General features: G+C 37.3%; 2 protein-coding genes across 5 annotated transcripts; one reads left to right on the top strand and one right to left on the bottom strand.

Moving 5' to 3' along the window:
• Window positions 1-11,120: 11,120 nt before the first annotated feature.
• RPAP3 (RNA polymerase II associated protein 3) lies at window positions 11,121-29,668 on the bottom strand. The gene is made up of 17 exons (XM_072330400.1): window positions 29,544-29,668; window positions 28,564-28,722; window positions 27,817-27,957; window positions 27,196-27,318; window positions 26,583-26,710; window positions 26,106-26,227; window positions 25,375-25,445; window positions 23,714-23,842; window positions 22,721-22,848; window positions 21,854-21,975; window positions 21,315-21,385; window positions 21,045-21,161; window positions 19,077-19,288; window positions 17,562-17,751; window positions 16,824-16,921; window positions 15,506-15,606; window positions 11,121-14,162 (listed from the first exon to the last, which is right to left on the bottom strand). Exons 2-17 carry the CDS (start codon window positions 28,714-28,716, stop codon window positions 14,074-14,076), a joined length of 1,995 nt encoding a protein of 664 aa, XP_072186501.1. The 5' UTR covers window positions 28,717-28,722; window positions 29,544-29,668; the 3' UTR covers window positions 11,121-14,073.
• Window positions 29,589-37,107, top strand: ATP23 (ATP23 metallopeptidase and ATP synthase assembly factor homolog). 4 transcript variants are annotated; one of them, XM_072330413.1, is made up of 6 exons: window positions 29,589-29,948; window positions 30,420-30,465; window positions 30,567-30,648; window positions 31,218-31,355; window positions 32,548-32,631; window positions 34,729-35,254. In XM_072330413.1, exons 1-6 carry the CDS (start codon window positions 29,705-29,707, stop codon window positions 34,930-34,932), a joined length of 798 nt encoding a protein of 265 aa, XP_072186514.1. In that variant the 5' UTR covers window positions 29,589-29,704; the 3' UTR covers window positions 34,933-35,254. The 4 variants fall into 4 exon arrangements, with proteins under 4 accessions (XP_072186514.1, XP_072186523.1, XP_072186543.1 ...); XM_072330422.1 differs by having other exon boundaries at window positions 29,691-29,983; window positions 34,729-37,107; XM_072330431.1 differs by having other exon boundaries at window positions 29,786-29,955.
• The last annotated feature ends 34,982 nt before the right edge of the window (window positions 37,108-72,089 follow it).

Genomic DNA, 72,089 nt, shown 5'->3' on the forward strand with positions numbered 1-72,089 from the left:
TTCAGTGAGGTTTTATATGATGTTTTCAAAAGAGCTTAATGCCAAACCACCACTTTAAACAATCTCTTGCAATGTCTATAAGTGGAAGGGTGCTGGGGGGAGTAAATATGATTGTTACTTCTGCTACCTCATTTTGTATTCACAGTAATTGTTGTTGCTGTTCACTTATTAATTCTTTTATCTTTCAGTTTTTCCGTCCCTCTCTCTGGGGAGCTGTTTCATAGCCAGAGGGATAAGTGTGGAACAGTATCTTCCAGAAACTTGACATGATGTTTACAGCTCATAGCTGAAAGACACAAACACTGTGAAATGATCTGTGAAAATCTATCCAGTAAGCCTGAGCCAAAGTGTTCTAACATATCTTTATACATCTGGGAAGGTGAGGATAAGTGTCAATCAAATTAATACAGAACCAAAGCTTTTCCTGATAACTCTTCATAGAATAAAAATCTGCAGTGGTGAGATTTGTATGAGTAGGAAACCAGAATGTAAAAGGCTGGGAACAGAAATTATCTCTGAATATGCAGGGCTGGTATTAAACTCATGAGTTTCAAGCATGGACTCTTCTACCATCAGGTAGAGAAACAAACATTGGGGCTCTCTGCCTCCCAGAAACTGCCTATTCTGCAAGAAAGATTTGATCATTATGTTTCATGATTCATGTTTTCTGTTGCCTCCTTTCTCTTCTGAGTTCCTTGAATCATAAAATCATAATAAAAATGAGACTGTAAAGGATCTCCAAAGGTCTTTAAGAAGGACTAACTTTGTATTTAGGTGAGGTTGCTCAGGGCCTCATTTGCTTATCTTTTGAATATGTCCTTGGACAGAGCTGTCAAAAGTTCTCTGGACAACTAACTCTGGTTCAGATTCTGAACCTATTTCTTCCTTCCTTCCTTCCTTCCTTCCTTCCTTCCTTCCTTCCTTCCTTCCTTCCTTCCTTCCTTCCTTCCTTCCTTCCTTCCTTCCTTCCTTCCTTCCTTCCTTCCTTCCTTCCTTCCTTCCTTCCTTCCTTCCTTCCTTCCTTCCTTCCTTCCTTCCTTCCTTCCTTCCTTCCTTCCTTCCTTCCTTCCTTCCTTCCTTCCTTCCTTCCTTCCTTCCTTCCTTCCTTCCTTCCTTCCTTCCTTCCTTCTTCCCATCTTCTTTTAAGAATTAATTGTAATGCACAATTTCCCCATGTAGGCAGTCTTTTCTCTGCTGTTTAGTACATGAGTATACATCAGTGTGTGTCTTGATCAGACAGCAAGAGAAGAAAACCCTGAAAAATGATTATTAAAAAGCTTAGAAAGTAGCACCTGAAGACAGCACCACTTCCCATTTCACTTGACTGATGTTCCTGTCTTTAACCAGGATCTGCTATCATTGTTCACTTGTTAAAACTTAGTGCCTATAAAAACTTCTGTCTAAAACAAAGTCCATTAGAATAGGACATCTTCTGATGTGATAAATAAGACAATAGTAAGGGAAAACATACCTGGAATAGTATAAGTGTACAAAAGCATCAAGTTTTTCCCATTAAGGTATGGTTCAACTAAAGGATCAGGCTTTAACTGCAGGGGAGACAATGCGCCCAGCTGCTTTCAGCACATTTGTGTTGCATCCCTCTATTCTGCCCAGGCTCTGCAGGTACCCACTTGCAAGGAACTAAGGATGTCTGCAGAACTGTTGTAGGAGAAACTGGCATGCTGAAGAAATGTTACTCTTTGTCTGTTAGCTCTCCAAAAACCCTCTCTCTGCCCATAATTACTTTGTGTAGAGGAGCTAGCGTGGCTGATGACAGTGTAGGCTTCCTCTACCACTGAGAATATGTGTATATCACATCCTTCACATCACCAATGCACTGCTTCACTTACTGAATGTACATTGCAATTATTTCAATAATTAAACCAGAGAATTATTAAATTACTTGAAAGCCTCTAGCAGGAATACTGGAATTTTAATGCCTTATGATATACAGCCCTCTTAAATGAGAAAATGCAAAAGCAATAGCTGTTGAGTACATCATATCTCACAAGTGCAAGTGGAAAAAATCAAGAAGGCCAAGAGTAGAACAGCTTGAAAAAGGAAAATCATGCATTATTTTTAACCTAATTTACTTTCAAAACCTGGGCTTTTGGGCACAGTGCACTGTGCTCAGCCTGATTTATTATCTGTATTGCTATTTTCCTGGTGACTGTTTCTTCTGTGGGTATTCTCTCCCCCGGTTTATTTGGCATAGCAGTGTTTGTATATCTACTGATCTTAAAGATGATTTAGAAATGAAACAACCACTCAAACAAACCAGGGGCTACAAGTGTAATCATGAGGCTGGCAGTCAGATTCTCCTGACTAGATGCTCCTCACAGTTTTTCTAAATCAGGTTCAGTGCTGCCTTTTGCAGCAGCCTAGCAATTAAACAGAATGTCACTGTGAGCACACACTCTATTAACTACATCCCTTTTTTCTCTGAAATGAAGGCACCTTTTGGTGTAAGCTATTCTATAAAGAAATTCATTTCTTTGCTATTCTTTCCATTGATGTTCACTGATTAAAAAAAAAAAAAAAAAAAGGTTATGAGGAAAAGCAGTATTGCTCTAACCTTGTTTTGCTTCATGTCACGAACAATAAGACTGTAGCATGAAGTCCAAAGAAGTGCTGGAGAATCACGAAAGATTCCTACTTGTCATGCCTTTACAGAGTAGACTGAACTGAGGAAAAGCTGTTCCAAAAGCACAGAAGGGAAATTTATGTTGCATATGCTACTGGATACTCTCAGCTAGTGAATGTGTGACATGCAGCTCTATGACTGAACTCAGTTTTTTTCATTCATTCTTTGTGTTTAGCAAACTCACTTCTTCACACTGAAAACTGCTGTGACTTCAACAAGTGTGGGGAAGACAGACACTGGTGAGACAGCCAACACAGGGCTTGTATGCCACCAGCATCCCCTTCCCTCCTGCTGCATCTCGGCACGAGCACACAGCTGACCCTGAGAAATGTTGTACCTGGGTTTCTTCTGAGTTCTGTGGGCAAAGGGGAATGGAGAAATTTAGATAAGCCATATTTCACCCTCTGTGAAGCTTTCATCTCGTAGTTTTCTCTTAACCTGTTCCTATTTTTGATATTTTACATTCATTCTGCATGTTTCTTTTAGCCTCTGGGCTAAGTACAGTACATAATGGTTGGAGTCAGTTGAAGATTGTTCCTTCAAGCAATAAAACTGAATTTGCTTCATTTGCCATTAATAGTAGGCAAAAAGTTCTTTAAATCAAACTGTTTCTTTTTCTCTCTGTTACAGAATTATTCATAAGAACAATTTCATTTGATATTATATTAAAATATTACAATTTCTCCAGACTGAAGTCCATCTCTGTTTTCTCTTTGCCATTACTTTTATGTTAATATTGTAAGAACAGTACAAAACAGGGCAGTTCATTAAGAAAAGGAAGCAGTGTGAACCAGATGATTTCTTCCCAGTGCCACTTCTGTTGTTTTTTTTTTTTAGGTTTTTGTTTTGTTTTGTTTTGTTTTTTTCCTTGCTATTATGTTGAAGAATGTAAAAATGCTGAAGAACACGATGCTGTTTTGTTTATGGCTGTACCTCCAGAAATAGAGACACAGAAATTGGAGACACAGAGCCATCTTACTTGTATCACTGTGGAGGTGGTGGATCAAGCCATTTTTCCCATTCAGCCTTTTTCCAGAAAAGAACTAAGCCTTCCTCTCCATTTAAAAGCTCCTTCTGAAAGTACTCACACATACCTTCAATTTCAGTAACTTTACATATTCCTGTTGTGCTGGCTGTTCTCTGCAGTATTTTTCTTATGCTCTGCACCCAGATATTATCCTCCTTTCTGGCAAGTGGTGCATTTTAAGGCAAGACTGAGGGTCTTCAGGGCCTCAACAGTCCCACCCATGCAGCTCACAGCAAGGCATGTACCCCTACACCACTGCTACAGCCAAGCTCCAAGGCTCTCAATGCTCTCAGGCTTTCTCTAATTGCTCAGCAACCACGATTCCTCAAAGGCTCTTAGATGGAGACTCTCACCCCATCTGCCTAATACCAGATGTGCTGTTTTTGGCTCAGCTGGAAGTAGTACTTGCCATGTCTTTTGAGGTGCTTTCATAAAGCTCAGGGCTCATTAATTAGCAAAGGATTATAGCTCATAGGCACAGCTAATTAGTTCTTATGAATAATAATAATTAAAAAAAAAATGTAGGAGGAGAAATAACAAAATGAAATGGAAGAAAAATAGTAAGTTTTCAAAAGAAAACACCCAAAATAGACTCATAGAATCACCAAGGCTGGAAAAGACCTCCAAGATCATCCATCCCAACTGTCCACCTACCACCAATATTTCCCACTAGACCATGTTCCTCAGTACAACATCTGTACGTTTCTTGAACACCTCCAGGGATGTTGACTCACTCAACCACCTCTCTGGGCAGCCCATTCCAGCTCCTGACCACTCTTTCAGAGAAGAAATACTTCCTAATATCCATCTTGAAATATTAATTAGATATTTATTGATGTTGTAGGTTTTGTAATCATTTTTCATCACCTATCTCTCCAACTTAAAGCAAATGCTGTGCAGCATGAGCTTCAGTTGCACCAGAATACACAGGCCTGTACCTGTTGGTCATACAGATGCCTTTCTGGAGCCACATAGCCAGGAAACCAAAGACTGCTTCAACAGAGGAATGGAGTTACCACATGTATGGTTGCCATTTTTGCTATCATGAGATTTTTAACAACCAGCTGAATCAAAGCTACAAGTTTTGTTTTGCTTACCTTCCTGTGGCTGCAGCTCATCATTAGATATTTTTCACAACTACGTTGAGAAAAGCTGAAAAGCATAAACTGTGCTGCAGAAGTGATGAGCTGTCCTCTTGACAGCTAGCTATGGGCACCAGAAGCCCTTTAGGAGCAAACCAATCAACTTTTAGAAAATACCCTGACTACTGGAGGATAAATATATTCAGGGCCTTGCTGCAAGAAAATAAGCAATTGGGCATAGCATGTAATTAAAGATTATAGCACAGTATGAAAAATACATATATGAGCTGAATAAAGGTTAAGAATCACTTAGGGTATGATTAACATTTTATGCCTTTTGTTTGCTTGGCTTTGTGATTCTACATTTACTCTTTTACGACAGAGAACTGTTTCTGTGACTGTATATGCACATGGCCCAGTTGGCTTAGCACAGTCAGTGATTACTATTTATTTACCAATCAATACACACACTTTATGTTTTCAAAGAGAATGAATCAATGAACAGAAGAAATCTTCAAATCAGCTATCATGCCATCTCAACATTTGCAGGACAAATGAACCCAGAAAAAGCAAGGAGTTGTGGCAAACTCCACTATTTCTGTCAGAGCAGAAGGTCACAATGTTTTTATATCCTTTGACTCTGCATAGTGCTAGTGAGTCATTTCAGGGGAGAGAAGCTGCCCTGAGTCAAGGGTTGGCTACTGCTGTCTCTTTCTATCTGTTTATATTGGGTTTTCACACCGTCTCTGTGTGCCTAGAGGTCTTGTGCTACTCTTTTAATAGCAACAGCAATGTCCCAAAACATGTTAGCCTGGAAGACTATTTCCAGTTCAGGCGCTAGCTGTCAGTGATGATCATTTTACCCCAGATATTGGACTCTGTGGCAATTCTGTGTAGTTCCAAAACTTCCTGTCAAAGCACACCTCATCAGCAGACTGTCGGGTAAGAAGGGGAACAGAACTCATTGTTAGCATTAGGCTGACAAGAGAAAAGCAGCCGTGATCCTGTATGACAGATCAGATGATCCAGGTCTGGGAGATAGGAGGCAAACTTCAGGCTGGGACCAAAATAATTGAAGAGCCGAATGATTTCTTTGCCAGCAGAAATAATTCAGTAGAGATAAAGGCCTTGTGCTCTCTTTCCCTTTCAGCATTTCTCTGCCCCCAAGCTGGGTCAGATTCAAAGCGTGTCAAATAAATTAAACAAATCAAATACAGTTCATAGCTTTCCCTTCACAAAATCCACTTTATGAATAGTCCGTGCATATTACTGAATCATTATTCCAGCTCTGTAATTATGAACAGGAAAAGAATATTTCATGCAAATTTCATCAAACACAATCTTCAATGAGTAGCTGTAACGTGAGCCTAGAAGTTGCTCTAAGGTTTTTTCAATTCTAAGTCTCAGTTTTCATACATCTTTTACAAGAATCAACTGTCCTCCCAAGAGGAGCTGTGCACTTCTCCCTGCCTTGACTCTCCTGCAAACCTAGAGCTGCATTCTCTGGTAGGACAAAACATCTTTATGTTCTGCTGAAGATAAAGACAATCATCTCATCTTTCCACTACAGCAAGTCTTCCTAATTAACTCTGAAAAGACTCTGATGCTCCACCTCGTGGATACTGCAGACATTCCAGCTCCACAACTGCTCTGCAATTTCACACGTTAGCAGTTTCTTTCATAGACAGCAGTGACTGACAGCACATGAATGAGGGAATACTAGAGAAGAGTTCACAAGAAGTGACAGGAGCTTCACATCAGCTTGATGCCCTTTATCTTGGAACCTAATCTGAAGACTTCAATTGGAGTTTGCAGTATTAAGGAGGATGGTTGGGTATGTGAGGAGGCGGTGAGGCTAGGGAAGAATGGAAGTACATAGGATGTGGAAGACAGGCTGCAAAAGAGCTATTACAGAGAAGAGAGTATTTATGGAAGTATTAATTCTCCTTTCTCCAAGGAAGGGTATTTATAAGAAACTAGAAAGAAACACACAAAAAAGTCACCTATCAGTCTAACTTCAGCTAGGATTACCTGAAAAATGTTTCCTGAAGGAAAATAAAGGGCTCTCTGAATGTCTCAGCTTGTAGATGACGTGGAAATTTGCTTGCTTTATTTTTGGACTGAGACACTGAATAGAAAAAACAGAACATTTACGTTAAAACAACAACAATAACAAAAAAAAAAAACCCTGTCAGTGCTTGTAAATTAGTTCACTGAGCAAGGTTTTGTAGGTAGTAAGAGAGGAAGGTGATGGCTAATTTCTGCTGGTAGGCAGATCTTCTGTTGTGGAGTCTTTTCTTTCCTGATATTCACAGGGAAATGACATTTAATTTTCACTTGTTTCTTTAACAGTTTCCAGACAAATGCTCATCTCGTTAAGCTTTGGAATTTGTCCGTGAGCAGTTTTGTACCTGGAGCATTCTCAGCAACAGGGAGGTGGAAGACATTGAGGCGTGAGAAAATGCTGTTTTGGTCTATTGTTCAGAATTAATTTGCTGAATTCAAAATGTCCTTAAGGTCTTGCTCTGACAGGCACATGGGCTATATTCAGGCAGGAACTGGCAATGAGAGCAAGCACTCTGGAGAATGAAAAGCATTAGCCCAGAGTGAATCAGCAGGGGAAGATGGGAATGAGAATTAGAACAAGCTCTTTTCCATGTGTTAGGCAACTGAAAAATGATAAATACACTTCTTTTATCTAGCTCTAAGTTTTTAGAGTCTTAGGATGAAGAACCCTATGTTGTTATCCCCAGAAGCTGAATAACAACAGGGCCCATAGTATCTGAACACAACAGGTTTCAAAACTGATCCCTCCAACACCATTTTGCATCAGTATTGCTGCAGCTGGAGAACTAAGTCTTATTAAATAACTTGAGATTGGATCTCTGGCTGCATGGTAAAGTGGCTTCCTGTTTCTATTAGCACAAACCCTGCTGGAAGACACTCTGGCTGTTTTAAATGCAGCACACGGGTATCCTGATCAAGACAAATTTCTTCTGTGCTTCTGAAGCAGCAGAATTGTTCTGACTGAACCTGATAATGGGAACACTGACTGCAGGAATCCGTGCTTAATACAGATGGTTTCATATAGACCTGGTACGTAACAGGCAAAAGCATGAAAGGACAAAGTACAAAGAGTAATTCTGAGAGACGAATGCTAGCTGAACTTCTTAAAACAGACTGAAGGTTCAAAGTGGGTTGATGGGGTACATTCAGTTTCCAGTTTCTCCAGATTTCATATAGAAAATATTTAATTAAATTTATTTTAAGTTTAACATTATTGAAATAGATGTGTTGAATATTGAGGTTGAGACTGAAATATCAGAAATGTTTGTTAGTTTGTTTGTTTAAATGCTGAGTGTGAACCCTGACATAGAAATTCACATCTTTCATTCTTCAGCCTGACACTGAGCTCCGTCATTATGCAGAGAACAAGCAAGTGCTCACACAAGTACCACGCATCTCTTCTGTTTCCCACATGACGTGCCAGCTGACAACCCTGCCTCCATGACAGCTCAAACATATACAGTCTCTTCCTCATGCTCAGATGAGCACTTTTCAGTCCACTTCAGGGAAAAGGCATCAGCCTCACCTAGCTGTAAAAGCCAGAAAAACAACCAAAAAGTGAGTTTTCTACTTCAAAGCATTCAATATTGCTAGTCTGAACAAAGCATGCAAACAGTTGATCAAGCTTCAAAGTGTACATTTTAGCCAGAAACTGTATTTGGAATTGAAGACAGAAATGAAACAGATGATACTCCGAACTGTGTAGTCGACATGCTTGAGGGACAGGATGCCATCCAGAGACCTAGACAGGCTTGAGTAATGGACCCAGGAGAACATCACGCAGTTCAATAAATCTAAGTGCAAGGTCCTGCACCTTGGTTGTGGCAACCCTTGCTATCAACACAAGCTGAGGGATGTAAAACAGAACACAACCCTTGACCAGAAATACTTGGGGGTATGGGTGGATGGCAAGCTGGACATGAGCCAGCAATGTGTCCTTGCAGCCCAGAAAGCTGACTGAGTCCTGGGATGCATCAAAAGAAATGTGGTCAGTAGCACAAGGGAGACAATGCTGCCCCTCTGCTCAGCACTAGTGAGATCTCAGCTGGGGTACTGACCAGATGTGCAGTGCTCAGCACAGAGAGACACAGATCTGTTGGAGCGTGTCCAGAGGAGGGCCACAAAAGTGATTTAAGGAATGAAACACCTGCACTATGAGGATAGGCTTAGAGAACTGGAGCTGGAGGAGGCTCTAGCTTCATAGCCTACCTGAGAGTGGCTTTTCAGTACCTGAAGGGGTGGCTATAAGAAAGAAGGGGACAGAATCTTCACAAGCTCTGTTGTGATAGGATGAGGCAAAATGGTTTCATGCTAAAAATGAGAAGATTTAATTCGGGCATGAGGGAGCTTTATGCAATCAAGGGTAGCAATGCACTGGAGCAGGTTGTCAAGAGAGGTGATGGATGCCCTGTCCCTTGGGACATTAGCAAAGGACTCAAAGCAACCTGATTTAGCTGTAGATGTCCCTTTTCTTTGCAGATGAGTTGGACTAGATGACCTGTAAGGGTCCCTTCCAACTCATATATTTCTATGATTCTCAAAAAATCTCTACATAAGTAAGCCCTCACTTGCTGTCATCTGTATCCATTTTCAGCAGCACTTTTTCAAGTACAGCTGCAGGTGAGAGAAAGAGCAGAGGCCCTCTCATAGGATCAGTAGATCTTGAAGATTCGAAACAGTTCAAGGGGTGAATCTTCTAGCTCCTGCTTTTAATTTTAGAGTTCAAACACATTGTGGCCTTCTACTCAGCACTGCTGAGAAAGTAATTCAGATTTCAAAAGCTAGCTGAATCCCAGAGCTGCAGATACTTACATCATCTGATAGAGCCTGGCTCTTGTCAGAAGAAAATGAGATCATATTGGGCCAGGCTTTATGCAGTGCTGAGGGCACAGGGATGTTGCTGCATGGTGCTGTTCGCTTCTTTCAGAGCAGTCTCACTATTTCTGCTGCTTGGCTGTCATGTGCTATGGGCTCAGTTGCGTGACCAAGCTGAAGGAGCCTGAGACCCAAAAACAGAGAGCTGTCATATTCCCAGTGCAGGAAATACAGAGAGTAAAGTAACCAAAACCAGTGCTTCAGTTAGCAAAGCATGAGATGTGACGGGCATGTTTTCACTCATAATATTTAAATATTCAGTATTTTCACTTGTAATATTACACATTCAACCAATGCTTGCAGATTTTTGGGTGACAGATGTCAGCTTTACCACTCAGACATGCTTGTCTATGGAAGAATGAAGCATGAAGACAAGAATTTGCCAGATATCTGAGGATTAAGTATTTATTTCATGCCCTTTCATTGTTACAGACTATAAGGAAATATACCCTAAAAAAGTTTTTGCCCAACTTAAATGAAAATGAGTGTTTTCTTGACAATGTTGCATTAGTTGTTTAGTACAGCATAACCCTGTGACAGCCTAATTTTCACAGCCACAGGAATCCAATCACAAAATACTAAGAAATCCCAACTCCAGGGACAGGACTGGGGCCCTCAAGGCTCATGTTCTGCACAGCATTACACAGCACCTTCAGCATACAGTAGTACATGAAACTTCAAATAATATTTGTGGTGGTTGAGCTGCTCGAAACTAATTTCAGAAGAGGGAAGGTAGCAGAGAAGGCAATGTTCTGAACCTGACTGTAAACCAAGGCTGAAATTCAGAGATGGGATTCAGCACAAGGTGACATGTAAGGAGAAAAATCTCAGGGCAGAAATAGATGTATGCAAAAAACACACACCTTCACTGTTGCAATCAGGTCAAACTGAGTGCTTAAGAGAGATTACAACAGTGAACACCAATTTCACCTTTTATTCCAAAAGTTTTACTTCCATACTTATCATACCTGAAAAAGCAGATAAGGCCAGACTAAGCTCTAACACAGCTCCAGGGCCTTTAGCAGACTTGCTCCACTTGTAAATGCTGAATGAAGACTGAGTTTAAACATACAATGTGCTCCTGAGGAGCCAGAGTAGTTTTCTGCTCAGGAATGATCAATAGCAATGGCTTTTGCACAGTAAATATTTCAACTGAGAAATCCACATTGAAGAAGCGATCATGTAAACACAGAATACCATTGTTCCGGTCAGATCAGAGAAAGAAAAATACTATGTGATCGTCAGCTGCTACTTAAGTTTCATCAAGTTATAGCTATCCAGACTGACTGAGCCCCAAAGACTTCCCAACAAGATACCTTAAAAATTAGCTGAGGCAGGCTTAATAGCACTATTAACAGTTGTATTTGAGAGCTGGCCCACAGATGGTGCTTGTATTTAAACAGAAAGGCAAGGGAGAAGCACTAAGGACTTTGCAACCAGGATTTGAGAGCTTTAATTTTTAATTCTAAAAGATATTTTTGAACAAACACTCATACAGTTAATCAACAGTAACTGACATCAGTTGTATAAAACCAACTTACGTTAAAATTCTCTTTCTTTTTCCAAGAGGAGCCTAATGGCTAGTAGTAGATAAAATACTTTGATGTTCGGCTATCTCAGGACATTCTTATAAGCAAAACAGGGAAGCAGAGCTCAGGTTAAACTACTGCTGTATGAATGCAAATTATCAGAAATCAGAAAAACAACAGTCTACTGTCAAGAGAAAGCTGGAAGGATGTTAATGCAGAAACATTTTCCAGGATCGGTTCCAATGACATTCTCACTCACTGCCTAGGTGACAAAATAAATACAAAATATGCAATTTGGATGTCTCCCAGATTTACTGGAGGATGGTATTCAATGTAAAAACATTTGTAATCAGTGGTCTAGAAAATTATTCTTTTTATTTATCAGCATTAAAGCCAAGCTCACACTATAAGCTTCAAAATTTAAGTCTGTATCAGCTACTGCAATGGATAAGACCTCAAACTTTTGACACATTGGATGCTACAGCATTCAAGCATAGCACAAGGCCACAAGCTATTCCACAGTTTAGTTTCCTTTAGTTGCATTAGACATTTTCCCCCACCACAGCAGAAAGCAAACACTGAGAGGATTAATTAATAAATACTCTCCCTCCAAAAATAATTCTTTACTTTCTTCAGATCTTTGAATTTTTTCCATGTTTCATTTAACTCTTCAATTCAGAGATTTAGGAGTATCTTTAGCAATTTAGAAGGGAAAAAATATACTGCCTTCTCCTGGAGAAAGCGAAGCTTGCAGATCTCTGAATGCATTCTGCTGCACTTCCATGCAACTTCAGGCACTTGGCAGGTTACTATCAGAAATATAAGCAAAAAGTAGAGTGCAATCTGCAATACACATCCTCTAGCCCAACATCAGTAGCAACACAAACAAGGTCTTCCCATCCACCCCAACAAATTCTACATGTGAATAGTTTTGTTTTTTTTTTCAATCAGCCGTCATCATCATATGAAGAACCACCTACATAAAAGCAGAAGTGGAACCAGAAGCCAAACACAGCACTTTGTTCTCATTAAACGTACAGCGGACTGAATGGAGCTGTGGGATTCCTGACTACTGTTTTCAAATCTTTCCAGTGTCATTTGGCTTTTGCTGTTAAGGATCCATAGATCCATTACTTTTTTTTTCCCCCAAGAGCCTTCAAGCAGCAGTTTCTGAGAACACACCAAATGCTCTATGAGCATACCCTAGTCCGGCAGGCACCCGTGTTCCTGGGTCATCCAACAACTCACATGACAAAAGTATCAGTTTGTTAGAGAACGCTCTATTCCCACAAAGACATAAAAGTTACTTTTCTAACAACTTGCACTGCCATTTCTATTTATTTATTTATTTAACATTTCTATTATTAACAAGCAGCATTCTTGATATATTATCAGTAATGATTTACAGTGGGGAGCAAAACAGCTACTTACCAAGTACTTTGCTACACACCTGGTAATAATAGCCTGTGATGTAGGTAGGCTGCAAACAGCATTATACAAAGGCTTGTCCATTTCCCTAACAGCACTGCCTGTTATCCTTGTGCCAGTTCTATTTTAGAACAAATTCAAAGCTACCTTATGAATCAAGCATTCCACCTTTTTCAGCTACTCAGACTCCACCTGTGTATTCTGGGGATTATATATGTGAAACATTACACAGCTGTGAATGCTTTAAAATTGTTTTCCTAACACCAGTTAAACAGAAAATAACATTCATACTCTTTCCTATTAATTCACCTTGGAAGTTTGAACTTTTGTTCTCTTTTTAAATACTATGTATATTTAATCATTTATCTGAAAAAGACCACAACTATTCAAATAAAGGCATTAATGTCAGAAGGCTTCCACAGTTAGAGAAGTATTAGGAAAGCACAAGGTCTGAATTAAGATGAAAACAACTCATCGAAAGGATGAAATAGTTTGGTCAAGCGTAGAAAACAGGAAAGTTTTTGGAAGTAATATATAACTACTTTTCAAGTAGTTAAAGCACACTTCGTAAGAGGTGTTACTTTCATCCTCTGTTTATGTGAACAGCATGAGAAATCTACTGTGCATTTGCCTGATATTATTTCTTATTTAAGAATTCAATGTGATATCTCATGACTTTGTCTTCTTTATACTAATTAGCTTTCTAAGCCTTCTTGAGAGTTTTACCTGGTTAAGAACAAACGATCCTAAAGATAAATAAGATTACATTAAAAGTGCTCTCCAAAGACAACCAAAATGTTTTCTCCATACTTCTTTCATTTCATGGTATTTGGCTTCTGGCTTCCTTCTATTCTGCAATTACATTTGAAGTACACAGGAACATCTCGCATAACAGTGCTTTTAGATGAACATCAGTAAAGGAATTCTGGAATATTTGGCCATTACCCTTCAGTTTCACTCTGCATATTATACGTATTGGTGTGGTCTGTCCTCATTTAAAAAAAATACAACTGACGCAATATCTTAATGTTTATTTCACTTTCTGAAATAAGAAAAGCAAATTTCTTACATGTCATTTGATTCTTACCAAAAGCATGTTCATAAATAGATTTTATTTTTTCTTTTTAATAAAGATCTCCTTCTGCAGTTGCAATCTGAAATACCATTCACTGGTTTTTAGGCAAAGAGATTCCACTGAAGATACATAAATTTGTATTGTTTCAGGTGCTGGAAAGTAAATGTGCCTGTAGAACTACGAAATTCTCTCTCCAGGCACTGGCCATTTGGATGAATCAACTTTAAGAATCTAATCATATATACAAAAGCAACAGAACTCCAGTCTTTATAGGATTCTTCAGCTGAGTTCAACATGATGGAAGTGTGGAAACAGAGCAATATATGTGCACAACATCAGGAAATTCACTAGAATACTGCGTATTTCTTCTCCAGTTCTTCAACAGAAGTATCTTTCAATCCCATGTGTTTCAGATGGCTGAATAGTACCTGTGTAACTGGGAAAGGAAAATCCCAACAGAAACTGTTATTTCTGTGATTGAGAGTCACAATGTAAATTAGTCCACTGAGAGTAGAAATATTACTATATAGCTGAAATATGAGTATGTTTTCACAATTATTGAGAGAGTGAATAAAATTAGTGAAGACCTTGCTTTGTTTTGATGCTCATGAATTGGCTAAAAATACTTCTTTAAACAGCCATACAATCCTGAGAAAACAGATTTTATTTTGCTTACTATTTTGGCACTACAGCATTTACTACAAAGGTAAAAGTTAATGCCAGATGGCAAATAAAACTTACTTTGGGTTACGATGTTAAGGAAATTCCTAAGTGGAATTTAGTTGCACTTCAGTGAGTCAAATAAGTAACTTTAAAATTACTTTAAAGTAGAGTCACATAACATTTTGAAAGTATAATGGTTATTGGGAAAATGTAGTTTTAGATAGCAAATTTAGTATCACTTGGTCCTATATAAAGGTTTGGTTTGTAAGTGTCTCACTGTTACATAATCAGACGGGAAACATGAGAGGAAAAAAAACCACAATTTTGAAACGCAGAAACTCAAGCCAATGTCTATCTAAATCATAAACCAATCTAAGCAGCGTCTTGAGAACGTGAGAGGCAAACTCAGAGGTTTAGAGACACTTAATGTTGTTGGCAAAAATGAAGTCAGAACAGCCACGAAATGGTCTTAAATTGTGCAAAGTCAGCTGGTACACCTAGACCTCAGAGCTAAGACTTCACAGAAATTCATTCAGCAGGACAAGGGGAAATGGTTTTAAATTGAAAGGGAAAATTTAGGTTGGATGTTAGGGGGAAGTTCTTTACTAGGAGAGTGGTGAGGTGCTGGAACAGGCTGTCCAAGGAGGTTGTGGATGCCCCATCCCTGGAGGTGTTCAAGACCAGCATGGATGGGGCCCTGGGCAACCTGATCTAATAAACGTGAAAGTTTGGTGGCCCTGCCAGGCAGAGGGGTTGGAGCTTCATGATCCTGGAAGTCCCTTCCAACCCGGGTGCATCTGTGATAAACTTGTAGCATCATCAAGTGACAAGCTGAAATGCTAGTGGAGGCTATTTTATCAGATTAAAATGAGCTGGTATTATTGACAAAACTAAGGAAGATTTAGCTGTAGCTTTTTGAGCATTAAGCAACCACAAGATGATGAAAAATAACAACACTTCCCACATCAACCCCTAAAAAACATTGAACCAGACAACTGATCTTTAATAATTATTTAATGGAACAAACAACAAGGCTAGCACTATATTTTACATTTCTCTTGCTAAATTTGTCAGTATCATGACCTATGTTTTAAATGATGGTACTGAATTACTTACTTTTCTTCTCTGATCCTGACATAAACATTACTGCCATATCAAATCTTTTTAATTCAGATAGCCTTTGGAGGATTTCAAGGATGAGTGATGGCTCCTCTTTCCTGGAGAAGATTATTAGAAACATAAAAATAACTACTGTTCATTAGAAAGATTCAGTTGCTGCAAGCAATATTAAAGACGCCAAGAAATGAAAGGATCTTCTGCTTTTCATCTTTCCTGTTCATTCTTCCACTGACTAAGCACAGAGACAAATACTCAAATCTTCATGCAATTATGCTTTTAACATAGGGCAAAAGAGAAATACAGAAAGTGATGGACTGACGCAAACAGATTGCTGTTGAGGCACAGAACAGTTTTATGATTTAATGCTTACATCTTGCCCTAACAAACATGACATTAGTTACCGCCCTTTGTTTCCATACAGTATATTCTTAGACTGCGTTAATTTTACATTCTTCTGGATAACAAGTAGTAGTAAGCAGTCACTGTCTTCACTACAAATACTTATGAAAGAAAAATACTATTTTTGTTACTTGTATTTCTCCCTCCAGAAGAAATACGCCTTTTACCTCACTGCAAACAGTTTAAGCTTCCTAACTTTTGTAAGTCATATTACAAACATAAGACCATAACTCTTAAAAAGAACATCATGCTTCACACACACATATATATAGAGAGAGATATATATTTATGTTCATAGAAATGGAAGGAAAGCCTAGTATTTATTTACATTTGCTTTTCTCCATAGAACAACCTAAAACTATTTCCTATGTGGGATCTCAGAGTAATAAACAGGAGTGGCATACTGCCTCCAACAGGCAAAATTAAGAAATCAAAGTAGATGGTAATTTCAGAAATAATTGTCACCTCCTTTCTTATCAGAATATCTGCGTCCAAGGAGGTAACTAAAAATTCAGAATGTATCACAAGCTTAGCACAGAAAAATGACTACCTGTTTTCCTTAGGTTTAAGTTAATATAAATAGTTAACAATGTGCAACTGTACGTGATAATGGAACACAAAAATTACTTCATACGTGTCTAATAAACAATTGCTAATGCTACAGAGCAGGACTATGAGAGACTAGCTTCAGTAGAAGCTATTAATTTCTCTCTTTTCTGATTTTTCAATACATGTTTAATTTCTTATTAAGGAACAATTAAATCATTCCAAGTATTGCACCTTCAATAGTTCTTTAAGCCCAAAGAAAAATAACTCTGCAAGTGCAAATGTAAGAAGGAGGAGGGGAAAATGAACAAACAAACAAAACCAACGCAGAATAGCAAAAAGTGAAAGACAAAGGAAAAACCAAACTTACTCAATGTAGAAATCGTGTAGAATTCTCAGTATCTGGTTAAACAAATCTGGATCTAAGGATTTCTGGAACAGTTTTGGATAAATTGAAGGCTCTATTTGCTTTGGAAAAATTAAAATGGTGACATTGTTAAGGAAAAAAAAAAAAAAGTCACAACAGTCATGAGAATAAGAAATGAGAGTTTTTTGGATGTCTTGGGCAATGTCAAAATCACGAGGGCAAAAAAATAAACTAAAAAAATTACTGTTGTATATTTTGACTTCAAACAGTACTTTTGTATGCCTTTATCTTGAGAAGTTATTGTTAAGCTCTATAAGGAAGGATTTTAAGCAATTTTTTGTTAACAAAAATATATATAAGCAGAAGCAGCCGTTAATAGATCATTGTGTTCCATGTATTTGTTCACTTTAAAAAGAATATTGCTCTAATTAACATAGAAACATTAATTCGAGACATAAAAATTTAACATGGCTATGAATGTATTCAAGAGTTCAGAGTTCATAGATTTAAAGCTTATGTTTGAAGCAAGACAGATTACATACAGAGACTGTGCTCAGAGGGAAACGAAAGGGCGGGCACACAACTATTCAAAACTGGATCACACTATTTATTACATGAATATATTATAGAAAGGGATTACTGCACCCAGATAAGATAATCTAATGTTGCTATCTGTTTCACTTAAGTCTGCACTGTTGCCTCAGCGTTAAAGAAACTGTCACTCAGTACTACAGTTCATACCTTCAGGTACAAGTACATTTTTTCTGGGCAGTCTTTCAACTTTCTGAAATCAGATTCAAGCTGGAAAGAATTTGCAGGAATGGTAGGGACCGGAGATGCAGATCTAAATGATGTTTTGCTTTCTTTTTCTACCTGTTTGTTCACAGATGGATGCAATACCGATGAAATTCCTTTGACACCAGCAGGGAGCCTGGAGAAAGAGTTTGAAATATGTAATCTACAAAATATTTATGGAAGTCATTGCAGTGGAACATAACTAGAGACCTTTCAAATCCTGAAAAATCTACAATACATTCACCTGTAAAATTAAAAAGAAAAAAAAATCTATAAAATTAAGTAAAAATTAAAGTAAAATAAAGCACATATTAAAAACAAAATCATTCAATATACAAAAAATTGATACTCATTTAGTCTTTTCACTTACAAATACACTCAGGAGATCCCTACTTATTTTTTTTTGTAATAACTGACAGAAATCTATACCATAAAATTGCAAACACAGCTGCAGAAAATACTACATTTTCTGCAATTTCATAATGCAAAATAATATCTGTACAACCTAGCTCTGGCAAAGAGCTTATTTACTTTACAGCAGCTGATACAGTGCTAAAACATATTTAGGATGGAAATAGTGTTAATAACACACTAATGTTTCATTTGGACTATGCCGAGAAGTTTTCAGCATGTGCTATCCTGCTAGTGAGGATGTAGAGGTGCACAAGGAGCTGGGAGGGAACGCAGCAAGGACAGCTGACCCAAACCAGCCAAAAGGATATATGTGAAGGTATATTTTTATTCCATGTTTTGTCAGGTAAGTAAATATATTCTCAGAAGTTTTCTTTTTCCTTCAGCACCTCATAGTAAATCAATCTGACTCAGCTGAAAAGGCAAGGGGAAATGGTTCTTACAGAAGTCTTCAATCAGGATTCCGTAAAAGATATTAACACAATGAGATAACAATGGTGCATATATGGTTTTCCTAATCAGACAAGCAGAGTTCCAACACTTAGCTGGGACAGCTGCTTCTATGCTTCAGACAGACTGTCTAACACAATAAAATAAGGAACCCTGAGCAAAGCCAAAGTTACCAGCTGCCTGCTCAGAGGAAGAAAGGCTTGTGACATTGTCACCTGTTCCTTTTTTCTCACTCAACTGGCTTGCAAAGAATGCTTCAATTCTACTTAAGAATACACTTTGAATTGTTAAAATACAAATCATATTTAGGAAAGAAAGTACACGTGGAAGAGAATACGGCATATAGGAAAATATTACAATTGTATTCATATTCTAAACATAGGAACACTTACTAGTCTCTCATCTGATGCTACACAGGTTGTATCTGTTTCAGCTATAATGCAATCAACGAGGATGTGTAATAACTGCATGTTTCTTTGAACATTTTTAAAATTCAGATTCTCCAAATTACACTCTACACTCATCACACATAAAAATCTCACAATGAAGGTCATATTTCAATATTCTCTTTTAAAAGAAGATCAGAAATTTTATACTTACTGTGGTGACAACACATCTGTGATTTCTTCAATTTTCAATTGCTTTGCTTTTGGAATATCTACTGAAGTTAACTGATTGTCCTGATCTAGATTCTCTGTTGTTTCAATACTCACTGAATTCTTCCAGTTATTAACTAAAGAAGTAGAGCTGGAGAAATCACTATTCAGCATGTCATCATCAACTTCTTCAACAGCTATTCTTCGCAAAGGCTTCTGAATAGAACACATACTTGATGTCACATGCGCAGACTTTACATCAGTGCAAACAAGAGGCCTGGCTAAACTGCTGGGTCTAGTTTTAAACAATCCCATGATAATTGATTTCATTGGTGTTGGTACACAAGGAAGACATTCATTGAAGATAAATTTCCTTCAAAAAAGGAAGCTTCAGGACATTCCATGGGAGCTGTGTTATATGATCATTTATCCCTCAGTAAACCAGTGTACCCTTACCCTAGAGCATCTCAGAATCTGCACTATTTCCCTGATAATAACTAAAAGAAAAAAGAAAAAAGCACCCATTATGGTGAGGAACCCCTCCCCTCAGAAAGGTTGAATGATCCAGGATAGCTTGTATATTGACCAATGACGTGATCAAGCTTTGCAATTTAGCTAAACAAAGAAGTATCCGTCTACGTAACCTTACCTCTCAACTTAAAATATTAAGATTATAAATATTACTAACTCAGGCTGCCTGGCTGACCAAGTTAGATACATCACAAGGCAGATAATCCTACCACTGGAGGGTGTCCCAAGTAAATAAAATGCTTCAGCTTGTTTCAGCTCTGCATGATTACCACAAATTCTCAGCATCACCTACCACCACATTCATGAGTCTTATGACTCATTAATTAGTGGAACTTTGGAATTACTTCACTGAATATGAATATAGTCCAAACTGTTCTACAAATATAGGTACAAACATACACAGTTAAACATTCGGCAATTTAGACTTCCAGAAATGTTGGATTTCTCCCCATTTCTAACACAATACCACTGCAAGCCTTCCTAGCAGTCTGCAAACTGCTTTAAGTCACGTACAACTGGTAACAACAGACAGTTTACGATTTACTTTGACAATGTGCCATCTCATAATCATGCAGTGAGTGCCTACTGGATATGAGGTAAGAAGTTACCGTTCTCCCTTGGGGAGTATAAAGAACATAGATGATTAATCTGTACCTGTTCTACCTTAATAGAACTGGAAAGAAAAAAAAGCCACCTGGTATTGTCTCTTAATTTAGCAGACAAAATGAGAACTGCATGTAACAACCTATTGTATTTCAGCTACTACATAATAAATTGGCTTTCTAAAGATAGAAGTATTTGGCTATAGAGAGCATATATCAAAGAAAGGTATCACAACAATCATGCGTTTTCTATTCAAACTAACCACATGCTTTGTATTTACATAAAAACACACTATATGTCTATATCATGTTGTAACTCATTAATCTGATTATAACCACTGACAATTCATACTTTAGAAATACCATTTCCTCAAAAATAGCATCCAGATATATCACAGTATATGAGGATGAAACTGATGGCTCAAACTTACTGCAGAAACCCTTTGTGATATCAAAATAAGAGACAAGTAAGTAACATACCCTGTTAATAATGTAGTCGCTACAGAAACTGAATACAGCTGATGAAAAGGAAGAGGAAGTTTATCCAGAGCTTTCTCAAGTATGCAATCAAACATGAAACTCAATTGCTTCCCCTTTACTTTGTTAACTACAACATTAGCTACAGATCCAGGAGAAGGCTGTGAGGTTGCCTCCCCATTTCATATTATTGATATATGCACAAACCATGTTTCCTCTGTGGCACTGTTTACACTGTGGCTACAACTGAACACGCACAGAAATGCAGAACTGTATTTTAACTTAAACTCCTTTTTCTCTTCATTATAGACAGTGATTCACAAAAGCAAAACAAAACAAATGTCAAAAAACACCAAACTTACTGTTGATTTCAGGTTTAAGGGATTATGAGTAAGTTTCACTATATTTTTTTTTTCAGATTCTTTGATCAATACTGCAGGATATTCTTCACGACATAACTGTTCTTTCTCAGCTAATTCCTGGAAAAAAAACAAACAAACAAAAACCAAACCCCACAATAAGTAGTCCACAAAGATTAAATAAAAATTCAGGGAGAATGATGTTAAAAATTACATAATAAAGAATGAAAGCACTTATTCTAGGTTTACAAAAAAAGACAATAGTATACATACATTCCTTATTTTAGTGAGTTCATTTATTGCTTGTTTATTTCCAGGTTCCAGCTTCAAAACAGCTTCAAAATCTGAGTGAAAAATAACAAATGAAAACTCCAGGCATTTCAAGTTACAAAGTCTTCCTGACAAATTATTAAGCCCTCTGTTTCTTTTTATAACCATAAATTAAAGTCAGGTAATTCATCCCAAAGTTTTTATCATAATTCAGTTTCAAACACATTTTTCAAACAACTTACTATTTCTAAATAGCAATAGTTGTAATTTCACACAAGCCAGTTATCCTATCACGTGAATACCAAAGCAATAAAGTTGCATACATATTCAATTTTAAAAAATATTTTAAAAAAATCAAAACCCATCCATCTTAACTTTTGCACTATAATTGATAACCTCAATTAGTCAGAACTGAATTCACTTGTTATCAGAAGATATTAAAAGAAAAAAAAAAAAAGAAAAATCAGGATCTCCTTCTACTTATCTATGTCTTCGACTTAACTCCATCTGTTCATCACACTTAGGCTAATTCAAAGTCGTACCTTGCATAGCTTCTTTTAGCTTTCCAAGAGCAACTCTTGCAGCCCCTCTTCTAGCAAAAGCTTTAGAATAAGACGCGTCTAACAGAAGAGCTTGTGTACAGTCATTTTCTGCCTCTTCATATCTCAGCAAAAAAACAGTACAAAATTAATAAGAAGCTTCATAAGCAGCTATCAGTTTCAGCTGAAGAGACAGAGTTATTCAAAACAGTAAAAACATGAAGACCTTAATTACCTATACACAGATAAATACAAATCACTGGGACAAGACGTGAGAGAAAAGTAAACAAAATAAAAAAGAGCATATGGTTTTTACAGTCATTTACTTTTGTTGTAAGATAAAATCTCATTATAGTTATGTTTGACGATGACTGTTTGGTATAAAGCATGCATTTCCTAATGTTCCTGGATTATTTCAGTAGCGGGTAATTAAAATTAAATACATTGTATGTACATGTCTTCATTACTAGCATTCGAGAAGATGACTATTTTCTGAAGAAACTCCTACATACTCCCTTTCCAGTTAGAAGTTACGATCTACTTACTTAGTGCAATACTTAGTAGCTGATTGTTTTTATAATCAAAAGAGACTAAGCTTGGGGCAGGCTCTTTGGAAAAAGATTAATATGTAGAATTTTACACGTGAAAGAATGAAAAAAGTCATTTAAGCTTTGCTATAATTTCAATCTGATGATGTTTTATTATCTCAGAACTTCTTTCCTATGAGATATATTTGAAGATCACACTGAATATTAGGAAGAACTGGAGTGACTGTAATGAAACTTGGGTGAAAATCCCCTGGATCATTATTTTTTTCTGGTTCACAGAGGAAAAAAAAGAAAACAGTATATTACATACAGTCCAACTTACTTCTGTATCTTGAGATAGGCCATGGCTCTGTTAGCTGGCAGAAGTGCATTGGTGCCATCTGCTGCTATACCACGTGTATAACATTCTATAGCAGCCTCATACTTTCCTTCTTTGAAATAACCGTTACCCTGTTATATTTAGGAGAAAAAGTAACATTGAGCAAGACTGAGTGCAATTGGCTCTTCTTAGACAGGGTCACAAAAATCAAGGTGACAAAGTGTTCCGGTTAAATCAGGCATTTACAGTGTATTTATTTTTATACAATCTCTGTGCAGACAGACCACAAAAATCTACTTTTCCAGTACTTCAAAGATTAAAGGCAAATGCTACTGTACAGTTTGAGGTGATTAGAGATATACATTAGGTAGATAAAAGGAACAAAGAGAGGTGACAGTAAAGAAATTTTAGTCTATTGAAGTGCAGCAGCAGCAGCAGAGTTGAATGACTGGCTGGTCTGTGCCTGGCAGTATTGAACTTGTCAAGAGTGAACTGCAACCTTTTTTTGCAATTTTTGCAATTGATAGTGAAAAAAGCAGTAGCAGAGATGACATTTCTTTACTGATGAGCAGTTCAAGCCACTCTCTACTGAAAGTTAATAGCATACAGGGTGGTGAGGCACTGCAACAGGCTGCTGAGACATGTAGTGGATGTCCCATCCCTGGATGCACTCAAGGCCAGGACAGATGGAGCTCAGGACAACCTGACCTAGTAGTGGGTGGCAACCACTCCCAAGGCAGAGGGTTGGAACTATATGATCTTCCAACCTAAGCCATTCTATGATTTCTTTATTGTGGAGTATTTTGTGGTTTATTTTTTTTCTTCTACTTACAAAATGTATGCTGCATTTTTTTTTCCTACAGTGAGTACCAAACACCCTGCATTTACAAAGTTCAGGACAGAATCTAGTTTAAATTTGTGTATTTGCATGATTAATAGTACAATACAACATTTTACTTTGCTAGTTCAACTGTCCAATCAGAAGATGCAACTTACCAAATCTTTTTCTGTAACAGCTTTCTGTTTCAGTTGCATTTCTTCAATGCACCTTTTCTCGTTGTCTGTTAATTCTGACCTGACCACTTCTTCAACCTCTTTTTGTTCTGAGCTTTCAGATGAAAGAGCCTGTAAAGGTATCACTGTTTCTCAATATGCATTTCCCTCACTTGCACGTTTTCAGAACAGGAGTTAGAATATATTCTAGACTTCTAAAGTGTAACAATCTGCCAAGCATTTTAACACAAGTTCAACTTACAGTAAGAGCGCAAATTGAAGAGATTCCCCTAAACTGTTCTCAAAAATGCATTTCTATGTGGGCTTGCGAATAGGGATAATACTTAGTAAATAAAAGGAATATAATTTCTGAGGCATATTCCAAACTCACATTTCTTCAATTATTGGAGACTTTGGGTCTTCATTTTGAAAAGAAATTTTCAAGAATTTTCAAGACTACAGCTAAAGAGGTAATGCTAGGTCACCTTCTGTTCATCTAGGTTCATCACAATCAACATTCCCTCTTATCTAAGAGGGAATAAAATACTGTTTCACTAGGCTTAAACTTGCTTCCTAGCTCAGCAGAGCAACCAGAAGAACCATATACAGTCTAGCACTTAGGCTTTAATCTACAGACAGGAGGACACAATTTCCCTCACATGCACTGCTAGTTTGCACCAAAATGCTACCTGTGACAAGAACAAAAAGAACATTAACAAGAGGTTAGAAAAACACCTGATGGAAGATGATAAGCCACAGAAGTTGCTGGGCCCGCTCAGTCACAATCTGCCAACCTACCATTACAACAATATATACATATCCACTCCAAAACTAGATGCAATTCAGTTACAAATTTTGACCTCAGTGATCTTCAAATGTCAGAAAAAGACTGAGCAATTTTGTTGAATACAGTTCCTGTTATTAGTTAATAACAATATAAAATGAACAGGATGAATTAAGTTATGTCAGGATCTATCATCTATACAATGGCTGGATGAATGTGAAGAGGAAAGGGATCTAGGGGTGTTGTTGGCTGAACATGAGTTGACACTATGCCCAGGTGGCCAAGAGGGCAAACAGCATCCTGGCCAGCATTAGAAATAGTGTGGCCAGCAGGAGCACGAAGGTAATCATCCCCCTGTACTCAGCACTGGTGAGGCCGAGCCTCAAGTATTGTGTTGAGTTTTGGGCCCCTCACCACAAGACACTGAGGCCTTGGAACATGTCCAGAGAAGGGCAACAAAACTGGTGAGGGGTCCAGAGCACAAGTCTTATGAGGGGCTGAGGGAGCTGGGATTGTTTAGTCTGGAGAAGAGGAGGCTCAGGGAGACCTTATTGCACTCTACAACCTCCTGAAGGCAGGTTATGATGATGAGGAGTTTGGCCTCTTCTCCCAGGCAACAAACAGGACCTGAGGAAATGGCCATAAGTTGTACCAGAGGAGGTTTAGATTAGACATAAGGAAACACTTTTTCTTGCAGAGAGTGGCTTGCCCAGGGAGGTGGTGGAGTCGCTGTCCCTGGCAATGTTCAAGAGGCATCTGGATGAGGAGCTACGAGATAGGGTTTAGTGGCTTGTGGTAGCAGTGGTTATGGGAGGAGAGTTGGACTAGACAACCTTGTAGGTCCTTTCCAACCTTGTGATTCTATGATCAATTTTATTACCTGTTCAATTTTCTTCAGTTCACTTTTTGCTTCAAAGTTGTTGGCATCCAGCTCTAAAACTTTTTCATAATCTATCAGAAAACAACATTTCAGATAGGAATTAGAGGTTAGCAACAAAAGCATAAAATCAGAGTATTCCTTTGAGACAACCCCTTTCTGTAGTTACCTAAAAATCCTGATATTACAAACAACAAGTAATTCTAAGGTATTCAGTGCTCAAGTATCATGTAAGTATTGACAACTACAGCAATTATTTTGACTTGAAGTGTATGGGAGATTGGTAATCACAGCCTGAACCTCTGATTAATCAGCTGAGGCAAGTGTGGGGTCAGCTGTGGGAGCACAGGTGAGAATGATGTAGCTGTGCTCCTGGAAGGGGTGGAGCTCGACTCCACCTTCTCTGAGACCTCATTTAAGGGCTGACTCCCACTGAGGCAGCATCTCTTGGAGATAGCTCTCCAGTGAGGACTGCCCCAGCTTCTTCAGCTAAGGAACCACCACTGGTGAGTTTCCCTCTGCTTATTACTTCCGTACGTTTGTTACCATCTTTGCTACCATCTGTATATTAACAACCAATACACGAAGCTTGAATTTTACCTTGAAATTTTACCTTTTAAAAGGAAATGAAACCTAAATTCCTACACCAAATATGCATGTCATACAAGCTTTAGCCAAGCACACAAGTGAACAGTGTATGTTTTTTAAGGAACATGTTAAGAAAAAAAACCCACCTTCTTTAGCACCTTGAAAATTTTTCAAAGCAAAACGAGCAGCCCCTCTTCTGGCATAAGCCTTAGTGTAATTTTTATCTAAAGCGAGTGCTAAATTGCAATCAGATTCTGCAACAGAAAACCTATCAAAAACATGAATGAGTTAGTTTGTACACACTTAGATAACAAAACCCAAAATCTTAGGATTCAAACCTTCACAGGCTTTTTCTAAAGTCAGAATCTTGCAGGCTTCTCAAGAGACAGCACAAGTGTTTAAACAACTTTTGATTCAGAATACATCAAATCAGGAAAGGAAAGAAGATGACCATCTACTGAAACAAAATATAAGCAACTCCCTCATACCCTTTCTTCCCTGAAAATAAATTAGAGCCTTAGAAACAGAGCTGATAGATGCTGAAAGGTAAACTAGATGATAAAGCCATGCGACTGAAGATAGCAAATCAAAGAAAAAATAAGGTTCAACAATACAATTCTTACTTTTTCATTCTATAAAAAGCAGATGCTCTGTTTGTGGGCAATACTGGATTGAATGGATCGGAATGCATCCCTCTAGTGTAGCACTTTATAGCTTCATCAAAGTTTCCTTGTTTAAAGTACTTGTTACCCTGTGAGTAGAAATGAAGGAGTAATCTTAGCAAATTATTGCAGAGATATTAATACTTTTTGATTTAAAAGATAAGTCAACACTTGTATTTTAGAATGGTCAAATGTTTTTAATAGCTCTCAGAAAATATGGTTTTACTATGAAATATTTCCTGTAGCCAAAATGCCAGTTTGGTTCATGCAGGAATTCTAGAAAGCATTCCAATTTCTTAATATAAGAACAACACCAATATACTGACTGTAATTAACTGTACATTAAGTAGAACTTGCCATCATCAGTGACAAGAAGAAGGAGAAACACAGTCAGAATTTTAAATGTTGGAGTAATGGGCAGGAAAACAGACTTCAAAAAAGTCTGAAGAGAGAGAAGGCACATTCCAGTCTTATCTTAGCGAGCACTTTAAGAAGAAATTACAACAGCTCCCATGTTTAAGTTGCTTTTTCATAAATAGTTTGTATATAATAAGCATTGGTAATGCTGTATAACCTTTTCCTTTTCTGCAAGAGCCTTTTCTTTATCTATATGAATTCCATCTTCTTCAGAGTCTGATTCTGGAGATACAGAATCATGAGTACTATCGTCTTTATCAAGTTCTTCCAGTATTTTATCCTGAAAATAAATAAAATAAAGCATTATCTTTACAGTAACTTAAATATACAAAATAAATCAAGTAAAACCTTAGGAAAATGAATCATCTGTTTAAAAATCTCTACCACTAAGGTTTTCTTCGTTGAGAAGTATTCTACACTCCACAAGCAAGACACCTATCTTCTAATACCAACAGAAGTGTTTATTCTCATATTCTACTAGAGTTATAATCTTTTAATAGACCTATTGTTAAAACATTCCTTCTCCCTTAAAGTCAAATGCAATCTGCTGGATGAAAGCACACTTGAAAGAGAACTGGAGTATTTCTCATTATTCCCACGCATAATCTTTCATAGGGAAAAAGTTATTTTCTTTGTCCATACAATCTCTTGTAAAGGAGGATGCTGGCCTCTAAATGTAACTCTAGCACTATAAGAAAACGTGATTTAAAAACAAAATGAACTTGGGAAAGAAAAACAAACACAAAAAAGATATTAACAAGCAATTACTCTAACTCACCACATCAAGTTTTCCCCAAGCTTCATAATCGTAAGACTTGATCTTGTTTTTCTTGTTTTCCTCAGTGGTTGTCTTTGATGGGACTTTATTCTTGCTTTTCTTCTTTTTCTTAAACGTCTTGTTTCGAATGGGTGGTAAGTTCTATATTGAAATAGGCACTTTATTATAAAACAGACATACAAAAGTTGCTTGAACTGAATAATCTATGGCACCTATGTCTACGCAAAGTTATCTCCATCTACTGCCTAGTTTTATTTCATAAATCTAACATGAAAGCTGTTGCCAGGAATTCTACAAAAAAGGATAGCCATCATAAATTTTTCGATATATACTAATAACAAGTATTACACGCATGATATAAAGTTTTAGATGACAACCTTTTGCAGAGTATCACTGATTAATACTTTAAGAACATGCAATGAATAAGTAATACTGATGCTACCAACAGAAATATTCTACAAGATCTATCAGGAACTGATTAATTAATTATCAGTCCCAAGCATTCATGATCTCCAGGCTATAGATTGAAAGTTGTGTTAGCAGCCCAATTTGCATCGACTTCAGATGAAGAACAAATCAGTTCTTACCATCTATTCAGGTATTTTAAGTCAGAACATAATTTGATGAAGATAACTGTGATCTCTGAAATAAAACATCTGCAAACCAAGTACGTTTTTATAGTACAATTAAAAACATAGATATATCTAAAAAAATAAATAATCATCATCACAAGTTCACTCATTTTACCTCTTCTGGGACACCACTCTGTTTCCTTAACTCAGTATCAACTTCTTTAATATCCTTTTCCCAGCTCTCTAATTCCCTCATAAAATCCTGCAGTTCTTCAGCATTTTGCTTCATCTGCAGCTGAAGCTCCAGTGCTTTATTTGATGCAGTCATTGCAATCTGCCAAATTACAAGAGGAGATCTGCCTAAGGAGAATTATTAAGTATGTATTGAAAGAAGCTAGCAACTTCACAACAACAGCCAAACACATCTGGCTTACACAGTAGACATGCTTCTCAAATAGCATGGCAAAAAAACTGGATATAGAGACTAAGAAACACAATTAAATGTACTTCAGAAAACAAAAAGTCAAGATATTATTTAGATTAAATAGAACAAAAAATAAGTCATGCTCTCCTACTTAAATTATGGGATTTAGTAGGTGAAGAAAAGTCCAGGAAACGATGATAGTTTAAAGCAATTTCTGGAACAATTCTCAAAAGACAGAATGAGGAAAACCTCAATATATTCACACTCAGACTCAGTTACAGATTAAGATATACACACTGCGTTGTACCTGATAGAGACAACCTGACAAGCCCACTCTGAAACACGCTTTCTGTCAATGCAGGTACGCTTAAATATGTGTACTCTTATTCTTACCCTGAGGCGGCTCTCACTGCCTCCCGTCCCGTTACCCAGCACGGAGCGGACAAAGCAGCACGCTTCAGAAGGAGCCCCGGAAGAACAACAGCGGCTCCGGGTTCTGCATCCCGCCGCCAGATCCTCACCGCCTCCGGGAAGCCTCACCGGGTGCCGCTCGCCCGCCCCTCACGCTCTCCACCTGCCCATCCCCACGCGAGTGCCAAGGAGACGCGGCCAGGCTCCCATCACCCGAAAGCAAGTTAGAGCAGCCGTCACACCGCCTACGTACACGAACCAAGACCCCGCTCGCCCCCATCCCGGCCAACCGTTCACTCCACTGCCCGTCTCAGCCTTACCAGCACCGCCTACCGCCGCCGCACAGCCCGATCTCTTCCCAGGCTGCAGCACAACCGCGCTACGAAAACTCCGCAGCAACAGCGCATGTGCACGCAAATACACCTCACTTCCGCTCACGTTCCGCAGCCCCCGGCCCTGCTTGGCCGCACCCCCACGTCACATGCCGGGAGCGGGCCCAGCGATTGGCGCTGCCGGGGCGGAGCCCTTTGCCCCGCCGTCGGGGACGGTGGCCGGCAGGATCGGGGGGGTGGGTAGGGGACGGCAATGGAGGACGGGAAAGGTGCTTCGCCGCCTGGTGCTGAGGGTGGGGAGGAAGAGGATGACTTCGGATACCGGCTCTTCCCCGATCGTAAGAAGGAGCCGCAGAGCTTCCTGGTTCGCAGCCTCTTCACCTTCCACAACAGGTGCCAGGTGATGCTGAGGATGACTCTGGAGACGAGTAAGCTCTCACCTGGGCTTTGAGGCCTCCAGCCGCCCCTCAGGGAGCCCTGCCGTCAAGTGCCGGGCGCTGCCCCTCTAGAGAGCTGCGGCGGCAGGACGGGGCCTCAGCAGCTGTGGGGTTCGGAAGTTCATATTTAGGGGTTGATTGCTGTATGTTGCTGTTGCTTGCAAAGGCTCTGGCCGCTATCTGCATGCCTGCTGCTTATAAAATAACGTCAGATGTGACTTCACTTCTGAATAGCTTTGAAGCTATTGCTTTGCATATCCCGAGCTCTGGCATAGAGATGTGAATGATTGCCTGGAGGTTGAATACTGCAAAGCAAAACTTTATGTACGTAGCGCGTTCTTTCTGTTACGACTGCCTTTGTATTCTGATTATGGATGACTTTCAAAACTTTTGTGTAGTGAAACTGACTGCAGCGATGTTTTTTTAGATCCATATGCTCAATTGCTTATTGCGGCCATGAAGCAATCTGGCTGGTACGTAAACTACTTCATCCTGTTCGATGTAGTAACATCTTCATTGCAGCGGATTAGCAGTCTGTCTCAAGTTGTTCCCAAACTTTGTTTGTACCTTTCAGCACTGTTTTCAATGATAGGCACTTTTCTTGTGAAAACTGTGATGGCTGCGTCAGCGGAGGTTTCGATTCTGCCACTTCTCAGGTAAGCACTGAACTAGATGTTGTCAATACAGAGCATATAAACAGGGGGGAAATCAACGTTTTACCCAGGTGGATGGTGATAGGACAAGGGGGAACTGTTTTACACTCAAAGAGGGGAGATTTAGGTTAGAGTTTTAGGTTCAGGGAGAAATTGGCCCAGAGGAGTTTGGATGCCCCATCCCTGGAGGTGTTTATGACCAGATTGGATGGGGCCCTGGGCAACCTGATCTACAGCTTGACTTAATGACTGGCAACTCTGCCTGCAGCAGATCCTTTCCAAACCAAGCCATTCCGTGACCTATTAGAAGACTACAGGTTTTTTAATGTTTTATTCCTTAAAGAAAAAGTGTTTCTGTACTGATATCTGAGTTAAAGTCATGAAAACAAGGCACATGAAAAGTGTTCCAACAGTATTGAACTTGCATTACTGATGGGGATACTAATGTTGAAAAATGATGATCTAAAGAGTCAGATCTAAAGAGAGCTGTAGGTGTTATGCAGAAGGTCTCTAAGAAGCGAAGGAGATGTTGAAACTTAATGTAAAAGCTATATGTATCTCTTCTTCTGCAGATTGTTCTGTGTCAGAACAACATTCGGCACCAGTCCCATATGAACCGAGTGGTCGCACATGAATTGATACACGCTTTTGATCACTGCCGTGCTCATGTTGATTGGTTTAAAAATGTCAAACATTTGGCCTGCTCAGAGGTGAGTTCAAATGATTCTGATGTTATCATTGAAATCATTGCTGGTTGTTATTAGGGACATTTAATCAGATTTCCTGTTGTATAAATTTTTAGTTAATGCTCTTGAGATATTTTGTTCTTCCTGTCCGGTCAACCTAACCAGTTTTCATTCAGAGAACAAACTGTTTGTTTTCACACATAGTGGTAAGTCAGTGTTATACTAAGCAGAATGTAGTCCCCGTGGGTAGAAAGTGTAACAAGATGTGGTTATTTCCAAATTAGAATCATTTGATGTTAGAACACATTCACATCTTAATTGAATATTTGTACTGTTTTTGTTCTCTCCTGCAGATTTTGGTTTGTTGGAACTATGATAATCTGCTTTTCATTTAGACATTTTGTTTTCTATAACATAAGAAATTTTGACTGTAATGTTTCTAGTTGCACATTTTATATTGTATACATAATAGTACGGTATTGCTAGTGTAGAACTGTTTACTTCTGTATTTGGAATGTGCCTGGGCTTGATCTTGCTCTTCTTGAGACTGTTTTCTCCAATTATTTTGCTACATATTTTATATAATTATAGTGTTTCCAAATTTCATTCAGTCAGTGTTTTCTTTTTCCTTTTCATATTTTCTCTGTATTTGTTTTCTCTTTGGTACTTAATTTTAGGCAATTTAGTTTTGTTTGTGTTTTTTAACCAAGGAGTTAGAGTGTGGAACAGCTGATGTACAGAAGAAGTTGTAGTGCACAGGACAAGATAGTTTACAATCTAAAGAATATGTGCTCATTTAAATGTGTCTATTTCTAAAGAGCTTGGGTTACTGCTATTCTAGGTATTGCAAATAGTAGTCATTGAAAGTTACCTGCCTTTCTTCCAGACTCTTTTATCAGTTTCTAAAATGGGTGCTGTGAGGATGAACTTAATTACTTTTGTATGTCTGTATGCATACGTTTGTTGTTTTCAGCTCATTCATTTAAACACTGAGAATATGTGAGCTTTAATACCCAGAGGAATCTACAGGCTGTATAGTTATACTTTGTAATTCATAGGAGTACACTAAGCGGTCAAAAAGGGTATTCTGTACTTTGTAAATTGGAAGGGAATATTTTCTTTCTGCAGCCATCGGGAAAAAATTAGTTGCGTTTAAAAAACTTTGTATTTCCACAAGTTTTTCTGATCTTATGGCTTTTCTTTTCCCCTTCAATAGATTCGAGCTGCTAATCTCAGTGGAGACTGTACACTGATGAATGAAATAGCTAGGTTTAAATTTGGATTGAAAGGACATCATCAGGTAAAAACTATAGATATTAACATCTTCTGATTAACAGATGTACCTTCTTTACTTGTCTAGTCTCTCCCTTCTTTTATAGCTGAAAACACTGCAGAAAGAAGTAGATGACTGACAGTCCTTAATACCTTTGTTCAACTTTTATCTGCCCTTTGTTTCACTCACTCCATTTTGTTCTCTCATTACTGAGTCTCATTTTGTACTTGTTATGTCTCAAATTTCCTTAAGGCCCCTGTTTTACTTCCTCTGTAAGTTTTCCCTTGGATGTGTGCTTCATGATCTGTTAATTGTGCATAGCATCTATGTCCAGGCTGCACTCATTGTTTCTTTGTTGTTGCTCACATTCCTCTATTTCCCTGCAGTCTTGTTCATTCTTGGCTTGTATTCTTTGTGTATTTCCATTCTTAAATCTCTGTACCAAAGAGAAGAGAGCAGAATGCAACTAAGCAATCTGCATCTTCCTCTTACTACTCCAGCTGGAGTATGTTCTTAATGGGCAGGCAGAGGAGAGGGGAAGCCTAAAGAGCTTAATCTTGCTTCATTTTTCCAGGAGTGTGCATTCACATTCCTGTCCCATCCTGCAGTTGTTGCAGGTTACTGAATGCTTTTCTGCAAAGCAGCAGTCTCCTAATATTTAGTTTTCTGCATTATTTTTTCCTTCTTCCTCTTCCTTACTCCTACTTTTGTGTCTCCTTTACACTGTTCGTTCCTTCTGCTGTTTTACATATGTAAGGTACCAGTCACTCCTGAACCATTAGTCTGTAATTTAATGTCACAGTTTATATAGTCACTCGTGCCTGCAGATGTGTGTGTAATAATAGCTTTTTTTTTTAATTTTTCATCCACATTTTATATTACTGTTCGTCTCTCTGCATTACCCTGCAGTTCCATTTCTGGAGAGCAGTAGTGTGACAGGACCAATGCTCCTACAGATGCCACGGACTTGCTGCTTAATTAACCTTTGTTTAATTAACTTTTAGTGGTTTGTGGTTAATATTGTTTGTTTCTTTTTGATTGATTGTTTTTAAACACTTCCTTAGTTATTTTTGTTGGAGTGAAATACCAAAATACTTAGTGATATTATAGAGCATTGCCACTGACAGTAAATTGTTAATAGCAACTGAATAAAAACAGGGTAACTCTTAAGGGTTTGAAAACTGGAGGAAGAAATATTGCAAGGGGTTTAAGTAACCCCATCACCTGACCCTACTAAGGACAGGCAGTTTGTTTTAGAGATCTTTGGAAGAATGACAGCTGGCCTCAAGGTTTTGATTATAATTAAAGGTTTGTAATCCCATAAAATGTTAGCAATCAGCACTGGTTGTTATCTACAGTTCCTATCGGTTAGTGTAGCTTATACTTAACACTCACTTTCTAGAATTCTTAGTTACACAGGCTTTTCAGTCACCTGGACCCTCTGCACATTGGGTCAGATTCTTATTATTTTCAGCACGTAATGCACTAATCATAACCTGAACTCTCAAGTCACCTAAACAGATATGAGCCACTTGCTCAGTCCACCAAAACAAAGATGAGTTGCCAGAGGAGTCAGGTTTGACCATAGAGCAGCAGCTCTTGTCTGGCTCCCACTTAGTGCTTGCTACTGCTTGATTTTATAGAGTTTCCTGTTCTGTGTCCCAGTTCCAAGTGTTCTTTGTGTAAGCAAAAGTAGCCATAAAGAAAGGTAACAAAAAAATACAGGAAATCATTCCTTTTTATGTTTAAAAGAATTTCAGGTTGAAAAGTACTAACTGGAACCAGTTAGTTTATTTCTGATGTATTTTTTTGTGTGCAAGTTAAATTATACACATACTCAATACCCACAGCAAATCTAATTTAGTTTTTATTCCTGTTGAATGGTATATCCTTTGCTTTTCTGAAGGTTTATGTACACAATGGGAAACTAAAATACACAGTCAAAACAGGATTGGAAGTTACATATTTTAATGCATATTGGAGACATTGCTTGGCTCTTCTGTGATACAAAATTATTGTGTGCGCAGTAGAAGTTAGTACTTGACAAAATCTTTTTTAAGGAAAAAAGGATGTATTCTGTTTTTCCAGTAATGACAGATTTTCTTTATCTGATTTTCATTTTAGACTTGCGTGCGAGACAGAGCAATTCGTTCCATTCTGGCTGTTAGAAAAGTTAGTAGAGAGACTGCGGAAAAAGCTGTGGATGAGGTTTTTGATGCCTGCTTCAATGACCTGGAACCATTTGGGAGAATCCCACACAGTAAAACAGATGCAAAACGTGCTTATAAAGACTTCCTGAATCGAGATCGCTACACTGCTAATTTGTAAAGGAGAAACATGAAAAACTGTGTTAATAACTGGTTGTTCTGTAACATCTGGAATTACAGTCTACACACACAGTGCTGGTGGAAAGGGGCAGTTCAGTTCTTTTGAGTGTATCAATTCCTTTTTAAGTTTTTTGCAGGAGCCGTCTCCTGTCGAGGTAAATGAAGTAAATGAACTAGACTAAAAACACTGTTTCCTCGCCTGTTGTTCTGGCAAGATCATTTAGTATACCAGATGACTTGGCAAATAATGATCTGCGTATTTCAGTGCACATTTAATTCAGTTACTGAATAAATTGTTTCATAAAAATCTCCAGTTTTCCACCACCTTTGATACATAGTCATAAATTTGATATTGGTTATCATTCTGTTTGAAAAAGTGGGCATATAACTACAGCTCTCTCTATATATTTGACAGCTGAAGCTAAATCCAAAATGAACTGCCACATATATCTTTGAGCACCTCTGAAATCACTGGAATTCTGCCTTATCTAATGTCATTTGTAACATAAAGCCTTTTTACATATTAGGAATTTGACTAACAGTCAAATTACCAGGCGTACCAGATCAAACCTACAAACTGGATAAGCATTGTTAGAAGAGTCTCCACCAACAAGTCTTACACAAAAGGTTTGTGTAACTTCCTGTACTCTAAGGCAGGTAAGTTCATCTCTTCATCTGAGAAAGGTGGGAGCTCCTAACTTCATCTAAAATCCTAGAGAACTTGTCTCATTCTACTTTTATTTCCGAATGCAGGATATTATGTTGTCTTTGACCTGAGAAAGCCATATTTTCTTCTTGAAATTAGAACTGAGATTCTACAACAAGTACAGTACATTTCACTGAAATAATGGCTGTGTGGCTCCTCAAAGGGCTTGTGGGTATGGCTGCTAGAAGAGTTACTGGGTCAAGACTGAAGTGTCTTACTTAGATCCACAAAGCGTCAAACAGTCCACTGATTATTACTGTTTCACACTGATTACCAAATATCTTAGGCCTTCAACTTGAAGTCAGTGGATTTATTTATTTATTTACTGGTACTATCGGTTCTCCTCAGCAGAATTGCTGGGATTGGAAAACTGATGGAGACTATCTGTCAACCACACCGCAGACAGCAGCGTAAACTAGGGCAGGTTTTTCAGGAGCAAATGTAGTTGGGTTTGTATATATGTATGGACGGAGAATCTCAGAGTAATCTTTTCCAGTATTTAGTAGGGCTTGTAGGTATGCAAATATATACTGAATGGAATTACCATTATTTCAGTTTTTGCTCATTTCCTCTCATCCTTGGGCACCACTGAGAAGGCTCTGGCTCAGTCTTTATTCCCACCCTTAGAATCATAGAATTGAACCTATTACTACACATTTAGAAACTTATATAGTGCTTCCTCTGCTGTGGATAAGTTTGTTTTTGTTTCCCATCAATCTTAAGAGACCTAGGGTTCCTGAAAGCTCATCTTACTAGTGAATACTGAGTCTATGAAGTCATCTAGTCTTTTTCATGTCCTTTGTCACCAAGTCCACTGTATTGTTCAGCACTGGCCCCACATTTTCCTTAGTCTTCCCTTTTTAGCTGGTATTCCTGTATCCTATGTTGCTGCTTTCTATGTTCCTTGCTAGATTCAACTTTATTTTTTTGTTTGTTTGGTTGTTGTTTTGTTTGTTTTTTGGCCTTTCTAATGCCATCCCTGCATGCTCAAGCAGCGTTTCTGGAAGTCCTCCTGAATCACTCAACTATGCTTCCACCTACTGTGCTTCCTTTTCACACTTGAGTTTTGTCACAGCTTCCTTATTCATGCAAGCAGGTCTGCCATCTTTTCTCAGCTTGCATATAGGGATTGATCATTTTTTAATTTGGAGGAGGCAACCCTTATAAGTCATCCTCAAGTCATCTAGCCCTCATGGGCCCCTCTCCAGGACTTTCTTTTAAACAGGTCTGAATAGATCCCTTATGAGGTTGTAATCTGCTGTCCTGAAGGTTTTAAACTGAAAGAGACCATTCAACCCAGGCCATTCTATAAGTCTAAGAGTTTTAGCCATGCTTTTTGCTTTGTTCCTATCATATAAAAGGCAACTGTCTTCTCTGTCTCAGCTGTTCTTAAGGAGCCTGTCAGCACTCCTATGGGGTGAGCTCTTCCACTACATCTCTGTGACCCTAATAAAATCATTGCACTGCAACTACATTCAGATATCTAATTCCTCATCTTCTAGCTTCATTCTTCATAACTGTGCTTTGTATATGTGGGACTGCTAAAAAGTCCCTGACATCTTAAAGTTATGGAACGGTACAGATAGATTACTGTTGTGTTCTCTAAATTGTTCCTTTATTCATCTAAGCACCTAACAAGATGCTTTTCTACAGGTACTAGTTTAGTTCTAAAAACTGACTTTACATTAATCTTTTTGTGCAGTCACTAGGCATGAATCAACAAAGGAATACGTGGTAAAGTTCAAAGTCTTTTCATCTGTATTTCAAATATTCAGCACCTAATGTAACTGGGGTGATCATCAGCCAGACATCTGTAAAACTGTAGCATAATTCAATTCCTTGAGCAGAATGATGTTGACGCTTCTGACAAGAGGGTTGCCATCCAGGGCGACAAACTTAAGGAGTCTGGGAGGTGGGCCCATCTGAATCTCATGAAGTTCAACAAAGCCAAATGATGGCTAGGAGAGTACCTGGAACTTGGGCTCTAAACACAAGAATTTTCCAGTTGTGTTTTGTTCACACTGAGTTCAATCAGGCAAAACAAAACTAACCTAGCAACCAACTCCTTGTCATACCACCTGTTGATTTAAAGCTATCAAGAAATAGCAGTAGAATGTTACCTGCTTCCTGGCTGTGCATAGGCAAAATGTAAGGTCATCACGCAAATCTGAAGTTCACCCACTTCACCCACTCTCAAGTGAATGTCTCTATTACAAAGTCTCAGTTTTCTGGTTCTACTTTTCCTGTCCTCGGCAACACACGTTTTGCTTTTTGGTACAGTTTAAAGTAACTGTTATGTCACAGGCTGAACTGATATTGAGCACTTGGTGAAGAATGCTGCTGGCCCAGGAAGCACAGGTGCAAGTGATTCACTTGTGCTTCCATGTGATCCCCATGGAAGAGGTCAACCCAGTTAAGGGCTAGCCTCTGAAAGGAGGTCACCTGGATGGAGGCTACCTCCTGAGAAGGAGTGTTTGAGAACCATAGAGCCAATCACCAGTTAAATGAGTCAATCTTTTCCTATATGTGATTACTGATATTCCCAATGACACCCTGTCTGATATTGCGAAGAGCTTACTGGAAGCAATTTCACCAATTCCAAGGCCCAACATACACCAACCCTATATTTTAGGATTACATTTGATCATTGGCAAAGTTTGCCTCTATTTTTATTTATTTATTTTTTGCCTCCATTTTTCTTCTCCAGATCTAAAAATAGGTTACTCTGAAAGTAAGGCCTCCTATTTATTTCCACAGAAAACAATAAGCCACAATAACGCTATATAATGGGGAAAATTAATGTTTACAAAACACTGTTTTTCACTATAGCCACCACCACGCATTTTTTGTTAGCAATGACCAAGATCCTGCGTGTTGCAGCTGTAAAAATCTGCACCGGTGGAGGTGACCTGCTGTCACAACTGCTGAAATGCGCTGCCTCACTGTGCTCACGTCTACTATTTGATCTTCATCAGTGTTCAGCAACTGTTGATGAATGTCAATGGTGCAATTTTCTCTGCATGGAGGAATTCAGTGACACACCTTTGCTTTTGTGTCAGATGCTGTTTCGTCAGACTGTCCCTCTGCCTCGTAGCAACAAAATTCAATGAAATATCAGTAGGAAGCTTCAACCTTTACTGCCTTACCAACAACATCTGACTCTGATGTCATGCACCAACATCATCAAATAGGAGGCATTAGTTTTGGAGCAGCTCTTATATATGTCTTTTCTCTCCAGTTTTTCAATGACTTCCCCCACAGCCCTAGGGAGGCTGCAGTAATACTTTTGCCCATATTAACGAGTAAGTGATTTAGGATGAAATGATGTGTTTTAGATCTTAAACCCAAGGTGCACTAAAAAGGTTATTTTTACTCGAGTGGTCACAATTAAACTAATCACCAAACCAGAGATCAGAAAGGAAATTTCCCCCGATTAATTTGGTAGGGATGACTCTCTTTCCTTATTCAGTAGTACAGAGATTGAAGCAATGCTCTGAAGGCTGAAAAAAATGAGGCATTGTAGCCACTGTAGCAGTTATACGGAAGGAATGATAAGCTGGGCACAGTTAGACACCAGACTAGGAGCAGGACTGTCTACAATCCATTAGAAGCCCAGCTAGAGTCTACACCAGTCACCCTTGGCACTCAGTGTATGAGATATCACATATAACAATATGTAGCATGAGTAGATCATACGGTGCTGCTAGTGGCTGGCATCTGCATGCATACTTACCTTGCAAGCAGAGCAGTAGTGCTTGAGAGGAGACCATAAATGGTGTAATATAGTATATAGACCTAATTAAATGCACATGATAGGAGCTGTTGCTTGCTTTGGATTTAAGCAGTTGAGCAGCCTGACACTGTTCTGTGCTGTTTGGTCAGCAGTGCACAGAATTATGTTCACTGGCTATTACTGCTGCTCTGAATGAAGATGCCTGGGTGATCTGTCCAACACTTAACTGAGCTGTGACAATGGCAAGGCTGGGTCAAGTGGTGGTCAGAAGATTTCAAGTGCCTGACAGGCTTTCTGTCTGAGGGAGAAATATCCTCCCACTAGCTCCAGAATTAGGCAGCCTCTGAAGGGACTATTTTCTGATTGCAGCGTTGAGCTCCTTCAGCCCACCTACTTATTTTACACTCCTATGTCCTTTGGATCTAAATGTAATTCTATAATTCCTTGCTGGTAAGGAATTGTGTAGTTAGTCTCAAGACTGTTGAAACCTCTCCTCACAGGTTTCCCAGAGAGATAGTGAATACCCCATCCTTGGAGACATTCAAGGTCAGTCTGAACACGGTTCTGAGCTACCTGATCTTGCTGTGGATGTCCCTGTTTCCTACAAGGGAGCTGGGATAGATGACATATAAGGATCCTTTCCAAATCCCAAGATTCTATAATTCTAGGGTTCTCACCTGTGACTCAATAGCAAACTGCATGAAGAAGAAGATAGAGAAAATAGCCACTTTTCCTGTTCCCTGGATGCGTCGCTCTCTGTGGACTGCACATATTCCCAGGTGTAACATGATACATACCTGCAGGTAGCATTGCTTATGGGGCTGACCACTAATGCATATCCCTCAAAGTCACTTAAGCTGTTTTGGAAAAAGTAGCATCTTGTTCAAGATTCCAGAATCCTGTACTTTCAATGGTTCTGCAGAACTTCACATGGAGATTTCATAATCTTATTTTCTCAAGGTGATTCTATCAGGGACTGACATAATTGCATGGCTGAATATCCAAACAGGAGAAAAGTTAAAAAAAAAAAAAAAAAAAAAAAAAAAAAAAGAAAGAAAAAACAAAAAAGGATATAATACCCTACATACCTATGGAGAAAATTGCACATTGAATTCTAAGCTTCCCATCTTTTACATAATCTAGCTAGACCTTGTGGGTTTTCTAAAATCCCCTGCAGATCAGAGATGCCTTGGAACAGCATAATCTTGTATGTTAATATTCCCTTAACCTTTACTGTTTTTCAGATCTCCATTTCAGTCAGCATGATGTTGAGTTTTTCATAATACTTCCAACATACATTTCTCCAGGTATTTTCTTCCCTTTGTTGTATCTTATTAAACAAAATTCTATTTTAATAAATGTGCGTGAGAGTGTTTTGTATTTATATTGCTTTTTGATCAACATATTGGTTGGAAATTTGCAGCTGTCTGGGATGAGCTCTGTCAACTCTATTTAGCAATGAAGAAAGAGTAATAAAGAATAGAGTACAAGCATACAAATTGCAGCATCCTTTCTTTAGCATTTTTCATAGATGAACACCATAAAAATCTGGGAAATAAAGTATTCCAGAGATGCTTGAAAGAGACATTAGTAATAAAGAGTACACTGAGCTATGTGAAAGCATAATTATTTTTAAGAATGATCGGTATAATATAAAATTGCATAACCAGGATGTGTCAGCTTAAGCAACGGATATATTACAGTTACACCAAGTCAAGTTCGGATGGCAGAATATAAATGCAGCAGTTTACCAGAAAGCAATCAGAAGAATTTGATGGGCTTCTTGTCATTCCGTGAGAAAATAAGAGACAATAATTATATGAAACTTTTCACACACTGTTTATCAATTCAAGAAATCATTTCATTGCGTTAGGTGCAATTTTAATCTGCATCATTTTTTCTCATCAAAACAGAGATTTGGAAAAAAAGCAAAAGCTCATTGCAATTATGAAAAATAGAAGAGTCTAAGCACCAGAGGGAGCTGAAGGAGCATGGAAAAGCATGTGCTGCAGAAAGCCACCTGAAGCCCATGTGCAGCCCTTGCTCAGTGTGCAGTTTTTGTTTAAACCTGTTTTAATCCAATTTGCATAACTCTAATGTTAAAATAGGTTAAAAATTACACATATTTCAATTGCATTTGCTGCCTCTACAGAACATATTCTGCCTTTAGAGGAATATCTCAAGACATATATGGAAATGCTTTTGCCATCTGTGACATTCTGGATTGCAGGGACAATTAATAGGTTGCAGTACATGGTGTAGACCAAAGCTTCAAGCTACGAAGTCCCATCATCAGTAATAAGGATCATGCAAATCACATTATCTCCACCCATTATTCTTCATGCCTGAATTCCCATTGTATTTTCATTTTGTTCTCGTAGTTCTTAATGGTTTGGAAATTTTAGTTCAAGGCTGCACTATTTTGGTTAGGCATTAATTCCACATTTCAAGTGACATTCTGTTCACGGAAGTATCAAATGCCAACTGAGCATCTAAACCTTCTAACATCACTAGAATGCTGGTGCTTATACCCTGAGGCTGCTTTTCAGTGCTAACTGGGCAAAATATGCATGCATATTTTAAAAAGTAATGTTGTCCAGACAGTAAAGAGTACTCATTTTTAAAAAGAGAGTAATTTATTAAACAGTTTTTAACCGTTTCATTTGTTTGTTTGTTTGTTTGTTTGTTTTTGTTTTTTTTCTGGGGAAGATACACTGACCATGACATATCTCACTGAAAAGTTCCTTGGCAGGTGTGCTACTTTTGAAGCTTGTGTCATCTCCTCCTCAGTTGCATGGACATGCACCAGAACTGGAACAGGAGCCTACATGTGTTGACTGTAGTTCTGCAAAACTATTTTGGAGAATGATAGCAATTACAAGGGGAGAGAACAGAAATCATCAGTAAGAAGAAAAATCATTTATACAAAATGTTATTGAACTGTTTGTAAGTTTTCAAGGCATGTGCAGGAAGCAGTAACCCTTGCTAGAGCTGAACTGTTCAGCACTGGGCTTATTATCTACCAGAATTCACTAGTAAGCATTCTTTCTCCAGCTTTCCTGTGAGCTTGCTAAGAAAGAAAACTAGAAAACAGCTTTATATCATCTCTTTATTCAACAGTTTTTTGTATCATAGTTCTTTAACAGGATGTGAGATACTCATTGAGAGCTTGGGTGAGTGAAACTATCACTCTCGCTTTTCTTGAAAAGAAGATGGAAAGAAGGAAAAAGAGAAGAAGAAAGGCATGCACAAAAGAGTCAGTGTACTAGTGGTTAAGTAACAAATACATGAAGAGTGATCTTGTTTTTAGCTCTTGCTCCACTGAACGTAAAGTAAAAAGCATTGAAGCACTTTCTGGATTTATGACTGTGCTGCCCACTCACAGGCATCAGTTGGAAAAAAAGGCAGTAAACTAATTGGGGCTGCATGACAACATAGGCAGTGATGGCTGCAGAGGAGGCAGGGGCTTTTGTTAACATATAACTTTAATTGGTTGTCTTCTCTCCTTCCCAGAGCAAATTGAAGCTGCCTCAGCAAGAGGGACATGTTTACATCTCCCTAATATGCTTCACAGTTGAATCATTTTCCTTCATCTCTGTGTTTGCTGTTTTCTCCTTGTTCAAGATGGTTTCTTGATGAATGTATTACATTCATTCCACTTTCCTCCTCAACTTCCTCCTGTGTGTGTGTGTGTGTGTGCATGTGCACACTGAGGATGCTGTTTTTTATTTTCCTCTTGTTTCTGGTTACTTCCTCTTGCTCCCACTGTGCTTCTGCAGTGCACACACACAACAGAAAGGTAATGATATTTGGGGAACCTATCTACAATGCTACGTGTGCAAACATGAGGGCTATTTTATCTCAATATTCCCTTTTAATTTCCAACTCCTAACTCAAGAGTGGATTTATCTTGACCACTGAAGCCTGGACTGCTGGGTTTAAACTGGTAATTCACAGAAGCAGACTGTGAAGGAGGAGGTAAATCCCCTTTTCTCAGTGTAATTTTTATAGGGGGTCCTTCTCAGCTCTTGTCATGTGCCTGTTTAAATGTCAGCTTCTATACATGCCCTGATTGCATCTGCCCTGCTAGCTGCAAGCCCCGGCTCCTGACACTCTCTTCACATCCTTGGCTGCCCTCATCCACACTGAACCATTGCTCGTGCCAGCTGATGCTCTGCCAGGCTTTACTCTCTTGGTTAGTCATTCCGCTGGAATCCATCTGAGAATCTATTTGAGAATATGCATCCTCAGCAAAGGTAGGGAGAGGGGATTGCCAGTCAGATATCAGGCTGATCATGTGCCAAGCTCCTGGTAGGGCTGAATATTATTTTATGGGTATACCTGGGTATCAGAGAACATCTGTCTCTCTTAGCTATCATTCTTTCTGCCTTAGATCTGATATGAAGTCTAGGAGACCTGTGGTTCTGTAATGGAAGATGTTCACAGAAACATATTTCCATCTAGGGAGAAGATCAGAAAAGCTAAAGCCCAACATGAGGTCAACCTGGCCACTGTGGTAAAGGACAACAAAATATATTTTTACAAATATATTAACAGTAAGAGGAGGGCTAAGGACAATCTCTATTCTTTACTGGATACAGAGTGGAACAAGACTGAAGGTAAGAAAAGGTTGTGGTTCTCAAAGCCTTTTTTACATCTATCTTTAATAGTCAAACCCTCTACAGGGAGACCTGTACAGACTGGATTGATGAACTAAGGCCAGTTGCATGAGATTCAGCAAGACCACCTATCAGATCCTGTACTTTGGTTACAACAACCCCATGCAATGCTACAGAGTGGGGGAAGAGTGGCTAGAAACCTGCTTGGAAAAAAAAGGATCTGAGGATCTTGGTCAGTGCTTGGCTGAACATGAGCCAGCAGTGTGCCCAGGTGGCCAAGAAAGCCAATGGTATCCTGGCTTTTATCAGGAATAGTGCAGTCAGCAGTAGCAGAGAGGTGATTATCCCCTTGTAATTAAGCTCTGGTGAGGCTGCACCTTGTGTACTGTGTTCAGTTTTGGGCCCCTCGTTACAAGACACTGAGGCCCTGGAGCATGTCTAAAGGACGGATAAGCTAGTGAAAGGTGTGGAACACAAATCGTTTGAGAAGTGTATGAGGGAAGTGGAATTGTTTTGTCTGAAGAAGAGGAGGCTCAGGAGAGACCTTATCTCTCCCTTCAGCTACCTGAAAGGAGTTAGTAGAGAGGTGAATATCAGCCTCTTCTCCCAGGTAACGGTGACAGAATGGGAGGTAATGTCCTCAAGTTGTGCTGAGGACGTTCAGTTTGGATACTGGGAAGAATTTATTCACAGAAAGAGTGGTTAGACATTGGAACTTTTTGCCCAGGGAAGTGGTGGAATCACCATCCCTGGAGGATAACAAAAGGGTAAATGTAGTACTTCGGGATATGGTTTAGTGGGTAATAATGGTGACTGATGGACAGTTGGACTAGGTGATCATAGAGGTCTTTTCCAACCTTTATGATTCTATGAGTCTGTGATCTCAGTTGCTACTTCTGACTGCTGACTACGAGCAGAGTTAAGAGTTCAGCTCTAATATAACAGCCCTTTCCTTCTGATCTTTAAATCCCTCCAATAGAGTGAATTCTGTCACTACCAGTCACTACTGCCAATCACTACTGAATAGAGCTGTTTATTAAGTCCACTTTTTCTGTCTTCCATACACTTACTTATTACATGCAAAAACAGATACTGAGGGTGTTCTCTTCCTTCTTTTTTGAGTACCAGTAGTAACACAGAACATCCTCAAGTGGTGAAACAATGACCTCAGACTTTTGCTTAGAAAAGACAGAAATGGTACAGGGTAGCTATCTTCTTTTTGAGGGTAGGCTTTTAAGAAATCATACTGTTTACAAGCCTTTTTGATCTCCTATGTTGGGCTGAAAGGAGGATTTTCTGATGACACTAACCCACCCACTAACACCTCGCGGAGAGGCCAGGCATGTAACTTGCACACTGTGGTTAACTTACTTGCCACACTTTGAAGAGTGGCATCTACTGCATATTCAGTACTACTGGGGTGCTAATCCCTCTTGAGTCGATATAGACATTTGTATCTCGATCTTTATGTCACATTTTTCTCCTTTTAGCAACTAAGTCTACTGGAGAAGTATCGCCGATGCCCTTAGAACTAGTGTTAGTCTAAAATAAAACACTTTGATAGTGGCTGCAACTTTAAAGTATTCTCTAGAATTTGAAGTATTTGAAGTCACATTAAAACTTTCTTTGTACTAGGTTCGCTCACACAGCCATTTTAGGGAATAACTATCTGGCTTGACTGAGTCTTTGTTATTTTGTCTATGATAGCTGGAAAGCTGAGTGATATTATTGTGAAAGGAAAAAAAAAAAAAAAAAAAAAAAAAAGGGAGGAAAAAAAAGGCAAAACCAGGATGCATATTATTCCTTCCTGGGTAATCTACAGAGATTCCTTCCCTTAGGCTTCAACCAGTCAGTAATGAGTTGCAGTGTGGCATAGCTTCATTAGTTTGCAGCTTATTGGTTAGGACTTCTGCTGGAGAAGAGGGAGATGACAGATGAAAATTCAGTACCCTTAGGGTACAGACACTTGAACCTAGTCATCTGCTATGTAGATGAGTTATCTAACAATTGTACTTTATAAAACAACTTATGTCCCTTTTCTTCCTTCTTTTTTAAAAAGAAAGTATGTCTACAACTTCAGTTTTGATAGAAAGACAGGGGTATGCACACTAACTTCAGAAATGGGTCCATGTATCTGAAAAACAAAGAAATGAGAGCTATCATAAAGTCTTGAAAAATGTGAAAGTGTGTCTTGGCGTGTGAAAAAAAAAAAAAATGACAACACTTTTAAACCTTTTTTTCAGTCTAGGGTGTACTACAGTTTAGTATTATGACTTTAGGTTGCTTTTGTCTTGCTGTGCTGGCCTTTCTGGGTACTTTTTGAGGCATATAACAGTCACCTTTCATTACACATTTAACACAAGGTACTTAACTCTAACCCAAACGCTGATATAAAAGGCAGCAAATATGGTTGCATACTTAGGGTTAGGGCTGTCTGAGAATCAACAATTCAAAGTTGTCTGAGATTATGAATGCACCTTTGGGTGCATTGATTGATGACTTCCCTATAAAAACTATCCTTCCTTCTGGTATCTCTCCCTCTTGCCTTTTTGAGACCTTCAGATATACTACTTATGTCCTGAGAGTTCCATCAGATTGCTGCCAGCTCTGTCCATTACCAAAGAAGTTCAGCTGCTGTGGCTGCAGCAACTATCTGTCCTCAAGAATATCTGCCTCCATCTGGGATACTTCTTAAAGCAGTGATTATGGTAGACCTCTTCCTTGCACCATCTTTAATAGAGCACTGGTAATATTTGTAGAAATAAATATCTCTACAGTCAGGTTAATAACAGTGTAAACATTTTTTAGACTCATTAAGAGTCATTTTTAGACATTTTTTCTGATTTTATTTTTTTTTTGTAGGTTTTAGGTTTTTGTTTTGTTTTCTGTTTGTTTGTTTGTTTGTTTTAATTAACAGAATGCTTGTTCTTTCCAACTGTAACTCATAAATCAATTTCCTAAGGAATGAGTGAAAGAAAGGATTTTGATGGGAATTACCTATTTCTGACAGTGAAAAGTACTGAGTCCTCTCGTTGTTTCTGTTTCTCCATGAATCCTTGCTTCAAGATATGAACTTCATGCTCTCAGGGACACAGACTCTTTCAAACAGCTCTGCAAGTTCTGACCAGTGGAGCACGTAAGCGCTTATTTACATTAATTCATTTCTTATTTACAGACTAAATGTTTGACGTCTCATGAACCACAGTGCTCAGCATCTTAAAAAACTGTGCTCTAGGTGCATCAAGAGCCCATGGACTTGCTCAGTTTGCTATTGGTTGTATGGTCCTCTTAGTACACAAAAGGTTGTTAAACAAATGTCCCACACTTCCTAAGTACTAAATTAGCTTCAGTGATCTCTATATTTCCATTTGAAGTGTTACTGACTGCATGAAGTCTTCCTGCTTCATAGTAGCTGTATTTTTTCCTAAAGTGAATGAGACATTCCCGTGCATTGTTTAAAGTCTTTTTCAGCAGGGGCTTCTGAACTTCAGTGGTGAATAAAAACATTTATATATACATAGTTTATACATTTTTAAAGCATCTGGGGGATCTTTGGCATGAAGATGCACTCTACAAGTGTAAGATAGTTATGACTGCAACCTGTCTCCTTGAAGAGAATAAGCTTGATGTTCTCTACTCTGTCACTGCTCTAACAAATCTTAGCAGCATCCTCATCCCATTAAAACCTTAGGTTTTATTCATTCAAGTCACAAATTACTGAACAGAAGTGGAAATAATAGGATACTGGTAGCAAATTGTTTTTTTCCACATCATGATTATCAATAAATTACCTAAGCCAACATTTCTAATCCAATTTCAGTATAAAAGTTTACACTTGAACTCAATAGAAGAATGATGCAGACACCATGCAGATTAGGAGTCACTGTGGTACCTTAATGCTGCTCATCGATTAATGCTTAGATCCTGTGCCTTAAAGTAAAGAAGTTTTCACAGAAATCCAGAGTTTAAAAGAAGGCAGATGACAGAAACTACAGACTGCAAAACCCACAGCAAAGTAAAGAATAATCACTGCTATGATGAGCCATGCTAATAGTAAGATATAGTGTTTGCAGGAAAGCTTTTTCTCTAAACAAGCTTTGTTTCTTATATATTCATATTCTTTCTTATATTCTCAATTCTTTCATTTCTGTTTGCAAAAAAAGTCTAACTTAGGATGTTATATTTGTGAATATACACTATTAAGAAGCAAGATAGATTTTGATGAGATGGATACTGAAGGTTCATTCAGCCACTGAAAGAACTAAATGAAAAAAAAAATGCACTTTCCACGATTCATCATACAAGTTCAGACACTGAAACATGCACGTGAAGCAGAAGGACAAAATATTCACAAGCATCCCCAAAGCCAAAGGTTTTTTGTTTGTTTGTTTTGTTTTGTTTTGTTTCCATGAGGCATTTTGTGATGAATTTCAAAGAGAAAACAGCTTTTTTTTTTTATAAATCTGCTGTTTGCCAAAGTATATCTTTTATCATTTGTGACTGTTGAGTACTATTTAATTAAATCCAAGTACTGGCTAGATGCTGCGGGCTTTGGTCTTGTAATGAAATGTTCACCATAAGATCCAGCTTATTCCCATGAATGAAAGATACTGTGGAACTTCCAGAGCCATTCATCATATCTGCTGTCAGTCCTGTCCTCTCTCTGTTGTTTCACATTGCTTACATAGAGTAGAAACAGTGGCACATATTCGATTCTTCATATCAGTGTTTTCCTATTCTTAGTGAAACTGAGGTAAATAGAGCAACCAAGGATTTGCCCTGGCATATGATTTAATATCTACTGTCAGAGAATTCCCTTTTGAAAAGCACATTACATATTTGTTACATAGTAGAGTTCGTATCACCAACAAACTTGGCCTGGAAATCTATATTCCTTCTCTTAAAATGTATCATTTCTCTTTTTTCTTTATTAATTCTACAGTTGAATGGTTAAATATACACAGCTGTTGAAGTTCTCCAGAATCCCACATATAAGTAAAATCAAAGCTTTTAGCCAATGAGATTCAAATGGAGAAACAAAGAGCTTCATGTACTGATGAAAAATGTACCTCGTGGTTGTATATTTTCTAAAATAAAAATTATACAGCAGTGATATATCTAATTGAATGTCACAATATCAGTAATTGTGCTGTCTGCAAAGGAAATTTGTTCCAAAGTCAAGGTGTCACCTTGCTGTCAAATAATCCCATAGATTACCATAAACAGTGCTGTTCAAATTGTACTGTGACTGGAAAAATATGTGATGTGAATCCTAGTCATTACCAAAGACATGACTTCCATTGTAATTATCTGCCTATCACAATAGCTTCCTTCTGCCAGTTCTTGCTTACCTGCCGCCACACAAACTCATTAACATTTTTGTCAATACAGTACCATTTGTACAGTTAACCTTTGTGCAAAGTGGGGTCATTTCTTCATTATGATGGATTCTGTAATACCACAACAACATGCACTGAGAATTAATATTTCTCTTTTCTTCATTTATGGTTAAATTAGAAATTACTCTAACACCTGGGTTCCATTATACTGAGTTGTCTTGTCATTTGTGGAAAATGAAGTTTGTTTTTCAGGTAGCATCAATGTTCTCCATCTAAGAAGGGATTAAACTACTGTTACTCAAAGCTACTTTTAAAGACAGATAAACTCTTCCACATTTTGCCCATTTTTAGTAGAAAATGAATACATTTTGAAGTAAATTATAGAATTATGTTTTTAACTTTCAAATGTCAAACTTTTGAAAGTGTGCAAAACCTACTATATCCAGACCTTATAAAAAATGTTACAATCAGTTTTTTTAGATGATACTAGGCTTAAGATTGTCTGAGTATTTCAAATTCATATAAGCAATCTTAGGTTTTTACTCCATTTTTATATCTTGCAAGTGCAGCTTCTTGTTGCATTTGTTATACTATTGTAAACTATGAGCTGTTTCTGCAAAGCCCATGGAATATTTCCATAAGTAGTTACTAGATCCTTGTAAATCTAGCTTAGAATCATTACTGCCTGACATTTTTAAGATTGAAAGTAAATACATTTTTAAAATTCACCAGTACTGAGAAATATAAAGGGAGGGTTAGTGCTAGCCACAGGAAATCTATCATGTTTCAGATTTGGGGTCAATCTGTAGAGTTTGTTACAGTTAGTGTAGACAGTAAATCTGGCATCATGGAGATTAGGTACCTGTTACTGAATCAACTCTGTACTTCTCTCAATTATGTGGTTAGTGAAACTTCAGGTCGACAGTTATACAAGTATGAATTCTCCCTCTCATATATACAGACACAGAACTGCTTTCTAGCTAATTACCTCTTCAACTTTTGAGAGCTCAGATTGTTTGCCACTTCTTTTGTGTCCTTTCCAAGAGCCCATTCCCAAAACCTGCTTACTTACCTTTCACATTTTATTCCTGCTCCACATCAGTTCCTTTTCAATTCTTTTCTAAGGCTGCCTTGAATACCTCTCTTCACTTTCCTGTGCTATTTTCTAGTCCCAGCTGATGCAGCAGCAGGGAGGCAAGTCTCTTTCAGACTCTGTATTGGAGGTAGGACTCTTGGCAGCAATGGGGTGTGCTAGGTCAGCACATGCTTTGAACACTGATCAGATAGAGCTCTGTCAAAATCCAGGTGTGCAAGTTTGCCAGAAGTTAATTCAGTAGAGGATCTTGATACGGTACATACTGATTTGAGACTACTGCCAGGACACAAAATGAAAATAATCTCTGATGCTTTTTTCATGATATATAGTCATTGTTACAAAACAGTCACTTAACTCTGTGATCCTATAGGCCTATATTATAGCATTAATACTGCTAGTATTTGGACAAAGAATTTGAACTGAGTTTGCAAGGCCTCTGGACAGAGGCTAATTTGAACAACAGTTCTCCTAATGACTAGGTGGTTGTAGCTCATGTTTTATTTATTTATTTATTTATTTATTTGTATTTCTACAATCATAGTTTAACCGAGAAACAAAAATTAACTGCTTATAATTTCTATAGTGAGCTATTTATGTCTCTGCCATGATGATGCAGTCCAGGCTGATAGGATAGCACAACCACTGAGAAACTTGGACAGACTGCAGTGTATAGGAGCATAGCGATGATAAAGGTGGGCATAAGCTGGCACTGGAGACCCCATGGTTATAAACAACTGACCCCGTGTCTGCTAAAGAAATTCAGACCTGGATCTGGACAAAGCAATTTTTGGATGTAACAAGGAGAATAAATAATAAATACTGCACATAATATTCTTATGAAGCCAGGTTGAGGGATCTGGCCTTATTTAATTTGGAGAAAAGTTGGCTCTGGGGACATCTTGTTGCAACCTTCCAGTTTCTGAAGGGAGCTTATAAGCTGGAGGGAAACCAACATTTTACATGGTCTGATAATGACAGAACAAGAGAGAATGGCTTGAATTAAAAGAGAGAAAATTTAGCTTGGATGTTAGGTGAAAATTCTTTACTCAAATAGATTGCCCAAAAAAGCTGTGAGTGCTCCATAAAGAAAACCAAAAAAACTAGTTGGATGGGGCCCTGAGCAGTGCAATCTGGTGGGTGGCAACCCTACCCATGGCAGGGGGGTGGGACTGGGTGGTCTCTAAAGTCCATTCCAACCTAAGTCATTTCTATGAGTCTACATATATCACAAAGCAAGGAAAAAGAAAACATAAACATGGACATCATCTCGCTCCTGGCGAAGGACTCCAGATACAAACACTCACTCTAACGCTCACCACTGCAACCAGGCTGAAACTACTAACCTCAGATCCTGTAGGAGCAGGGGGAGAGTAATCATAGCACCAAGAAAATGGAGTAGAAACTAAGTGTATAAAAACATTAACTGTGTTACTATGATCACAGACTTCCAATAAATATATATATATCTTTTTTCTGCAATAATTAGGTTTACAATTAATAATGATTCTTAGATAAGAAATCTTAATCAGTTCTGATCAAGGGAAAAAAATAGAGTGACCAAAAAATAAAAAGACATAAAAATATTTTATTACATAGACAATTTGAGAGACTTTATAGTTGTGGGTGCAAGGGTTATACCAGAGAGCAGACATTTTAAGTAGGCACTGCAGCAATATGTCAGATATGTCCATATTTACATATGCTTTATTTTAAATACAAGCCATTGCTGCCTCATTTATTCTGAGTCTGGTAAGTGGAAGTCAAAAAGGTCAGACATACAGCTGGTGCAGGTAATGGAATTCCCATCAGGCAGATTTAGAAACTCTGAAGAAATGCACTGAACACAACACTCCATCTGTTTGTCGCCTTTTGAGACAAATATACAATCTGCATACTTTAAAAAATAAATGCTGTATCTTTACTGTATTTTGTATCTGCACTGTAACATTTCAGTGTGTGTCATTTATTTGGATGAATACTAAATAAAATTAAAAAATCAGTGTGAAAACGTTAAAGAATAAACATGGAGCACGTATGAAAAATACTTGTGAGAGACATAGTAAACCAGTTTCTTCTGTTTAGACATTCATAAGGATCTTTATTGACATGCTAGGTCTTGGTTTTGCCTCAGAACAGAATTTATGGCAATGTATTTAGCACCTGCCTTAATTTTTAACTACTTCTTGACTCTATGATGAGGAGCATAATAGCTTAAGACAATGATGAAATATGAGAGTTTGCATATGACAGAAGCTGTTGTACTGCAGTTTTAGAGTATGTCCTATCTGTGACTTTTCAGTGATCCTATCTAGTTTTCCCCAGAAGTAGATAAGGGAATAGAAAAAGCAACTCTTTGCTTTTGTATCTCACTGACTGCTCTCCTATTAGCTTTAACTACTTTCTGAGGGAATTTGTCAGTAATTCTTGCTGAGATAAAAATCAAAAATAAAGTAGATAGTTTATAATGAAATATTACTTACCAGGAGTTTAAAACATATTAAGATGTAGTATGGAGTATGTGATCCCAAAGCTCTAAACTCAACACATGTAACAACATATCTTGTGTTGTGTTCAGCCTGTAATTAGTTAATTTCTGAAATAAAATTCACATCTGCTTTTATACCACTAGTTAAAGTGGATGAGTAGTATTATTTCATATTATTTCATTATTATTATTATTATTATTATTATTATTATTATTATTATTTCATATTTGGTAACCAGGAAGAGATTCTGTGACCTTTCTTACCTTGAAGCACCCCTTGAAGACATTCCACTGACACTCTCTGACTAATCCATTCATATTTTTTTTTCTTAAAGCAAAACTTTGTTCTGAGAAATATCAATAAAAACAACCCTTGCATATACTGTGATGTATATTATGTATCTTACCCTGCAGCAAATGAATCCTGGGAGGCCAAATGCTTTAATGATGAAAGTGTGAGGAATACAGGAAGTGACAGAGCCATTTCACTACCACAGCACATCTCTACAGAGCCAGAGGTAGTTCTGTTATTCTCTATTTACTTCTATTTCTTCACCAAAAGGAGAGCATAATCGTGCTTATGTATATTACACAAATTAGACAAAATGTTCTGTGAAAATATTAATTATTAGTAAAAAGAAAATCATACTTGTATACTGAAGACTTCTTTCCTAAATTTGAAGCCTAATTAGTGAAAAAATTAAATATCTGTTCCCTATGATTTCTTGGAGGCTTGCTAGAGGCATATTACTAATAAAATTAAAAGGAAATAAGACAGGATTTATATAATTTATCTTGTCTGGCAAAGTATTACAATTAGTCAATTAAATATTCTGTAAGTTTCAGTTTAGAAAAACTTGTTATGAGGAAAATACATCCCAAGATATTTTAAAATGTGCTGTTGGAATGAAAGTGCCGCTGCTTGATTTTCATAAAAGTTTGGCAAGCATGGGTGAATGTCAATGGGTGCAATTTTTTGCTCTTGGAGGAATGGATATACTTTTGTTTCATCCATACTTCCATGTCAGATCTCATTTTTTTCAGACTGCCCCTCTGTTGCCATCTGCAACACGGCAACAAAATGTATCAGAATATTGATAGGAAAGTTCAGTCTTTACTGTCATATCACCAACATCCATCTCTGACATTATGGACCAATAATAATAAAATAGGAGTTGTCACTTTTGGAGCAGTCCACCAGTGTGTATGTACACATCCATTTATGTATAAGTGTTACATATTCAAGTTCTTTCTTTCCTGCTCTACAAGGCAAGCAAGTGTTGTGGACTGTGACTAGTCAGTTTTCAAGAGTATGCATTTAAATTCCCACTTAGAATCTGCCATTCATATGTCACATGTAAACTCTGTAAAGAAAGTTTCACTGAATGTGAAATTTCAGCAATGATATGGTGGTTACAAAATGCTTTAAGCTGAGATGTCTTCAGGAGTAAAAATGTAGTGATAAACACATCCTCACTATTTTGAAATGCTTTTTCTATTACTTTTAGGAATATGCTAATATTTCTAGTTCATGTAAATGTTAGGATACCACAGGACTCCCAACTTTACATTAATTGTTGTGATTATATGTTAAGAGTTTGTAAATAACTTACAAGCCCCTTCATTGATTTGGGGCTTGAGTGTGCTTCATATGAAGAACAAAGTTTTTGTATGTCATGGTGGACATAAGGGGAATTACAGAATATGAATAATTTTAGTCTGTTATATTTAATTAACTTTTTAACATACATGCTAAGTGAAAAGGATGCTACTTGTAATAATTTCCTAGATCAGATGCATCTGAGTTAGAAAAGTCAAAGGTGAAGTGATGGCTTAGTCAAGTTAGAAATAAAAATTCTTCTGGACTTCAGTGAAGCTCAATATTTTATTTTAAAAAAGGAATAACATACCAATCTCATATTAGAAAATGACTGTAATTCTCACGTGCTAAAAACATATGGAAGATAGCAACAAACAAATAAATAAATAAATAAAGGTAATTTAAGATATATATCCTACAACTCTTGCCTCACATTCTCTCACCAAAGTGATTTTTATATCCTCTATAAATCCATAAGTTAGTCTGTGGATAATTAATGTCTTTCATATCTTTCAATCTCACTGTGAAAATATCCTCTAAACTATAATTTGCAAACTGCATCTTAACCCCTTCTAATACATTCCTTAGCAAAAATTTAGGCAGTTCTCTTGGGATGGAGGGGGAATACAGTTCACATTTAATTGTTGGTAGCATTGCTTTATATGTCTTTTTGGACCAGAATAAAATATTACAACTCCTGAGGTATCAAGGACATTTTAATATGTTATATTTATTTCAGTTGCAAATTGATAGTACAGGGTTAGTGTTTTTTAAACTTTTATGTACTGTTATGTATGTACTATCTTATTTTATACACAGGCAGGAACACACACACTTTCTCTCCCACACAAAGATATGAAAATATACATATCCACATAAGATCTCTCGAATCTCAAATTGGGCTGAAACTTTATCATGCAATGCTGATGCTGAAAAACTTTGAGCAAGAGCTTTTATTTGTTTATTTATTTATTTTATTTTTACTTGAAACAGAAATTTTTGCTAATTGTTTTTGTTGGAGAGCAGGGGTACTAGGTCAGTGTCTGCCACACAGGATTTTGATCTGAATAAGCCATTAACATATCATGAGCATCTACCCAAATACTTATTGAAGCTGACACTACCTCCTTGAAATCTGAATATATCCAGGCAATATGCCTAGAACATTTGCCTTGGCTCCATCCCAGTTGTTGTCATGCATCGCATCTAACTTCTTGAAGTTAATTTTTCCACTGGTGAGGACTAACATGGGGAAAATAGCCAAATGATATTCAAGACTCTGCTGCTCTTCTTGTATTTGAATTCCTATGGAGTGAAAAGAAAAAAGAAATTGTCAACCAGTAATATCTATCATTTACGGTATAAAATTAATTCCTAGCTGCAAAATATGACCACAATTATACTCCATTCATTTCTTTATGGCCATAGCACTGAAATATTAAACATTGTTGACATCATTGTAGCTAAATTCTGGATACCAAGTTGAGTAATACAGTATCAATTAGAAAGTAGGTAGAATGGAGCTCAACTGTTATTTATAGTAGAGGCATAAAAAGAAACGGAAGTGTGGATTGTTTTTCCTGAGGAAAAAAGTGTTCTGATTTGCCATATGGAATGTATATGTAAAGCCTGTGTTCCAGGTAGTAGTGACTTGCTTTTTTGGATCTTAAACCCCCTGTCATGCTCAGAGGTGACACATTCAAAATGCATGTCAAATTTACTGTCAATTCTCAGATATTTTTCTTGTCCTAAAAATGAATTTTAGATCAATCTCCAGACTATACTTGCTCAAATACTACTTACCTGACCTTGTTTTGTGCATTACTTATCCAAAGATTAAGCTAAATGTGTGTTCTTGACAAGGAGTTGCAACAGATGCTCTTAAAATGGACAGATAACCCAGATACCTTGTCATTTTCCACATAAAATGCAAAAATCAAGCAATCACTGAGGCAGAACTATTATTCTGGCTTTACAGCGATATTTGAAGGTCAGAAGAAGACATGTTAATGGTGCAGTTCAGCACATAATAAATAATACATCACTACTGCATGTATTATATTTCTTCTACTATCTAGATTTCAGTTCGCTGCATTTTCAATCTCACCTTTCCATAAATAGTATTGCTTCGGTTTTCAAAATGAAGTAAGATGACGATATAACTGTGTTTTGTCTTCAATACTACCAATCATGTAAAATATAACATTAGGCTTCTTGTTGTGTTTCTTCGCTTCTTGTTATAACATCTGAAAACAGAATATTTCAAGTCAGACTTTCCAACATAGAAAAAAATCCATATATTGACAACATTTGTGATGTAGAATTTTTGTGAGCCAGCCATACAGCATTTGATGGCAAAAATGTTGCTGAGTGGAAAACAGAGAACTAAATCTTGCATCTCTTTCAGGAGGCTTTTATTTAAATCTGCAGCCTTTCTTCTCAGGGAACAAAAAACAAACAAACAAACAAACAAACAAACAAACAAAGTGCTATTTGGCCATAGAATAAATTTGAAGGATACTACCCTCTGGCTGTTTGTTTCTTGTCAAGATACCTAACTGAGGGTGTAGGCTAAGTCCTGTGTAGGAACAATAGTGGCAAGAAACTCAGTTTGTTAGTATGTATCTCCTAAACCTGATAACCCTCTTTGCAATTAGTGAACTTGTGAATGGCATTCAGGACCTGTTCTTCCTGTCTAAATCACTGCTGTTACTCTCAGTGGACACTGCACTAGCTGTCAGAGTAGACTAAAAAGTTTGATATTAACTGTAACACAGCATTGTCATGTTACTTTTTTACAGTAACTCATGGATTTGATTATTCATCCAAGAGCAAAAGTCTACCTCCAAGGCTCAAGTCTGTAAAATATGTCTTTTTTAGTACACCCTTCTATAGCCAAAAGTATGCTTCGTTGTTCATATCTTAGTCCTTACATCTGCCCATAAGATCTTTTCCATTGTATTTGTCCCTCTCTTTCTTCAAGGCAGGAAAATGAGAGAGCATTGTGGTTCAGTTTAGCTGCCATTATAGTGAAATCTGTGCTCTATTGTAGAAAACATTTCTCTTCTGAGAAGCCTGGTCCTTGTAGATTAAGTCTGTAGATGACCTGAAGAGATATATAGAGATGATTAGCTCTAGTTATTTATCAGAAGCAAAAGCTGAAAACATTCATTTCTGAGCTGATTCCTTTGAGTTAAGAGGGATAACTCTGTGATGGGGAATTCTGTTTTCAGTTTGAAATCCTAACCATTTGCTTCTGGTGAGACATTTTTTCCCTGTTTAACTCAATCAGTTACTGATAGAATCTTCACAGTGATTTCGATACGTCCCATCAATTATTTGCAAAGCTATATTGGCTGCTCTTGGTTCTGTTTTCGGAATCAGGCTTATTCCTACTATTTCAAAAAGCACATGGTCAACCTTGAAGTTTCTGGCATTGCTTCACCATGTCTGGATAATATAAAAGAAAAAGCATGATTTCGTGGTGGGTGTGTGACAGGAGGGCACAGGGAAATGTGCCCTTGCAGATGAAGGTATCTCGTGGATTTTGAAACCATCTCTCACCTGATTTTTCTTAGTGACTTCTGCTGTCATTCTATATTCAGTAGATCTCAGCTCAAGACTCAATGCTTTCATTTGCACCTATTTGTATAGCAGCTGATAGTTCTCAGAAGCTCTATAGTTAGTGCAAGTGTGGATATACTTCTTTTTCCATTAGCAAGTGCATTGTGAGTAGAGTATGATGTCTGGCCACTTTTATTTTCTGACATAGATTGCATTTTTATACCTGGTGATCTCTCTCACATTCCAAAACAGTACTGAGGCAATCTACCTAAAGAGATACTTGTTTCAAAATCTGAATTGCAAAAAGAAAAGATAACCTTATCCACACTTACTTATTAATTCCCAGTTTGCCTGAGATTTGTTGCATTTGCTATTGCAAAGAATTTCCAAAACACATTAGTTAAATGGAGCTGAAAATCATTCATGCATAATTTATGGAAAAAATTACAGATATATCTCTAGTTGTAAGTTCTAAAATATGTCTTTTCTTGGACCATTAAAATATTCTGCCCCATTTAAAATAAGCTATATAGTGAAACTTATGTACAGTGATAATTTTGCAATTCTTAATAAAATAACAAAATGTTTTATCACAAAATGTTTTGCAAATTTTATTTTATTTTATTTTATTTTATTTTATTTTATTTTATTTATTTATTTTGTATAAATTTAAGTACATTTATTGAATTCTGTCCAGGAAATACAGTAAAAAAGTGACATACAAGTATTATCTAAAACTGGATAAAAAATTAAGACTTGTCACATTTACAAAAATTAAAGAGAATAAGCTAAAAGCAGTTAGACTGACTGAGGTCAAGGGAAGCAAGATAGAAAAATACTGTGTTCAAAGTCTACCTAATAGATTTTTCAAATTTATTTTACAGAAATAATTAAGGAAGATTTTAGTTTTTTTAATGTCTCTTAGATAGTCCATTTATGTAATTCAGAAAAGTTTACTGATGCTGAAGAGAAGCTTTTTGACCATCAACAAGGAGATCTTAACAGGCAAATTCACCATAAGATTTGGTATTCTCTATCATCAACATCAAAGCCAGAGTAACTGGCAACAGATTGTGAATGTTCTGATGATGCTTCACCTATACTGTTAATAATTACTAAAAAAGAAAATGGAGTTGGAAAATATATTTACTCATTGAAAAGCATTTATAAATCAGTGATTCAGACTATAACATGTAAGGTCTTGGCATAAGTTACTAACTTAAATATCAACATAGGAAATCAAGTTTAAATAAACAAAGACTTACTTGTTAAATTTGAATTGAAAAGCAGACTCCAGTAAGGTATAAAATAGACAAATATCTACAACTGTTGCAAGATGCTTAGAATTAGAATGCACTGGTAACAAACAACAAACTCATACTTTAGATGCTGGCCAGATTTCCAAATGAGTAAAGTACATGAGAAAACCCCCTTGAATGATAAGCCATATTTTCCAATTTTGTAAAGCTACAGAGATTTCTAAGAGAAATATTACAATTAGAATGAATTAGAATTAGGAAAATGTGTGAGGAATCAGAAGGAAAACAGTAGAAAGGCTGATAAAATGTCCTGTGTTGTTATGACCCCAGTCAATTATTGCTATCCTCCCATGGTAAGTACTAAGATTGGAGAATGAGATTCTCATGTTAATATCACAGGGTTTGTACTCTGACAAAATCATTACACAGATGTCTTGCCAACAGGAGACCTTACACTCTTATGCTTGGCAACAAGGATGCAATAAAGCCTGTTCACACTTTCTTTTCACTCTAGAACAACAGGAAAATAGACTTCAGGTTAATGTATCAAACACATATTCCAAACAAGAAAAAACAGACACTGACTTGGCTCAACAAGGTCTGAGAGTTATGGAGTAAATTAAAATTTGAAACAGTGAAGACCCCCTTCAAAGCTGACATCTCCTGGGAAAAATGAAAGGTCTATCTAAGATCATAATAGAATCATAATAGAATGGTTTGTGTTGGAAGGGACCTTTAAGACCTGGTAGTTCCAACGCCCTGCTATAGGCAGGGACACCTCCCTCTAGATCCTGTTGCTCAGTGTTCCACCCAGCCTGGCCCTGAGTGCTTCCAGGAGGGGGACGTCCACAACCTCTCTGGACAACATGTTCCAGTGTCTCACCACACTCACAGTAAATGATTTCTTCCTAATAGCTGGTCTAAATCTATCCTCTTCTAGCTAAAGCCATTCCCTTAGTCCTGTCTCTACCCCCCGCCCTTACAAAAAGTCCCTCCCCAGCTTTCCTGTAGTTCCCCTTCTAGTACTGGAAAGCTACTATAATGTCTCCTCAGAGCCAATCATTGCAATTCAAGAACAGCCTTGACAGACATCATCACCTGCCCTTCTGTGGGTTAACTACCCCATGTACATGTAGGTGTCTGTACATAAACAGATTTGAGTGTGTGAGTGAATAAAACTTAATGCAGAACAAATTCAGTATTCCTCCATCATACTACTACTGCATAGCCAGACTGGTTGCTTCCTTGGGCTCATATAAAATGAGTTCTGTGCTTAACACGTGGTTTATGACTTGTACGGGAGAAATGCTTTCTGAAAATTGTCTTTGAATCAGCTGAAATGAAGATTTGTTCTCTGTACATTCTGAAAGAACGTTTGGCAAAAGTTCACTCCTGAGTTTTGAGCATTTCCCTGCTCATGTGAATAATTATATATATATGTATATTTAGTTGGATGACTGAGAAACAATAAGAATGATAAGGGGCAATCAACATTGATGAGGAAGGTATGTCCATGCAATCACTCTAAGGGGACTGTAGCTGAGAAAGGAATTCTCACGAACCTTCACAGAGCAGAACACAAAATGCAGCAAATCTTATTTATGCCTGCGGAAATTCAGCCAGTTCTTTCAAAGCAGCTTTCACTGAGCCACTGTTTACAATACCTTGCTTTGCTGAGTTCCTTCTTTTGCTGCACTGGAGCTGGAACCTTTTCAAACATCTCATACTGGGTCCATAGAGGAGATGGCCCATGAAAGATCCGTCTAGACATTACTCACCATTTTCTGTTTCATTTTCATCCTGTGGTGAGTAGCCTTCACAACTTTAATACAGAAATATCTTCATAGAAAGTTGTCTATTAAACAGTTTGGAAAAGAAGATTTTTTTAATCATAAAATGTTAGACTGCATTGTTGGCTTCTTTCCCAGGCTTGCTGGTTAATATGCCATGGAATTTTTACAGCTTGAATAAAAATGATTACTGAAATCCTGGAAATCATATGGTGTCAAGTCATATGTCTTGCAAATCGGTGCCTGACTAATAATATTATTAAGCAATTGTTATTGTCTAGTGACTAGTAAATGTATGTGTTGAAAACGAAAAGAAAACATGTGAAATGAGCTTAAAATACATTAATTTAACAAAAAAAAAAAAAAAGAATAACACACTAAAAACTGACTTTTTATTTTGTTGCTGTGAACAGTACTCCAAAACTGGAATTACAATTCAGCAGGCAACCTTGCTGGTTAGGGACAGCATAAAAATAGCATTCAGGTAAAACCTTTTCCTCAGTACTAGTTTTGCTTTCAAACAAGAATTTTAAATAGATTTAAGTAAGCTCCAAATACTGAAAAACTGTTAAGTGCTGTTAGATAAAGCTATAGCAAGAATAAATTTATGGAGTCTACTACCATATTGGTATTTATTATTTTGCATACAAACATACATGTAGACATGCTTAAAGAAACCACTATTAGATGTTTCTTGATGCCCATCCTTATGAAAACAGACTTTATTGGTTCCTTTCGGTGACAGTGAAGAGACTCACATAAAACATTAACTTGCATCTCTTTTAACAGGCAGGTTTTCATGACTAGCTGATAATAGATTTCCTGGGCCTACTGCTTTGGAATATAAACCCTCATTTAAGAGGGCTCTGACATGCATATATGTATATCCAAAGGTAGCATGGCTTATTGTGACAAAACATTTTTCCACAAAAATCATTACTTTTAGAAAACCCTGGATTGGACTTACCAGCCTGCAGAAAGAGTTGAGACAGACATCATTAGCACAACAATTTAATAATTCTTTGTGACATTCTTAGTTACCTGGGAAGTTAGTATTTCATGCGGTAGTTGGATAGAAAAGACATTAACTCCCTTAAATGCTTCACAAATTCTACCTTTTTAAATTTTTCTTTATATTAATTAGATTGTTTGGTAAAGAAACCAGGACTGTAGCTTAAGTTCGGAATAGAAATTCCCTTCCTTCTCCCACAGGTATTAAGAAGATTTTAAATGTTTGTTTTGGATATTGATGTTGAGGGTGAAGGAGCTCTGACACAGCCCAGAAATGAAGCAATCTGGTGAGCACTGCTCTGTGTACAGTCACCAGATGGAAGAAAAAAGGGGAATGAGAAGGCTGCTTAAAGATTGCAGTACACTATAGAAGAGATTGCTGCTTTCTACAGAAATAAATAGATGAGATGCTGTTTTCTGATCTTCCCTAAACATTCTTTTACTTAAGTAAATTTTTGTGCTTTCCTGATTTCCCTCTGAAATAGAGCAGCACTGCATGATTCTGGGTTCACTACTGCTGTGAAAACACAGCCAATCCCTGAATACTGAACAGTATACTACAATTTCATTGCAAGCATCTGCAGAGTGATGTAAAAGCTTGAGTAGGAAAAAGTTTAAGTTTAAAAATTATTGCTTCCTTGATTTAAGGTCAGGTAGTGCCACTAGCCATTCTGAGTCTTCAGGAAAGAACATAGCAGTCTGTGGGCTATGATCATGACCTTTTGCATATCAAATGAAGTTGCAGAATTTCAGTGAAATGGGACATGAAAGTACTTTTTGGAAACATGGCCATTCTGTGGTCTGGCTTTCTTAGTACTTCAGGGGCAATATGACCTCCATGAGTACCCCCAACACTTGTCAGGTCATATTCATCACATTTTTGTGCTTCTCTTACTCTTCAGGCCAGAACTTGTTCATATGACTGCATTTGCCATCTCCTTGGGAAGTGTTGTGCTTGTGGAATGAAGATCTCTCACTGTGGAGCCCCAGGTACTGACAGCAGCTTTTGTTCAGTGCTGGTCCCACAATTCTTCCTGTCTGTTAATCCAATGACCACTTGGGATAGGAGGTTAAAAGTGTCCTAGTCTGTTCATCAGTAAAGCATCCTAGCCTGCTGGAAGAAGACATCTAAAAAAATGAATTAAAACAGTAAAGCAAGGCATTTTCTTCATTTCCTTTCTATTTTTTATTTTTATTTTTATTTTTTAGTTTTTTTTTTAGTTTTTTTTTTTTTTTTTTTTTCTCTTCAGTCCTAGTAGATTCAGATTAGTTCCATGCATGGACCATGCATGTCTCTGCTTTTCTTTCTTTCAGAAGCTTGTTCCAAACAGTTCTGTTGGAGTCTGATGTTCCCCTTCCCATGTTCTCTAAACCATCTTGTTAAACAATGTTCTCTGATACCTCTGCGTATTAACTCAGTAAATTCTTCACAGGGAATAGTCTTTTTGCTGTGTTGAGTCACTGACTGAGAGGTTCCACAGAGACGTCCTTTTTCAGCTGCTCCTCTAGCAGCATTCCCTGATTTTATCCTTTTCCTATGGGCATTATAATATATCATAGGCAAATTGAAATGTAGGAAATATTTTATTCTTCACATCAAGATAGTATGCACATAAATATGTATAAATATGTCATCGTCAGTGCCCAAACCATCTGTACAAGTGTCATCACAAGAGCTATTTGAGGCTCTTCTTCATGCCTCTTTCCTTATTTACAGTCTGATTAGAGCAATAAACTCCAACTTGACTTCTAATTAGGAGAATGGCAGTTATTCATTATTGCTTTGCTATGGCCTGTTTCTGCTTAGTTCTAAGATGACAAAGCTGCCTGAGAATCTACTGGCTTGTAAAACATTTCAGTTGATTTTCAGAGGACTTTTAAGTTTTGGCCCATTGTTTTTGTTTTTGTTTTTTTTCAAGTTGCCAGCAACCTCAAGAAGTATTACAGTGGGGTGTTTATTATAGGAAGGCTTGATGGGAAGCAGAAAGATGCCAACAAAATTCTCAGAGGCACTGATAATCTTTGATGTGGTAGAATTTGTATTGTATATTCATTTTAATAAGTCTGTCTCATTTCATTTTAAGTCATCTACTGAAACTATTTTAATCACATTTTAAACTTTACACATTTATTTTCCACTTTTTATCATCTGCCGAAATTGCAGATTTATTTTTATTTGCCTAAAGATGCTCTTTTGAAGAGCAGAACATCATTAACGATGAAATAACTGACTGACTCATGAAGGTCTCCGTGAGTGACTCATCCATAAGTGAGAGGCTAAATAAAATCAAAGATCATGAAAGAAATAGTGAATATATTGCACATGTTAATTTGACAGGAAAAAAGCACATCCCTTTGAGGCTCTACCATATGGGATGTCTGCAGGCATCTAAATGAATTTTGTAATTTCTTATCTTTATAAATTATGAGAATGGACAATAAATAAATCAGATAGTGTAGCGATGCAACAATTAGAAGAGGAATGACTGCATTTCAAATGGCAAGAACGATTCAGTATCAGCTTTGTAATGCAGCTGACACCTAGAAAATATAAATTATTCTTGATAATCATTCAGCTTTACTTATAAGGAAAAAAATAAAACAAACAACAAAAAAGTAACAATGTTACAAAGGAAATAGGATTTCTATGAGACCCTCTAGAAATAGAATGGGGAGAAAACTGATAATTCATTGATATGGCAATATCTTCTATCTTCCACTATATTGAGCACTGTTCATTTAAGTCTGTCCTATTTAATTTAAAATATGCATCTAGACTTTCTTTTCCTAAAATTATATGTTTTACACTGTGTGATTGAAAATTAAAAGTGTACTCATGTGAACACACATATGCTATTTCAAAAAGTGTTATTCACAACATTTCCCAGAATTCCTGTCAGTATAATTTTCATCAGTACATCAGCTTTAGCAACTATTTCCTGCTAATTATGTGCCTGAATAAAAAATATAGAAGATCTAGCAAAAGCTGATGAAATCTTGCCCCAAGTGGTCAAATATACAATATCTACAAGTTAAAGTCTATCTGCATAGTAATTTTTTCAAGTTAGATGTTTTAAAGTGCAGCATTTCCTGCAGGGATTTCATATTCTTTTGGAAGAGAAAAATAGCACTCTGACAAGTAAAAGAAGAAGAGAACACAAAAGTATGCAATAGTTTGAAAAATTAATGTGAAGCCAGCTGTGAGATTCCCTTTTGTCAGCAGCAGAACTCCTACTAGCATCTGAAGGACTACAATTTTGTGTCTGGGCTCTGTCTAGTGGAAGCAAATAACAGAAGTATAGTGGCAAATAAAAGAAAATATTCTCGTGCCAAAAAAAGCATAACAGTCTTAGTGGACTGTGGAGGAAAACTGATTACATCATTAAAACAAACTCATAGATATTTCTTTCTTCATTGGCACATTACGTTTTACAAGTTCAGGCATGAGAAATAAGGTAGAGATGTACTTATTTGATTTTCCTTATTCCTAATATTTTACAGGAAAAATAAACCAGTAAACTCTGAAGGAGTTATTAAAGGGAAATTTTTCATGTTGACATGTAATTTATAAAACATCTTCCTAATATTTAGCTGATGTTAAATGTCTTGTGGAGGAGTTAATAATCACAAGAGCTCTTGAAAATCAGAGAAGAAAAGGATGGGAGGGGTTTAGAAATGGCATTCCAGCAACAAGAGACTTGGGGGAGATCTCATCAATGTGTATACCTACCTGAAGGGAGGGTGCTACCCTTTTCCGTGGTGCTCAGTGCCAGGACAACAGGCAGCGGACACAAACTATAATACAGAAAGTTCCCTCAGAGCATCAGAAAGCACTTCTTTGTGGTGTGGATGACACAGCACTGATGCAGGATATTCAGTGAGCAGAGATCTTCAGAGCTGCCTGGATGTTGTTCTGGGCAACCTCCTGTGGGTGGCCCTGCTTAGGCAGTGGTTGGCACCAGATGGCTGCGAGAGATCCCTTACAAACTCAACCACTGTGTGATTTTGTGAACTAAGAGGAGGTTATCAAGAAGATGGGACAAATCTTTCCATATGTCAGAAGGATGAGAGATGGGGATCATAAACTGAAACAGAAAAGCTTATCATTTGACATAAGGAGAAAAAATATATATATCATGAGCAGAGTCATTCAGTGGAACAGTCTACTGAATCACTTTCCCTGGAGGCTTTCAAGACCTAAATGGAAAAGCCCTTGTCAACCTGGCCTGAGGTCAAAAGTGACTCTGCTTTGAGCAGATGGTTGTGCTAGAGACCTCCTGAAGTGGTGTAAATTCAGGAGGTGGATGACCTGAGTTTTCCACAGAAAACAAGAAATATTGGAAGATACAGGAAATACAAGACTGTAAATGAAGGTTGCATGTCAACATGATTTAAACATAATAAATATTTCCTTAACCTCTCAGTATTTGGAAGCACCATGTAATACCAACAGTGAAGTCATCTAAATGCTTTAGCAACATAGTCAGTAGCTAGGATTGATGTTCACATTTATTTCTGAGTCTATGACAGGTCTTACCGAAGATTTGGTATCTATATAATTTGAGTTTGTATTGTATATTTTAAGATATGTATTTTCACAGTGGTCCCTACCTAACTTGACCAGAACAAGAATGGTATTTTAAAATCTCACAAACTATATAAAAGAGCCGGAAAGAGTGAACTTATCCTACGAGAAATGTATTTTGTTCAGAAGAGAGTACTGTCATCATCCCGAATCTTCAGTATAAGCAGGTAAAACTCAGTGTTTAAGGTATATCAAGAACAGAGATCACGTGAACTTTGATTAAGATTTACTTTGCACTAGAAATTTCATTTTCTACACTTTTGAAAAATTAAATTATTAATTATTTTTCTTTCTTTCCTTTTTCTTTCTTTTTTTTTTTTTTTCTTTTTCCTCCAGAAAATTTTGTTGAGTCTGAAAGTTTTTCTCCAATCTGCACCTGCCACACTCCCACTCAGTCTGAACTGTCTTCTGGGGGGTGTGCAGAGACAGCGTCCACAAGACATTCAGTTTTTTTCTAATTCTAGAAAAACCCTACTCCTAACCTCCAGCTTTTGTGGTCTACTCTCTTTTTTGAAAAATTAGTAACTCAATTTCTTTTTTTTTTTTTTTTTTTTTTTCATAGAGAAAATTCGGAATTGATATGCCACAGAGAAAGGGAAAATTAAAGATAGTATTTGCTTGTCTTTTTTAGGATAATTTAAATGTTTTTATTTGAAGTTTCCTTTCAAGAACTTCTGGTTTCTGGTCATTTCCTAGCAGAACCTGTTTGTCAGCTTCCATTAGATATGTTTGTTTTCACATCCTTGGGAAGACTTTTTCTTCTCATGCATCTAGCTGACAAAAGTATTGTCATTTAGCCCTGGTCCGTGATACACTTTCTTCCACTAAGATAATCTGCTTTGGTTTTGTGAACTCTATAGAGCTCTACTATCATTTTGAATAAAGTATTATCACATTTATCATATATCTACACAACTTCTGTGGAATTCTCTGTTTTCATGCACGCTGGATGATCTTTAATTCTTCATTATTTTAAATTCAGTTTCCTCTGAAGAGATTTGGATGGAAATAAGATACAAATTATTGAAAGATATTTCAATAGCAGAAACAACAACAAATCAACCTTGAATACCAAAAGTATCTTTAGTGTTTTCTCTTACCTCAGCAGCATGAGAACATTATTTTTACAGCCTTTTAGTTTAATCTGAGAAATAATTCAAATTGTTGGCATTTCATATTAATTCCAATAATGTTTTGCATTATAAAACAATTCCAAATATAACATAAACAATATAGTGTCTATATCTGGTTTTTGGAACTGTCGCGACAGATATGCATACCAGCAAGTATTTGAATATTTATTCAGATGAACGTAAGGTAAACCTGGATCTGTTAGGCAATAAAAGAATACATGAAATAACATATGAGAACAGTTCTTGAGATTGTCTCAGCTTCAACCATTTAATTAATATTGGCAACTTCTTTAAACTTAGATCAAGTGCAATAACTGATCCTGGTCAGAACTGCTTGCAGCTGAAGCAGTCATAACCATCCCCATTCCTTATTTTAGCTTGTTTGACCTCAGAAATTCCCTGTTAATTGCAGTCTCCTGGGAAAAAGGAGAAAATAAAATAAAATCCTAGTCCTAAATGTAATATAAGCCTAACATGTTTTGGTATTGGTATAAGGCAACAAGCCCCTTGATTGACCCAAATCACAGAGGCTGGTATTGCTGTGGGTGAAAAGGATATTGGCCGAACCACTTACATACTGGGGTGTGTAGTAGTGGCATGGAAAGTACAAAGGGTAATTATGTACATTGTAGTCTGGATGGTGAGCCTGAACTGAAGCTGTAACTCACTTTATGCTGGGAAAATAAAAATTTCTCAGAGATGCCTGAGTGTACTCTACAAAGTTGCAGTCGGAACTGAGCTTTGAGGTACACAATCTGTAGACAAATATCTAAAAATGCTTGTTTTTTTGTTCCCACATATTTTGGTGGTGCAACCTGGGAATCATGGGTAATTTCCAGAAATCTGACTCTTGCTGTAAGTTAACAGGGCGATCTAAGATTAGATTTACATTTTTGTTGGGCAGCCATTGGACTAATTGATATCAGTGAAACTTTTTTCTCAAAAAAGCACAGTTCTCTGAAAAAAAATGATAGTATGGTGATAAAGTGCAGACTTAACTTTTTGGCACACCTGGTGTTCCTTCATGTTGTTTTCTTGTCTTCTATACTTCACTTTGATAAGATTTTGTTTCCTTTTTTTTGACATTATCCTTTTTAATTATATGTATATATGCATATTTAAACTAAGATTGCCTTTTTAAGGAGCACACAGTATAAAAAATTTTCTCTGTTCAGCTTCATTACCTGTCCCTCCCACCTGGACTGTTATCTTAATTTTATTTCTATTTCTTTCTTTTATTGGAAATATTAATAAATTAAACATTAATAAATTAAATGAGACTTTTTCCTCATTTGGCCTATTTCCACCAATTAGTCCAAAAATGACTCCAATGTAGTGCTTCAGAGCACATATGTGTTCTCATGTAGCATAAGATCTAAAAATAATTATATCTTGAAACTTTCTTGTACATTTGTGTTTTTCTTCTATGGTGTTTGTTGGTTTTGTTTTGTTTTATGTGTGTGTGTATGGGTTTTGTTTTGTTTTCCAAGAATGTAAGCTTTTGACTATAAACATTGTGGATTTGTTTGTCTGCAGTATTCAATGCAGTGGAGCCAAATCCTGATTTCAGCCTCAGATTTTTAGTGAAATAACAATATGTGATAAAGAAAATGATGGGAAGATTAGTGTGCTATTGACTCTCAGTAGGAGCCACTAACTCTATTCAGCAGCACAACTATTTGAAGAGATTTTGACTGATACTTTAGTGTGAGTTTACCACACATCCAGATTTTGGACCAGCTTCCAGTAAGTACGGAACACGAACTCGAGGTGGATTTGAAAGTAAAATAAGTATGTCCCACAGAAATCCTCATAATATGTTGCTAATGGCACCTATACTGGAGTGTGGTTGGTTGGTTTGTTGGTAAATTTACATGGGTAAATTTCTGCGCTTTAATCTCCTAAAAGAGATTAGGCCCCCTTCAGGCTCAGGCATTATAAATTAAAGGAGGTGTTCACCACCAAAGGTATGGTCATATAAAAATATGGTATTTTAAGGAAGTCCCCAGCCTTCACTGTGCTGCCCTTCAAAAGGACTTATACAGCTGAATCAGGGGAGGACGAGGACATAGTTGCTGTCATCCTGCTAAAGCAAACCATTCTGGTTTGTCTGCCTCTTCTTCAGGCCAGGGGCTGGCTAGTCCACAGAAAGCTCTCAGGATGGATCATCCTCTGGCATTCTAGAGATGTGAAGTATTAATATCTAGAGATATTAGATCTTATGCTTTCTTAAAGGACAAAGTTTAGGTTGAACTGAAGAAAAATAGTCTTCTGAGAATGAGAAGAGTACCAGGAGCTCCATATAAAGTTATAGCTTGCTTAATGTGTCTTGATAAAAATCAATTAATCAATCAATAAAATTATATTCTTATACCCAGGAATTATATTCTGATTATAGGCTTCAGGTACTGCTTTTCTGATTTAGGTGAAAAAAATGGAGATAAGTACCTGTTGCTTCCAAAGGCACTTCAAAGAAGGATCAGGCAGATTTTGAGTGCTCACAAAAATTTTTATATAAGATATACTGGAATTAAACTAAATTATTCCATCAATCTTAGTATGAATTTGCCTAGAATTTGAATAAATTATTGCAATGTTACAGTAAGAAAGAATTATAAAATATAAGTAGAAATGCTCTTTAAAAATTATCTTTGAAAATGCTTTTTTTTTTTTTATTAAAAGAATCAATGTAAGAATGATTTTATTTTGTTTTGCTTCAGAAGAAAGGAAGAATAATTGAAATATATGTTTCTCTTGAATTTAATATGAAGAGGTGAGTATATGTGTTATGGCAAAACGAGACATAAAACAACAACAAAACTGGTAGTGGGCTTATTTGTTTATGTTGTTGGAACACCTTACTTAAATTTATTTTAATGAGACTTCTAAAAAATCAAGCCTTCAAATATCTATTTGTTCTGGAAATTATTGGCATGCTGAAAACAGGAGTTTCCTGTGGAAAATGTCACTTCAACCATAACTGAAAATAAGAGATAATAATAAGGGTGTTCTGGCAAAGATGAATCAAAATTACAATGTTTGATATGGTCAAAGCAGCATAAGGAAGAATATCTAAATCAAAATTATTAAGATAGGAATTCTTTAAGCACATCTAATCCATTTTGACTAGAATTCAAACCAAACACCTTCTCATCAAAATAGAAAACAAATATGAGAAACTTATGTTTTCTATCAAAACCCGGCTCACAAAAGTGGACCTGTAATTATTCTAAATAATTCTGTGTCATTTCTTTGTTCTGACACACTTTCAGTTTTACTGTTGACACACTCATACCTGGTGGTCCGGAGAGCAGTTACTAAGAGAAAGAATTTTCCACATTCTTCCTGAACATTTTAATCAGGTCAGAGGCTGATCTTATCAACACCTTTTCTACTTCCTCACCTATAATGTTACCTGTCTTCATCAGTCACCCTCTCTATCTCATGGCAGTTCCTGTGTGTGTGTGTGTGCCTCAATACCAGTCCAGGAATCACTCATACTTTCCAGTTAATGATAACCTGGTCAGAAGAGTCTAAGTTCACAACCTTCTCAGCAGTCTCCATTTATTCAATTATGAGGTACTGTCATACTCACTTTTAGACCTCACTCATCCTCCCCAAATTCCATCAGACTGTCCGTATATAGGATACAGAGGAAAGCATAACTACATCAGTCAAAATCTTCCCAGGTCAAAAGATCTAGAAGACAGGCATTAAAAATTTAGCACCTCTAGGCTGTGGAAGACCACTTCATGAGCAATATCTATAAGTGGAAGAGTAATTTTAGTGGACTAACACTGTGTTGAGTTTTGCTGGCCTTTTAAGTATTGTTAGATTTGCCAGAAGCATTTTGGAACTCATCTCTTCCTGGTAGATCACCTCTGTCATGTGACACTTCTGTTGTCACTGAAGGTGCTCAAGCCTATATCATTATCTTAACTAACACAGTCACAGTTCCTTACGAAATAACATTTCTATGCCTAAAAAAAAGTTGAGTATGAAAATCTGAGACAGATTAATGAATCCATTAACAAGAATATGCTGTAAATTTACAATTCTTAGTCAAGCAGAAATGGTAATTGTAATGATAATTCCTGATTTGGACAAATCTAAAGTGTACAAATGTAATGATTCTCTTTTGAAAAGATACCTGTAAGGTCCTGAACTATACCTGACACAGATTATGACAAGGTGTCTAAACGATGGTGAGGAACTTCAGGGAGTCTGATGATCCTTCA

Source organism: Excalfactoria chinensis, chromosome 1 (genome assembly GCF_039878825.1).
Source record: "Excalfactoria chinensis isolate bCotChi1 chromosome 1, bCotChi1.hap2, whole genome shotgun sequence".
NCBI lineage: Eukaryota > Metazoa > Chordata > Aves > Galliformes > Phasianidae > Excalfactoria > Excalfactoria chinensis.

Coding starts and splice junctions, on each gene's coding strand:
- RPAP3 (XM_072330400.1), bottom strand. CDS start 28,716: ATGACTGCATCAAATAAAGCACTGGAGCTTCAGCTGCAGATGAAGCAA. Junction 26,228..26,582: donor GCTTTTTATAGAATGAAAAA/GTAAGAATTGTA, acceptor TGTTTTTGATAG/GTTTTCTGTTGCAGAATCTG. Junction 16,922..17,561: donor AAATGTACTTGTACCTGAAG/GTATGAACTGTA, acceptor ATTTTTCCAAAG/CAAATAGAGCCTTCAATTTA.
- ATP23 (XM_072330413.1), top strand. CDS start 29,705: ATGCCGGGAGCGGGCCCAGCGATTGGCGCTGCCGGGGCGGAGCCCTTT. Junction 30,649..31,217: donor TCGATTCTGCCACTTCTCAG/GTAAGCACTGAA, acceptor CTTCTTCTGCAG/ATTGTTCTGTGTCAGAACAA. Junction 32,632..34,728: donor GATTGAAAGGACATCATCAG/GTAAAAACTATA, acceptor TTTTCATTTTAG/ACTTGCGTGCGAGACAGAGC.